General features: G+C 37.4%; 2 protein-coding genes, 2 long non-coding RNA genes and 1 other non-coding gene across 10 annotated transcripts in view; 3 read left to right on the forward strand and 2 right to left on the reverse strand.

The window, feature by feature from the left end:
- The window catches only part of LOC130465914 (uncharacterized), a 2,928-nt gene extending 574 nt beyond the window's left edge, over positions 1-2,354 (reverse strand). Inside the window, exons 1-3 of one of the 2 annotated variants that reach the window (XR_008925936.1) lie at positions 1,707-2,354; positions 1,490-1,601; positions 768-832 (exon numbers count right to left, since the gene is read on the reverse strand). This is a non-coding gene — a long non-coding RNA (uncharacterized lncRNA). Of the gene's footprint in view, positions 1-767; positions 833-1,489; positions 1,602-1,702 lie in introns of both variants that reach the window. The other variant, XR_008925935.1, reaches the window with a different exon arrangement.
- A 3,675-nt stretch (positions 2,355-6,029) lies between these two features.
- On the reverse strand, positions 6,030-8,957 carry LOC130465915 (uncharacterized). 2 transcript variants are annotated; one of them, XR_008925938.1, is made up of 4 exons: positions 8,310-8,957; positions 8,093-8,204; positions 7,371-7,435; positions 6,030-6,352 (listed from the first exon to the last, which is right to left on the reverse strand). It is a non-coding gene; the product is annotated as an uncharacterized lncRNA (long non-coding RNA). The 2 variants fall into 2 exon arrangements; XR_008925937.1 differs by having other exon boundaries at positions 8,306-8,957.
- A 10,019-nt stretch (positions 8,958-18,976) lies between these two features.
- LOC130466554 (small nucleolar RNA R71) lies at positions 18,977-19,083 on the forward strand. The gene has a single exon (XR_008926759.1). It is a non-coding gene; the product is annotated as a small nucleolar RNA R71 (small nucleolar RNA).
- A 6,601-nt stretch (positions 19,084-25,684) lies between these two features.
- Positions 25,685-30,840, forward strand: LOC110800808 (uncharacterized). 3 transcript variants are annotated; one of them, XM_056830349.1, is made up of 9 exons: positions 25,685-25,874; positions 27,010-27,232; positions 27,349-27,444; positions 27,569-27,690; positions 27,787-27,893; positions 28,023-28,071; positions 29,358-29,488; positions 30,244-30,300; positions 30,384-30,840. In XM_056830349.1, exons 5-9 carry the CDS (start codon positions 27,834-27,836, stop codon positions 30,447-30,449), a joined length of 363 nt encoding a protein of 120 aa, XP_056686327.1. In that variant the 5' UTR covers positions 25,685-25,874; positions 27,010-27,232; positions 27,349-27,444; positions 27,569-27,690; positions 27,787-27,833; the 3' UTR covers positions 30,450-30,840. The 3 variants fall into 3 exon arrangements, 2 of the variants coding, with proteins under 2 accessions (XP_056686327.1, XP_021861825.2); XR_008922176.1 differs by lacking the exons at positions 30,244-30,300; positions 30,384-30,840 and having other exon boundaries at positions 27,787-28,724; XM_022006133.2 differs by lacking the exons at positions 25,685-25,874; positions 27,010-27,232; positions 27,349-27,444; positions 27,569-27,690; positions 27,787-27,893 and having other exon boundaries at positions 28,625-29,488.
- A 170-nt stretch (positions 30,841-31,010) lies between these two features.
- Positions 31,011-46,193, forward strand: LOC110800807 (uncharacterized). Of its 2 annotated transcripts, none has more exons than XM_022006132.2 (11): positions 31,011-31,542; positions 31,703-32,089; positions 32,208-32,422; positions 34,325-34,630; positions 34,812-35,019; positions 35,687-35,779; positions 35,876-35,967; positions 42,114-42,231; positions 44,156-44,241; positions 45,394-45,445; positions 45,543-46,193. In XM_022006132.2, exons 1-11 carry the CDS (start codon positions 31,534-31,536, stop codon positions 46,026-46,028), a joined length of 2,052 nt encoding a protein of 683 aa, XP_021861824.1. In that variant the 5' UTR covers positions 31,011-31,533; the 3' UTR covers positions 46,029-46,193. The 2 variants fall into 2 exon arrangements, with proteins under 2 accessions (XP_021861824.1, XP_056686291.1); XM_056830313.1 differs by having other exon boundaries at positions 31,013-31,296.
- The last annotated feature ends 25,896 nt before the right edge of the window (positions 46,194-72,089 follow it).

A 72,089-nucleotide genomic window follows, 5' to 3' on the forward strand; every position in this document is an offset into this window, starting at 1 on the left:
GAAATAGACAATGGACCGAGTTGACCATCCAGAAGTCTTCACTAAGGAAGACGAGGTACGGGCGCGACTCCGTAACCTCAGTGACCTGCGATATCGAGGAACGTTTAAATAAAAATAGGACACGGTGATCAATCCGGTCCCAGAAAAGGCCATGGGCTACCACCATGAACCCCAACTCCTGTTTGTCCGTCACTTCAGACGTGCACAGTCTAAAGCTATTGCTATTCAGTTTCACTTTACATGATTTACAAATTGAGATTCCGTTATGACTCAACCATTACATAAGACAGACAATTCACAATTGTTCACAACTGTTTTTATCTTGGAATTAAGTAAGTGATCATAAAAGCATCAATCAAGACTCATTCCAACTTAACCAACCTTTCCTTTAACCATGAGCAACCCTGTATATGGGCATAAAGTTTCAACTTACTAAACAAGGTCCTCCGCCCTTATAAAGTAGTGAAAAGATAGAAAGGGAATAACAACCAATTGATCCAACCCAATCATATAGAATAATCTAGTGTTCCCAACCAACATGTTTGTATCAAACATCCATACTAACATGTTACAGTTCTTATAGTGCAAAATAAGTTCAATAAGTTTGTCCAACAGTATTAAACATGCACATTCAATATAACCCAGTTCGTCCATAATATCAACATCACCAAGTTCAACAATAATATCAACATAACCAAGTTCAACAACAAGATTCAACATGGTTTCAACAATTAGCACACGTTCCAAGCACACAGGTATGTACGTACCTTGTGTAAACAAACTGATAGGCCACTTTAACACTTTCAAAAGTCGCCCACAAAGAATTCTCCGCCTAAAACAATCAAGAAACGTACCTAAATCAATTCCTAATCATTGGAAACCATAACAAAGCATTCTAAATGCATCCTAAACATATTTAGAACATTTCCCAATATCAAAACTTAAACCTTTGATTTCCTATCATCATAATTATTAAATTAGTGATTGAAATTCGTTGAAAACTCTTTGCAAACATCGTACTTTAAATTTTCAGAAACATAACTAATTTCAAACTATTCCAAAACATAATTAACATTCTTAAGATCATAAAAATAATAGCTTTAATAATGTATAATCATTCTATTATGATTTTAGAACATTAAAACCTTAAAAATCCATGCTTTAATAATTAAATTCCTTATTTCAATTCAACTATGTAATCTGAAAATTAAATTATCAATTAAGCATAATGTATAATCTGAAAATCTAACTTAATCATAAAAACTTATAATTTATATTCACGAAACATGAATTAAGTTAATAAAACTTCATTAAAACCCTAATTTAAACGTAATTAACAAATCTGAAAATAATTAAATTAATTTCGACAACATATAATCTAAAAATTAGTAATTAAATCATAAAAATCATAAATTTATTCAATCAAAACATAAATTAAATTGATAAAATATAATTAAAACATTTAATTACTTAGGTTTTAAGAAATAACCAAAAGAGAGAAGGAAAGAAGGCTGGCCGGAGGTGGTTCAGCGGCGCGGCGGCGCGGCGTCAATGGGGCGGTGGTGCGCGCGGCAATGGGGCGGTGGTGCGCGCGGTGGTGGCTGCCGCAACAACATAACACGAGTGAGGAGGATGAATAAACAACAAGGGAAAGGGGAACGAAAGGGAACAAAAGAAAACGAAAGGGAAGAGGAAGAGGTACCGACGGAGGACGGCTGGTGGCAGAGCCGCACACGGTGGTGCGTGGCTGGGCGTAGTGACGAATGCTGGTGGTCCTCGGTGGTGGTTGTGCGAAAAACGAAAGCCACAATTAAGGGGAGAGGAGGAGTGATAAACGGAAAGGGAGATCGAAGAAGAAACAGAGGGGAGAGGAGAGTTACCGACGGCGGCGTGCAGGTGGAAGGGTGGTCGCGGCGGCGGCTGTTGATGGTGGTTGACGCAGGCGGAGAGGGGGCTGCAAGGAGGAGAGGGAGGAGGTTGGTTTCACGTGAAGGAGGAGGAATAAGGAGGGTTTGGGATTTGAGTTTTACGTGAAGTAAAAACAAGGAGAGGGTTATGGGTTTACTTGGTAGTTTATTTAACTTGGGCTTTACTACTTGGGCTAGGATTAAGATTTAGTTTGTTGAATCCAAAATGGTTAGGATTGCTTCCTAATTTCAATCGAACGGAATTTCGTAATTCGAATTCGTTTTAACTTAAAATTCTAAAATCATTTTCAATTTCGTAAATCGTTGAAAATATTAAAATGTAATAAATAAATATACGTTAATTATATTATTTATTTCCAAAATTCGTAAATTCTATTCAAATACAATTAACTATATTTTAAAATTTATTAATAAAATTTATAAAATTACGGGGGATTACAATCTACCCCTCTTAAAAGAAGTTTCGTCCCGAAACTTGACAAGAAATTTCCCACACTTTCCCCAAAAGCTTTTAACTTATTCTTACTAGAGAAGTATTTGTGCCACCTAAGTGCACTATTTTGCCAACTCAAAGCTGTTTGTGTTACTCATGAACACCTTTTCTTATGCGGAGAATCTATTTGCTTTGCATCAACTTGTAAAGGTTGCTAAAAATAAGCATAAAATGCATAAAAATACCATAAAAATAGGTAAAAAGCGCGAATTTCTATCGCATTCTACCCCCTTAAAGAAAACGAGTTACGCCCTCGTAACTCACCTCAGGGAATAGCTAACCAAAATTCTCTTTCGACGAATTCTCTTTTCAAAATTCCCATTTCATTAAAACTACTAACTTTAGACTTTTCACAACAGATGACGAAACAAAAGAACAAGTCACCACGAATTAAATAATGCTTAACTTGCGCGGAGTTAATAGAAAAGTACCAGAATCTATATCGGAAGATCGTTCATCCTCATTCTGATTCATCATGTACAACTTTCCTGGAGCCTTATTCGGGTTGTTGTTATCATTTGCAGGCTTATTATAGTTCTCTTGATTGTTTTGTGCCCCTCCAGGCTTTGAATTTTGACCTCCAAACTGGTTAAACCTCACTTGGTTTCCAGCTTTATTACTATTTTGTTCCTTTCTGTGCTTAGTGAAGCACTCATACTCCCTATGTCCCCTTTTCTGACAATAGTTGCAGGTCACTAATTCTCCGTTGCAGTTCTTACCAGGGTGATTGCTACTGCACATCTTGCAATGATGCACTCTCTTAGATTGGTTCGAATTGTTGTGGTGCCCCTGATTGCTTCTTCCCTGAAAATTTCCATTTCCACTCTCATTCCTATTCACGTTTCTATTCTTCTTGAAATTCCCTCGGTTTTTCCCAGCATCAAACTCTTTTCTTTTCTCCCCAATAACATTTTTCTTGTCCCTTCTAGACTGCAAACCATGAATATGGGCGGTTCTCTCATACGCATTCTCTAAAGGTATAAAGGTTTCTCCACCTAATTCCAACTGGATCTCATCGGTCAACCCTTGCTCAAACATCTGAGCCTTTATCTCCTCTATGGCTACAACCTCAGGTGTAAACTTCGACAACGCTATAAATTTGCTATAATATTCAGCGATGGTCATACTCCCCATCCCAAGGTTTATGAATTCCTGCGCTTTTCGTTTTGTAATAAAAGGAGGATAAAACTTTTCCCTCAATGCAACAACAAATGAGTCCCAATTAAATCTCTCGGCAGTACTTAGCCTAGTTTCATTCTCTCTCCACCACAGATCGGCTTCATCTTTTAGGTAAAGGACAGCTTGACCTACTCTCATACTCATAGGGCAACTCACAGCCTCAAACTGTTTCTCAAACTCCCTAATCCAATTTTCTAAGAAGGTAAGGTCTGATTGTCCCTTGAAGTATGGTGGTTTAACCCTAGAAAGTCTTTCAAACATTTCCCCTGCAGATTTGGGGCGCTCAGTTCTTTCCTGAGTCAGCTTTTCCGCCAAAAGGCGAATAGCCACGGCTAGATCATTGTTGTTGGCCATTCTAGAACGTGACCTGCAATTAGAATACTCTACTTTAGGTTTGAAACATCACCTATACGTTATCCCATACAATTTAATACTTGAATTGACCATAAAGATCGCCTCAACCAACACTGTTCACATTAATACACATCATTTACGAAGGCACGACAATCGTTTACGAAGGTGCAACGATCGTCCACAAGATGCAATAATCATTGAAAAATAATCATCCTCTATAATTCACGAAAGACATTCACACACTGCACATAAGGCATAACATTTTGAATCATATTGGTCATGAGGGTCTAGATTGGCCCTCACTTCCTTTATGTACTCAAATCATTTAATATTATTGTGGCAATTAAATTGATCCACAATTCACACTGAGTATGCAACCAATAGAAAAATTAATCCATGACGTACTACCTAGAGGTTGGGGTATTATGGAATCCTCAAAATAGAATAAAGAACAATTCCTTGAAAACTTTAACTTTTATTGCTAACTCCATAGAGGTTTATTACATCCTTGAAAATAATAAAGAACATCTCAAACTTCAATAAACTTAAACCTTAAACAGTTGTAGCTTTGCTTGCTACTTATTCTTTAAAACATGAAAGAGCTAATTAACTATTTATGACTTCAAAATATTTGTGGCCTCTTGCCTATCCATCGCTCCTGAAAGCTTTAGGAGTGACTTTAGATCTCAAGATCATCGAACTCTTCTTCAGGGTCTTCATCGGGGTCTTCCTCAGGGTTTGCATCTTCTTCCATGTCTTCATCTTGATTAGGCTCACTTGCCATCTCCTGTTCACTTTCGAGCTCTTCATCTGAATCACTAGAAATCTCAATGGTTGGCTCATGGGTCGCTGGGTTAGGATTCCCTGCCTCAACATCTACATTCTCATTCTCCACAGCTACATCATTTTCCTCTAGGTCATTATTTACACTTACTCCCATAGGTTCTTCTGTAACTGCATCTCCAACATGACTCCCTACGATTTTACCGTCTCTAAACCCACTTTCTGCCGCCTCAATAATGGTGGTCAGAATTTCTGAATCATATTTCCATCTACCATCCCAAGTCCCATACTTAGTCAAGTTTGGAGTTCCATTATCAGAATGCATGTCTTTAAACTTTTCCTTGAGTTCTAGGTATGGAAATTTGTTAGGTAAGCAATTAATGATAGTGGCTGCTATGATATCCTTTCTCATTAAGATAGGTTGCCCTTGAACTTTAGCATAATATTCACATCCAAACACAATTTTCTTCACGTAAATATCAGGGATTTCTATATCAAGTTTCTCGAAGGATCCTATGTTGGTATACTTGGAAAGAAACATTTTATTCCTGAAATAAACAATTCCATGTCTCACTAACGATTTTCCAACCAAATCATAAACAAAGTTCAATAACGCAATAAGTTTGGTGGAATCAAACAATTCTTTATGCACATGTAAATGTAACACTTAAACAATTAGCACACGCACGTACATAACAATCAATTTCTAATGCTAGCGTTGACTAGCCACTAATGCACATATAATTCTATCTTATATGCCCTTCTTATACTACCCATCTCTCATAAGCTAAAGTATTGAAATAATTTAAATAACAAGGTAAGATGACGCTAATATAATAACATAAATAAAAATATAAAATAAATTAAGTAAAATAAATTAAGGAAATGCGTAGCGAATAAATTAGAAAATAAAGTTATTAATTCGAAAAGATTTATATTTTCTAATAACGAATTCTAACTCTTGAACAACTAAAAAAAATGTACTTTTTTTTTTTTTGTTTTTTTTGTTTTTTTTGAATAATAAATAATAAGAAAAATAGAAATGTCGAAAGTATCACTTTAACTTTAATAATAATTTGATTTCGAACTTAAATAAGAAATATTATATACTTTCAAACAGGATAAAAGGAAATCGGATCCCCAAAAAAAAGTACCAATTTTTTAACACTATAATCCGTAGAAGCTCGATTTTTAAGAAATTTATTTTAAATAACTAGATAGTTAGGCGCCTAAAATTTATTAAAATAAAACCTTAGCTCTGATACCACTTTGTAACACCCCAACAATTCCCATTTTCTAAAATAACCTCTTTTTAAATATAACTGTAGGGAATTATCAAAGTATTATCGCCCGTGTGAAAACGTTACGGCTTATTCAGAATTTTGCAGCGGAAAACATAAAACTAACTTTTAGGTTCATAAATAATCTATTACACATTAGGTCCAAAACAATTAACTGAATTAAGGAAATACGAATAGTACGACAAATTTCAAATCCAAGTTAACAAATTAAATCACTTAATTAAACGAATAGAACTACAAGCTCTCTAATACTGATCCCAATGATGCATCATCTTCAAACCTGTAGATGGGCAACGCTTATTGATCCTTAGAGACTGCTCACCAAAGATGGGTCATCACAGGATCAATAAGGCATAGCCATGATCAACACACACAAACAAAGCACGTAATCAGCAAAGCTGAGTACTACATACTAAAACAACAACAATCCTAGCATGATACTATCAAACCAACAACCCTAACATGATACTAATAAATATAAGGAAGGACAGACAAAACATAATAAATTGACGATTATACTTGACTAGACTAAGCTAGGCTTAATAACCATAATATTATTTTAGTTGAAATAGACAATGGACCGAGTTGACCATCCAGAAGTCTTCACTAAGGAAGACGAGGTACGGGCGCGACTCCGTAACCTCAGTGACCTGCGATATCGAGGAACGTTTAAATAAAAATAGGACACGGTGATCAATCCGGTCCCAGAAAAGGCCATGGGCTACCACCATGAACCCCAACTCCTGTTTGTCCGTCACTTCAGACGTGCACAGTCTAAAGCTATTGCTATTCAGTTTCACTTTACATGATTTACAAATTGAGATTCCGTTATGACTCAACCATTACATAAGACAGACAATTCACAATTGTTCACAACTGTTTTTATCTTGGAATTAAGTAAGTGATCATAAAAGCATCAATCAAGACTCATTCCAACTTAACCAACCTTTCCTTTAACCATGAGCAACCCTGTATATGGGCATAAAGTTTCAACTTACTAAACAAGGTCCTCCGCCCTTATAAAGTAGTGAAAAGATAGAAAGGGAATAACAACCAATTGATCCAACCCAATCATATAGAATAATCTAGTGTTCCCAACCAACATGTTTGTATCAAACATCCATACTAACATGTTACAGTTCTTATAGTGCAAAATAAGTTCAATAAGTTTGTCCAACAGTATTAAACATGCACATTCAATATAACCCAGTTCGTCCATAATATCAACATCACCAAGTTCAACAATAATATCAACATAACCAAGTTCAACAACAAGATTCAACATGGTTTCAACAATTAGCACACGTTCCAAGCACACAGGTATGTACGTACCTTGTGTAAACAAACTGATAGGCCACTTTAACACTTTCAAAAGTCGCCCACAAAGAATTCTCCGCCTAAAACAATCAAGAAACGTACCTAAATCAATTCCTAATCATTGGAAACCATAACAAAGCATTCTAAATGCATCCTAAACATATTTAGAACATTTCCCAATATCAAAACTTAAACCTTTGATTTCCTATCATCATAATTATTAAATTAGTGATTGAAATTCGTTGAAAACTCTTTGCAAACATCGTACTTTAAATTTTCAGAAACATAACTAATTTCAAACTATTCCAAAACATAATTAACATTCTTAAGATCATAAAAATAATAGCTTTAATAATGTATAATCATTCTATTATGATTTTAGAACATTAAAACCTTAAAAATCCATGCTTTAATAATTAAATTCCTTATTTCAATTCAACTATGTAATCTGAAAATTAAATTATCAATTAAGCATAATGTATAATCTGAAAATCTAACTTAATCATAAAAACTTATAATTTATATTCACGAAACATGAATTAAGTTAATAAAACTTCATTAAAACCCTAATTTAAACGTAATTAACAAATCTGAAAATAATTAAATTAATTTCGACAACATATAATCTAAAAATTAGTAATTAAATCATAAAAATCATAAATTTATTCAATCAAAACATAAATTAAATTGATAAAATATAATTAAAACATTTAATTACTTAGGTTTTAAGAAATAACCAAAAGAGAGAAGGAAAGAAGGCTGGCCGGAGGTGGTTCAGCGGCGCGGCGGCGCGGCGTCAATGGGGCGGTGGTGCGCGCGGCAATGGGGCGGTGGTGCGCGCGGTGGTGGCTGCCGCAACAACATAACACGAGTGAGGAGGATGAATAAACAACAAGGGAAAGGGGAACGAAAGGGAACAAAAGAAAACGAAAGGGAAGAGGAAGAGGTACCGACGGAGGACGGCTGGTGGCAGAGCCGCACACGGTGGTGCGTGGCTGGGCGTAGTGACGAATGCTGGTGGTCCTCGGTGGTGGTTGTGCGAAAAACGAAAGCCACAATTAAGGGGAGAGGAGGAGTGATAAACGGAAAGGGAGATCGAAGAAGAAACAGAGGGGAGAGGAGAGTTACCGACGGCGGCGTGCAGGTGGAAGGGTGGTCGCGGCGGCGGCTGTTGATGGTGGTTGACGCAGGCGGAGAGGGGGCTGCAAGGAGGAGAGGGAGGAGGTTGGTTTCACGTGAAGGAGGAGGAATAAGGAGGGTTTGGGATTTGAGTTTTACGTGAAGTAAAAACAAGGAGAGGGTTATGGGTTTACTTGGTAGTTTATTTAACTTGGGCTTTACTACTTGGGCTAGGATTAAGATTTAGTTTGTTGAATCCAAAATGGTTAGGATTGCTTCCTAATTTCAATCGAACGGAATTTCGTAATTCGAATTCGTTTTAACTTAAAATTCTAAAATCATTTTCAATTTCGTAAATCGTTGAAAATATTAAAATGTAATAAATAAATATACGTTAATTATATTATTTATTTCCAAAATTCGTAAATTCTATTCAAATACAATTAACTATATTTTAAAATTTATTAATAAAATTTATAAAATTACGGGGGATTACATTGGGCTTGGCCAGGCCCAATTACACTTTACAGCTTTAATTTCGAAAACATCTGTAGTTACTCCCAATGACAAAGTGAGGGAGTTTCTACGCATCTTTAGATCCTTCCAATGACAAAGTGAGGAAGTTTCTATACTATCGGTTGACAAATCCCAATGACACGTGAGGGATATGTCGACACTTCAAGTGATGACCCTTATGTCAAATGTTATCACTCGGGGGCTCGTGAGACCCTCGCAAAACAGGTCACATACACCATGGCTTGTGTGACGCACTCCGTCTAATACTTTGACCATCGTCTTACTCCAAGACTCAGTCAAAGTGGGGGCTAACTGTAGACACCTACTTTTGTCCCCATTCCCGCAAGGGAAAGGTTCGATGATGAAAGCATAAAAACTCCACTTGACAACGCATCTCCTATAAAATAAACGAATCTCGATTCCCCATTTCATTTTACCCAAAACCTGCTATTTATGGAAACCTGCTAAAAATAGTAACTGTCGTAAAAGGTAGCTTCTAAAAGTGGCAAATCATAAAAGATAGAAACCTGTTAGAATTAGGTGTTGCATTCCAACATAAATCCTAAATGAGATAGAAAACCGCGAGAATCCTATTCCTAATAGGATTCAGAAATAAGAGTTACGTATTAATTAAAATCCTAACGAACCTAGAGTTCGTAACGGGCCCAGACGCATTCCGTCACAAATTGATACGCGCTAAGAGACTCAAATTAATCTCAAACTCTACGGATTTTAGAATCCGAATCTGACTAAACAAAAACTGCCCAGACCCTATTTTCAACGCCTGGCTCTGGGCGCCGAAATCTTCGGTGCCCAGGCCTGGGCGCTGAAAATACCTGGGTACGTTTCTTTTCCTAATTCTTTGCGGATTAGAACTCTGCAATTCTATCCTTCCACGAACTCTTCCCTATAAATAGACCCCTAGTTTCGACGTGAAACAACACAACAACACATAATATATTCTGAGTATTGACTCTAAACCCCTTAGCCTAAGCCTCTCGCTGCGAAACTGTTCACGCGTTCTGTCGTAATCGATCCATAAATCGAACAGAATGTATCTTGTCCCATAATCGAGATTCGTTAAATAAAAAGGAGAAATAGCAAAGTCAAAGTGGTTAGTTTTCTGAGAACCGTGACGCACCTCTCAAGGGTGCGTCGTAATGTGTCCCTTTTCGATGATTTAACTGCTTTACTCGCCCTTTTTATGAACTGTTAAACTAACCTAATATGATTGTTCTATCACGTCTAACAAATATAATATTTTTGGGAAATCGGATTATCATGCTAGGTCCCTTAATGCTATTTAAATCAGATAATCACGATCGAATTAGTATTATATGTTGCATATTGCTAAAATCAATTCAGATTAGTTTAATAGTTAACGCATGTCCCTTCAATTATTTATGCTGAGCTAGTAAGGATATCCTGCCTCTGGAGTTATCGACGAGCGAATTACTCCTCTCGGTAGTTACAGTCCCCCGAACCCTCAATCTCTACCTTGCGGGTGTATATTGAGAGATCCCCACACCAGGGATCACAAGGGAACCTACGGCCGTCGTGGTCAAACATAATTGCACTCCCTTTATGTCACGATAACCGGGTTTTGTCAGTTTTTCTCATTGTTGTTAAAAACTGAATGACGACTCCTATATTACTAGTCAATTGGGTGTATACTCACAGGAAATCCAATTACACTTGATTGAATAAAAATAATCGTCACACCCACGAGGGACAAGGTCACGCATTAGCCTCGCGCTTTTTCGACCCCCTCACAGGCATCCTTCTCCTCATTGTCATAGAGTTGCAATGTACTTTATGCACATGTTGCATCTTGTCATTGCATACTTAATATCTTGTGAAATGTGTTCTAGTGCATTTGACAAGTTATTGCGATCTTTGAATTGTTATTTACTAGAATGGTCATGCTTGGGACCTTAAACAAGCCTTTTTCGGGAAGTAACCCGTGCTTTATTGCTTTCATTTTATTTATTTTTGTTCTTACTTATGTTTCTTTTCAATTTTTGTTTTAGGTACTTAAGTGGAATAAGCGCTCATTCTCGATTGCATAAGGGAAGCAAAGCACAAATTTGGATAAAGTTGATTTCAAATGGAGAAATTGGATCAATTGCGGGTATTTATACCCACCTACTATCTGGTAGTGTCCTTCCTCTCCCTTTTTCGTTAATCCATGGGTTGATTGGCATATGACTTTTTGGAGCATGAGGTTGGATGGTTGAAATGTCGATTTGGTTGCCTCCATTTCTCTTTCTCTAATGTGTTGTGATTTGCGGAAATTTGTATATTGGTTGAATGCGTGTTTTCTTTCCCCCCCCCCCCCCTCCCTTCCCTTGAGTCTTTGTCTCAAGCATTGAGGACAATGCTTAATTCTAGCTTGGGGGAGGTTTTCCTTCCTTCTTTTCTTTATTTCTCCTTTTTTTCAAAATTTTCAAAATCCAAAAACATTTTCTTTATCTATTTTTCTTTCAATTTTTATTAAACATTTGAAAAAAAAAATCAAAAAAGGTTTAGAAAATCCAAAAAAAAAGTTTCAAGTGATTGAATAAAAGCACGAAAAAATGATTTGCTCGTCCAAAGGAAGAATCTTGATGAATTTTAATGTGGATTCCCTTGCTTGTCATTTGGATAATTGAGTAGATGTATTTCCGTTGGATATTTGCATGTGTGAGTTAGGGCGATTAGGGATAGCTTAATCTTTGTTGCTTGAGTCTCAACTTGAAAAAGTTTTCGATAATTCTAAATGGTGAGTTTTGGTTTGAAAAGAGTTTGTTTTGTTCTCTTTTGGATGTTCTTTGCTACCTTAATTCCCTTTGGTGCACTTCATTCCGTCTAATAAGCTATGCTAAGAGTTAAAAGGATTGTAAAAAGAACAAAAAGATTGTGATTTATGTTTTGAGTCCAATAAGTGGTGCATTTGAGCCCACAAGGCGAAAGCCAAAGTGTCAAGTCCGAGTCAATAAGTGGCGCCAATGAGCCCACAAGGCATAATAAACCTATTAAAGTTTACAAAAAGAAAAAAAAAAGAGTCAATAAGTGGTAAATACCACAAGTCCTTGAAAAAGTGGGTTAGTTTAGATCATTGAGTGGGAGCTTGAAGATTTATTAAGTAAAGTTTTCCCTAGTGATGATGAATGTCATTGCGGCTCAAGAATCGAGACTCTAGACCCATTACTCAAGTTCCTTAATCTTACAATCCAAGATTCTTTTAGCAAAAGTCAAGTTTGGGGGAGTCAATGTGCATTTTGGGTGGTTGTGATCATATTTATCCATTTGAGAACAATTTTTGACTTTTTGATGCCTTAGTGAGCCTAATTGATGATTCGATGCTTTGATTGTGATTCTCTTGCACCTTAGATTAGTCTATCCCCTATATTCGTAACTTGTGGATGCATCTTGATGATGGTTATGCTTTGAAAGCTTGTTTGAATTGACCATGTTTGGTGAACCGTGCTTGATGAGATGACTTTGGGTGGATTGTCTTAATTGTGCTTAATAAGAGTTACGGGTTAATCTTGTTGGAAACCCTTGCGAGATCTCACTCGCCCTCTAGAGCGATTTAGGGGTTTAAAGAGCTTGTTGCATGTGCTTAAATGCAACCGTGATTCCTACGACAGTGAGTTAGTGTATATTCTCATCCTTGATTTTCTTTATTTTCGTTTTGTTTGAATAAATCTCATTCTCTCCCCGTTTTTCATTTTATTTTGCTTGAGGACAAGCAAAAGCTTAGCTTGGGGGAGTTTGATGAGTGACATTTATGTCACTCCTAGGGGTAGTTTTTAGGTATTTTTCTAGCTTATTTTATTTTATATTTGTCTAATTTTATCATTTTTAGCCTTTATTTATTTTATTTAATATTTTGTAGCTTAATTAGCTTACTTAGTGATTTTTCTTTGTTTTTAGGCCTTAATTTCGTAATTTGTTTGTTTTCCTTGTTTTTATAATTTCATATTTTAATTATTATAGTTTTCGTTATTAATTTTCTATTTTCTATTTATTTCCTTTTCTATTTCTCATTTAGTTATTAATATTATTATTATTATTTATTTTATTTTTCTCCTAGTTTCTATTTTTATTTTGTGTAGGTGCATATTGTTCGGGGATCGAATTACCGGTTTCAAAGGGCGGTCAAGGAAAGTCAATTGTTTAAAAGAACAATAAGCAACCAATGCACCTCTCCTCCCTATACTACACCACCCTCTCCTTAACCATCACCACACGTGCTGCAGCTATCAACTCACCAACACCATCCTCACACCACCTGCAGCCGACCAGCCTAACCTGCAACACCAATTCGCGCCACCATTCTACACCCCACGCAGCCTGACAGGCTAAATCGTACTCCTATCAAAGATAAGCCTAACGTTCACCAACTAAAAATATAGCAAGGGAAGCAGGGATCGTATCCACAGGGAAACAAGTGTTCTTTCTACTATTAAATTACTAATCTAGACTACTGGCAACAAGAGTTTGGATTGGGTTGTGTATTAAACTAAAGCAAATAATCAAATCGGAAAATAACAATATTAAAGGAATCTAGGGCAGCGGTTCACCATAAATGCAGACCGGGATTGGACAACGAACAATGACAATCAATTAACAATCATAACTAGGAAAACATGCATCTCCCGAATCTTATGAATTCCTTAGGATAGAACAACTAGCGGGCTCTCGTTATGTACTAGAAATAATTCCTATCTAATAGCCACAGACCAAAAACATCAGATTTATACCTCTCGGCGCATAATCCAAGGTTAATCAAACTCAAATCAAAATAGTCCGGCCGAACAGAATTGACGAGCAATAATAATAAGCTATAGAAATTATAATCAATCAATCAATAATCAAGTCCACATATAATCCCAATCATGCATTCATGGATCCCCTAAACCCTAGAAATTAAACTACTCACTCATGATAATAAATAACAAAGAAATTAGCATAATGGAAAACATGATTAAAGCAACAAAATAAATTAAGGTAGGAAATAATACCGAATTGAAGAACAAATAAAATAATAAAGCTTGGATCTTTACTTGAAATTAAAAACTAAGTATTTGAATAATTGGAGAGAAAACTAGAAATAAACTAAGTATTGAAAACTAGAATAGTAGATGTCACTAAAAATATGAGGGGCTAGTATTTATAGTTTGCCCAAAATAGAGCCCAAAATCGGAAATAAAAACTCGCGAAATACGCTAGAGGTTGGCGTCGCCCGATCGGGCGATGTGCTCGATAGTCGGCCCGATCGGGCGAAATTCCGCCCGATCGGGCGGTTGCGAAATGCCCAGAACAGCGCCCAGAATGACCGCCCGATCCGGATCGGGCGAAGCCCGCCCGATCGTGCGCGTGTTGAAACTGCACGATCCTCTATCTTCTAAACTTCATATCTCCTTCGTTATTCGTCGGAATCAGGCGAGATACCACTTGTTGGAAAACTATTGAAGTCTAGAATCCAACCCAATTGGATTACATCATTTGGAGTTGTAGAACTTGAGTTATGCTTAAAATAGTGGACTATAGTCATTTTTGTACTTCCTTCGTTATTCGCTTTGCTTCAAAACTCTTCAAACTTAATGTTTGTGCTCTCGAAAGTACATAATCTCTTGTATTGATTCAAATGAGTAGGAAATGCACAAAAATATGCTAATTCCTACAATGATGAACCTGAAACTACAAACACACTACAAGGAGCACATTAGTACTAAAAATCGCTTCGAAGAGCTCATTTGAGATAAAAAAAAGTACTAAGGGACGGGGGTAAAAACTCTATATAAAGCACACATATCAAACTCCCCCAAGCTAGATCCTTGCTTGTCCCTAAGCAAGAAAATCATCGATAAATACAAGACCAACTTCACCCCCACCATATTTCAAAATGAAAAACATAATTCAAAGCAAAATCTAACGAGCATGCATCAATGTCAACCAATCAAATCCACCCTACCACAAATCCTCCCTAACAATCGTTACGCAAAGCGAACCACAAGTGCACAATGGAATTCAAGACTAGTGCTCACACACTCATCACTCATTTATGTGGCGGATAAAAGATGTACCCGTTCGCTCTCCTCCCAACATATAAGTGAACAATGCCCTGCCAAACTCACAACACTCGTGTGTCTAGAAAAACATACACTCAACCTAGTAGTCGACTTGAAATATGTCATGCCATAACTTGCATTGATAAACAACTATTTTCACATAAGTACGACTCTATGCACAAAGGTCGGAAGGTCTTCAAAGCTTGTAATGTTAGGCTTAGGTAAGGGTGCGGTAAATTTGGGTATAATGTGAGCTTTAAAGCCTTGGCTTTGGGGAGCATAAATCCTAAAAACAACCGTGATCAATCAACATAATGACCATAATCTCCCACTCAACCCATGACAAAACAACAAATAGCCAACACCATACTTTCTTGCCTTTTTTCACAATTGTAACCAATCACTCATAAGGATATGAATTTGCAGAACTTGATTGAAACAACACTTTGAACTTTTTATGAGAGTAATAGATTTTTCTCTTTCTTTTCTTTTTCAATCTCTCTTTTTTTTTCTTTCTTTTTTAGCAACCTTCACATTTGTTTTGTTCTTTCATCTCTTTTCATTTTCAACTCATTTTCAACAACAAACATGATAAGACGAACTCCATTTTCAATACCCACTTTGTGCTCAAAATGTAGCACACTACAACTCCCTCACCTCACTACTATTAGCTCCCCCAAGCTAGGCTTGGGACTAGTAACCAATGGGGTTTTTCATGGGCTTGTAATATGGCTAGTCACCGAATAAAAGGGCACAAGCAACAACATGGGTAGAAAAGGAGGGGACAAATGTATCTAATTTCATCTGAAGGCTACTAAATAGAAAAATGCCTTCGTCCTCCACAATGTGCATGTATATGAGTCATAAAACACTACTAATAGTTGCAAATCAATACTCAAAATCAATGACACACCAGGAAGCTATCACACATCCTAACCAAATCAACTAGTTAAGCACCAAGTCCACAAATAGTTAGTCGGAGTTGACTCATGTTAAGGCATCAAAGCAATCGAATATCAAATCATGGCTAACACATCTACATTGCCAACATCAAATACCAAGAATCAAAACAATTTTCGTTCAAGGGGCACAAGGAAGCATGATATTGTATTCATCGGAACGTATTTTTGTATTTTTTTTTTCAAAGCAATAAACTACTCTAGAAAACATTAAACACGCCAAAATAAACACACAAAAATAAGTAAATGCAAAAATAAAAGGAAAAACATACCTAATATGTACAAGTGAGTGAAACACCCCCCCAAGCTAAATCAGACAATGTCCTCATTGGCTCAAGGGGTATCATGAGGAAAGTGAGCAACCCGTGGCTTATTTGTCGTTGATTCGCAAATCGCCCGATCGGACAGCAGATCGCCCGATCGGGCAGCAGATCGCTCGATCGGGAGAATTTCGAACTTTTCGTTGAATCTGTGCGCGCCCGGTCGGGCGCACCTCGCCCGATCCGGATCGGGCGAAATGCAATGCCTTGTTTTATTGACTTTTCTCAGCCCAGAATCCTTCCTTGACCTTTCTACGACGTCATCATCAACCGCCCGATCGGGCGGAATTTCGCCCGATCGGGCATTTCACTCGCCTTTTGTGTCGATCGGGCGCTCTTCGCCCGATCCGGGTCGGGCGAAATGCAAGCTGCTCCGTTTGGCTTTGATTCAACTTTTTCGAGCTTGGGGCCTTAGACCTGCATAACATTAAACACCAAAACCGTAAAATACACTCATCTCGCCTCTCCAATACCAAGGACTACACTGAATCACACACTTGATCAAAAATTATACTAAAACACACAAAACGAAAGCATAAAGTACACTACGGAAAGCAATAAATGGATAGTTAAGTACTCATCCCCTATTAGATTGGTGTAATGTCCCCATTACACAATCTCAGTTTATGCACAGACAACGAAAGGAAGGGGATGAGAGCCACGACAACTCATCGAATGGGGGCACCAAAGATGGTGCCATCTGGTGTCAAATCAATTGCCTTGGATGAGCTATGTGGCGCGGGGGGTGACAGACCACGACCCCTATCATGAATGCGATGCCCACCGTTCACCGAACTTTCGGCCTTTCGGGTCTCAGCATCATCAAATCGTGCTTCCCTTCGAACCCATGCCGAAGAGTTCATACTCCGATTACCTCCACCTGCAAAACAATTTGAAACATGCTCTTTTTCCGAAGGATTGTTGGAGTTAGTATGAGTCAATTTAGTATTAAAATAATCATTAGAAACATTGACTCCAAAACATGACTCCTCTACCATAGGGCTCTTAGCAACATGGGTTAAATTGAAAGTAACCTTGTCATCCCCCACATTTAAGGTCAGCTTGCCATTCTTGACATCTATGATTGCCCCCACAGTGTGTAGGAAAGGTCGACCTAAAATAATAGGGATCTGCCTGTCCTCTTCCATGTCCAACACAACAAAATCAACAGGGATAAAAAATTTACCTACTCTAACAGGCACATCTTCTAGAACACATAGGGGGTATCTTACAGATCGATCGGTCATTTGCAGAGTTATATTGGTAACTTTTAAATCACCCATGTTCAATTTAGTACAGACAGACAAGGGCATGACACTAACACTGGCACCTAAATCACATAAGGCTTTGTCAATAAAAAGGTTGCCAATATTACACGGGATAGAGAAACTCCCGGGGTCCTTCAACTTGGGTGGAGACTTATTTTGTAGTAAGGCACTACACTCTTCAGTAAATGCAATAGTCTCCACCTCACTAAATGCTCTCTTCCTAGTCAAGATGTCTTTCATGTATTTAGCATATGCAGGTATTTGAGTAATTAATTCAGTGAAAGGGACCGTTACCTGCAGATTCTTTACCACTTCTAAGAACTTACCAAACTGCTTGTCTAGCTTGTTCTTTAGCTGACGATGAGGGAAGGGAAGTTTGATAGGTGGAACTTGTATCTCAACTTTCTTCTCAACCCTTGTGTCAGCTTCCTTCTCTTTGACCACATTCTCACTTTCTCTTGGCACAGCACCACTTACAGATACTTCAACCCCTTCCTCTATAGTCATAGGTGGCCCATCATACTCATATCCACTCCGCAAAGTGACAGCATTTACAGACTCTCTGGTCACAGGCTGTGAAGGGAGTTGACCCTTGGGTCTCTCTGCGAGAGTAGTAGCCATTTGTGCCAACTGTTTATCCATGATCTTGTTATGAGCGGTGAGGGCATCGATTTTGGCATCCTTTTCGCTCAGAGACTTCTGCAATTCTAACATCATATTCCGCATCTCAACAAGCATGGGATCAGGCTGTGTGGGTTGAGGCTGTGGAGGAAAGCCAGGTGGTCCACTAGGCTGCGGGTTGTAGTTACTTCGCGGTTGGTAGGGCTGCTGTGGTGGTGGTTGGTAAGGTTGTTGTGGTGGTGGAGGGTGTTGAATCTGGTGGGGGTTCTGAACATTAGTACTCCTATATGATAATAGGGGGTTGTTTTTATACCCCTCATTGTATGAGTTGGAGTACGGATTGTTCTGCTTGTAGGCCTGGAATGCATTGCATTGTTCAATAGAGCTCCTACATTTCGGTGCATAATGACCTTGCATCCCACAACTATTACAGACATTGGCCAACTGAGCACTCATTGCGGCGACACTAGCTTGTTGGGTGGCTTGGGAAGATGCGTTTTCATATTATCCAGCTTGTGATGTAGGGCAGTTAGCTGAGCAGTAAGCTATTCAATAGAGTTCATCTCATGCTTAACACTACGATCGGCAAAACCTCTAGGATTCCCATATTGGGCACTATGGATGGCTATCTCCTCAATCACCTCTAAAGCTCTAGGAACCTCCAGTTGCATAAATCTCCCACTGGCAGCTGAATCCAAAAGACACCAAGACTCATTACCCAGACCATTATAGAACTGCTGAACCAGGAACTAGTCCTCCAAACCATGGTGTGGGCACTCTCTTTGCAAGTCCTTGAATCTTTCCCAAACCTCGAACAAACTCTCATCTTCTTGTTGAGAGATACCTAATACCTCTCCCCTTAGACGAGCTGTCTTCTCAGGTGGGAAATATTTAACATAGAATGCAAGGGCCAAAGAATTCCAATCGGTGATTTTCATAGTTGCGCGGTTGAGACTATTAATCCATAGCCTTGCCTTCCCACTCAATGAAAATGGAAAGAGTATCTCCATAGTCTGCTCCGGTGTTAAATTCTTTTGCTTAATGGTGGCACAATACTGAATGAAAGACTGAATATGGAGATTAGGATCTTCACCCTTTTCCCCACCGAATTGGTGTCTCTCGATCATGTTTATCAGTTGGGGTTCGATCTTGAAATTCTCGACCGCAATGGGAGGCATGATTGCCTTGGGGAGCATAGACAGACTTGGTTTAGAGTAGTCTGTAAGCCTTGGCACAAGTGGGGGTGGCGGTGGTGGTGCTTGGTCACCCATCTCTGAATCTGTATGGAATAGATTGCTAATCAGATAGTCGGATTCAGAGTCAGAATAGTCTCTCAACTGTATAACGAATCTACGCCGTCTATGAAAGGTCCGTTCAGGTTCAGGATCGAACGAAGTCAGATCGCTGGTATGGACAGTCATGGGCATAAACAAGCAAAAACTAGAAAATAGTCGTGAGATCCGGTCTCAAGGAACGGGAGTCCCTTGAGAAGTAACAAACAATAATCTAGAAAAACAATTAATAACAGAAAATAAAACCGTTGCCCCGGCAACGGCGCCAAAATTTGACAGGCTAAATCGTACTCCTATCAAAGATAAGCCTAACGTTCACCAACTAAAAATATAGCAAGGGAAGCAGGGATCGTATCCACAGGGAAACAAGTGTTCTTTCTACTATTAAATTACTAATCTAGACTACTAGTAACAAGAGTTTGAATTGGGTTGTGTATTAAACTAAAGCAAATAATCAAATCGGAAAATAACAATATTAAAGGAATCTAGGGCAGCGGTTCACCATAAATGCAGACCGGGATTGGACAACGAACAATGACAATCAATTAACAATCATAACTAGGAAAACATGCATCTCTCGAATCTTATGAATTCCTTAGGATAGAACAACTAGCGGGCTCTCGCTACGTACTAGAAATAATTCCTATCTAATAGGCACAGACCAAAAACATCAGATTTTTACCTCTCGGCGCATAATCCAAGGTTAATCAAACTCAAATCAAAATAGTCCGGCCGAACAGAATTGACGAGCAATAATAATAAGCTATAGAAATTATAATCAATCAATCAATAATCAAGTCCACATATAATCCCAATCATGCATTCATAGATCCCCTAAACCCTAGAAATTAAACTACTCACTCATGATAATAAATAACAAAGCAATTAGCATAATGGAAAACATGATTAAAGCAACAAAATAAATTAAGGTAGGAAATAATACCGAATTGAAGAACAAATAAAATAATAAAGCTTGGATCTTTACTTGAAATTAAAAACTAAGTATTTGAATAATTGGAGAGAAAACTAGAAATAAACTAAGTATTGAAAACTAGAATAGTAGATGTCACTAAAAATATGAGGGGCTAGTATTTATAGTTTGCCCAAAATAGAGCCCAAAATCGGAAATAAAAACTCGCGAAATACGCTGGAGGTTGGCGTCGCCCGATCGGGCGATGTGCTCGATAGTCGGCCAAGATCGGGCGGTTGCAAAATGCCCAGAACAGCGCCCCGAATGACCGCCCGATCCGGATCGGGCGAAGCCCGCCCGATCGGGCGCGTGTTGAAACTGCACGATCCTCTATCTTCAAAACGTCATATCTCTTTCGTTATTCGTCGGAATCAGGCAAGTGACCACTTGTTGGAAAGCTATTGAAGTCTAGAATCCAACCCAATTGGAAGTACATCATTTGGAGTTGTAGAACTTGATTTATTCTTAAAGTAGTGGACTATAGTCATTTTTGTACTTCCTTCGTTATTCGCTTTGCTTCAAAACTCTTCAAACTTAATGTTTGTGCTCTCGAAAGTACATAATCTCTTGTATTGATTCAAATGAGTAGGAAATGCACAAAAATATGCTAATTCCTACAATGATGAACCTGAAACTACAAACACACTACAAGGAGCACATTAGTACTAAAAATCGCTTCGAAGAGCTCATTTGAGATAAAAAAGTACTAAGGGACGGGGGTAAAAACTCTATATAAAGCACACATATCACAGCCCCGGTCTGCCTATTTTCCAACCACCACAGCTGACAGCACTGACAACACCCCTGCTCTCCTTCACCATTCTACACCAACGTGCAGCCACGCAAGGCAAACACCACCTCACCACCTTCGCACAATAGCACCGCAAACAACAAAATGCAGCAAACAACATCAATTGCAAGACCAAATTCAGAGAAAAATTGCAACAAAATACAGAGCAAAAATAGAGTATATTGGTTCGTTCGAAACCGTATCGAGTTCGACCGAACCGAAGATTTAGAGTTCCTGTAAGTATGAGGTTCGCTCAAACCATCGAGGAGTTCGTCCGAACAGCAATCAAGTTCGCCCGAACCTTTTTCAGGTTCGGCCGAACATTTCACCGCTCAAATTTGTACGGAATTAATGAAAGTCACGTGCTGGCTTGCCTTGGTGTTTGTTGGTGGCCTCGGTACACCGCCGTACTGTTCGAAACTGACGGTTGCGATTGATTGATGGGCGTGAAGCAATTGGGCCGTTTGATTGAGGGCTGGGATTATATGTTGATGATTGATGATGAACGGTTATGATCGAGATGATGATTAACGTTGATGGTGGAGGATTGATGATGATTGACGGTTAGATGGTGAAGAGTTGCGAGGGAGGAGAGCGCATCAGCGAAAGAGGGGATTGAAACCCCATTTTAGAGGAGTACGAAGAAGATGACCAAAAGGAGACAAAGGAAATTAGGGGGTCTGATTGGTTTTGAATAAAAAAAAAAGCTACGGTGGGCTTTTTGGTCGCAATTTAGAAGGTGTACCATGGTGCACATAGAGCATGGCACACCTTAAGAACACTAATATATAATTGAAAGAACATCCGGTTACGAGAAAAGAGCATGAGTATTTTTTTATTTAGGTTTTTAATAAATAGTAAAATAATATATTATTTTTATAACAAAAAAGTGAAATATTATATCGCATGTTCTTTTGCCGTAGTGTCATGTTCTTTTGCTTATGCACATATGTTCTTTTGGTGTACCATGCTCTATGTGCACCGTGGTCCATAGTCCACGGATTGCTTTTTGGTTGGGTTTTCTTTTGTTTTACTCTCTTTTTTTTCTTTACTTTTTACTTTCTCCTCTTTTTAATTTCTCCTCTTTTTAATTAATTCTCTTTTCTTTGTTTTATTTTCTTGGATGAATATATTTCTCCCTTTTTAATTTCTTATTATTAGTTTTTGAGCATATATACTCCCTTTATTATATAGTTTTGGGGAACCAATGTAAATACTTAGAACATTTTTAGGGTTTTAGTTTAGTTTCTAGAGAGAGAAAAGTGAGAAATAATCAATGAAAAATTGGGGCTTTTGAATTCAAGTGTGGCAATTTTGTTCAAGATTTCCACCATTAATCAATGAGAAATTTCTTACTCTCTCTCCTCATTTATTTCTTTATTTATTGTTTTCATTTATTTGTTTAATTAGTTTAATTGTTCATGTTTAGTTTAATTATCCATGTTTAGATTAGTTATTGTTATTGTTTAGAATCATGTTTTTAGTTGTTAATTTCTATAAATTTTGTGTTTTTATGATTATGGAGTAGTTTATTGATTAGGGTTTGGTGAAAACTCAACATTGATTGGTTTGGGTGTTTGTGATTAGAAATTAGGGATTTTCATGATTAAATTATTACATGTTTAAGCATTTCCGATACATATATGTTGCATTTAACTTGATCAATTAAGTGTTTCATGATTGCTTGGAGTAGTTTAGTTGGGTTGGAAAGGGATTAAAGACCTAAACTTGACTATTTGGTTGAATTGTGACTTTGATTTACCCCGGGTATGATAGGGTAGAACGGGAGTTCATCCTTGATGCTTAGGGAAATTGCTCGCAAGTCGGGAGATAGTTGGAACTATTTGTGAATTCAACGCTTATCATGTAGTGCTTGTGAATCTTCCCCGTTTTCAATTCTTTTATGTCCATTCCATGATTTGTTGTTGTTTGACCCATTCCCTAATCTCGTTTACTTTTGGTTTCTTAGTTTAGTTTAATTAGTTTTAGTCTATTAGGATTTTGCAAAACCCCGTTTCGACCTAGCTTGTTGTTCGATTAGCATAAATTAACGCACCTTAGTCCTTGTGGATTCCGACCCTTGCTTACCGCTTTACTTGTGTTTAGTGGTTAGTTTAGGTAATTTGTTTGATTAGGAGAGACTAGTAACGACCTTGTTTTCTACCTCGATCAGTGACCACGTCAGCATTGGCTTATTCCACACCTCTTAACCTCCTAGCTTATGGCGCAGATCTTCTCGGGTTCCGTCTCTCTTTGACTTTTCCTTCATTAGATCGTTCTGTTTCTTCTACTTGAGTTGTTGGCTCAATTGGGTCTGACTTTACTGTCGCACCTTTGTTAGTTTAGGGCCCTTGGCCTACTATATACCATTGCAAAGGGTAGTTTAAAATGTGTACAACATGATTAATTAAAAAATCAAAGGAAAAATTTATGAGAATATGTCAATCTTTGGGCCATCTATTAAAAATAAGTCATGTTTTTTATTATATTTTAATACATCTAACTTTAGCACCCATCGAATTTAAACAAGTTAAGTGACCAATGACCAGTACTACATTATATTTTGGTGGTTTTTATTGTATTTCAAGCTTATTTTTGTCATATTTTTTATAATTATTTTGAGGCTAATTTTTTTAATATAAATTTTTTAGTATATTTTCTCGAAAAGAGTATCAAAAATCCATCTCAAAAAAATATTTTTTTAATAAAAGTGTCCAATTATCATATCGAATAATGTGTTAAAAAGTTACACCGAAAATTGTGTCAAAAATTCTTTGAAAAGCCTGTCAATTTTGTTTAAAAAAAGTGACATGTTATGTAATCTGCAACAACAAGTCATAAAATGGTGTGAATTGTTTACCTTTAAAAAAATTGTTGTGACTTATTTAAAATTAACTAGGTTAGGTCCCGTGCAACGCACGTATTACTAAAATACTAAATAAAAGACTTGTGATATTAGGAAAACGTGAAAGTAAAAAGAATATATGCAAAAGTTTGAATTCATAGTGTATAAAATAAATATCCAAATAAGCTAAATATGCATATTAGTACAATACGGAGTACAAAGTTACGGATTATATGGTTGTATACTTACCACTTATTATTATTTTAATTAACATCCGTACTCACCGTGTATTATTTTTAGACTAACATTAGAAATCAATTCTTCAATATTATATAAATTAATTAAAAAGTTATAAGAATACATAAATAAAATCAAATTGTAAAGGAGAAAATAATATTGATTCATTTTTCTTCCAATAATATATCATGTACTACGTAGTTACATTTATGGTTGTGAGAAACAATTCCCCTGACTTTCATTGATTGTGTATTGTCAGTATATATACAAACTATTTGTTGTACAATAGCGTGATACTCTGTATGAGGCTATTAATTAGGAATCTAATTAATACATAATATTTACAAAACAACTGCATATTCTATCAATGGTAATTCAATTATATTTTTATTTCATTTTTTGTCTTAGTTTCCTAAAAAAATGCAAAGTAAAATCTTTTAAAAAAGTTTAAAAAATATATTTTGGCGGGAAAAAATCGCACCAGGAAATGACACGTGTCATTCCTGGTGTCTATTTTAGTATATAGTAATAGATAGATTAATACATAATATTTACAAAATAACCGAATATTCTATCAATGGTAATTCAATTATATTTTGTATTTCATTTTTTTTATCTTAGTTTCCTAAAAAAATGCAAAGTAAAATATTTTAAAAAAAGTTTAAAAAATATATTTTGGCGGGAAAAAATCGCACCAGGAAATGACACGTGTAATTACTGGTGTCTCTTTTAGAATATAGTAATAGATAATAGATAGATAGATAATAGATAGATAAGTGCTAAAATTTAACTTATTCAAATATAATCAAAAGCATAACTTATATTTAATAAATAGAAACTAGTGTGTGGCCCGGGCGATGCTCCGATTGCTACACTGAATAGTTAAAATTTTAGATTTTCTTTAAGCTCAATATTTAATAAAATACATGTATACTATAAAGTGAAAAGTATTCATCTAGGTCGCCAACTACACAAACACACTACGTCGTTTATCATGAGAAATAATTTTTTTTTTCAATTACATCATCTTACAATTTGTATAATTTGCTTTCTAGTGGAACTAAGTGATTCAAATTAATAAACACCAAATTAGATATATGCAACCATGCAAAACATTTATGATTTATGTAGTTGATACTTATGAGACTTATGACATCACGTTCATTCATGGTTGTCATAATTCTTATTATTATTATTTTTCTAAAATAGTCAATAGAAAATAAATCATAACACATATAAAGGCTTGAACTTGATTTACTATTCCTGTAACAGTGAGATTACTATAATGCCCCTTATTTTCCTAAGTTTTACGTTCAGCCTTTTTCCCCAACCAGTTGCCACGTTCGCCTGATTTTTTTCCTCTTTCTCTTTGCTTTGTTTGAGATCCTCCATTCCTCCTCCTCCCTTCGCGTCAAGAGTCATGACCACCCATCAGTTTCCTCGGTTTCTGTTTATCCGATCAAAATGTTTCGTCGGCCTCTACTCCTCTGTCGTGATTCCGGCATCAAGACCTCTCTCATAAGGTTTCCCTCTATCTCTAACTCTTCTTTTTCATCCTTTATTTGATTTAGGGTTCCTCCATTTTGTTTAATTGTTGATGAATTTGTGAAAAGATATGCGGAAAGATGAATCAGACTAATACGATTGTAGCGTTAGATGCCGAGACTCGTGAAATTAAAAGTCGATTGCTGATAGAAGTGCAGAAATTGAAGCAATTAGCTCCATTGATAGATTATAGCCCGTTTTAGTTTATTTTAATTTTTCTTACATTAATACCAATACCCATGTTTTAGTTTATTGTAAATGGAGTTTTTTTTATTCTTGATTTCTGGGCTTGTCAATGAATTTATAGGGTTTATGAGGTTATTTTTGTTTTGTTTGAATTATATATTAATTTTATTGACCTTTTTTCTAACACAACTGTTTAAGGTGTTAGTCTAAGCTTTATACTTGGCTAATTCCAAATTGCAGTAGTTTGCAATTTGTTATGCTTGTTTGGAAATTAGGAAAAGGAAACTGGAATATCTGCTAAATTTCAAGGTGCAACTGCTTGCAATTTGTTAGGTTTGTTTGGAAATTTAGATAAAAAGGCTAACAAATACAATGTGATTCAATTTTATGTAGTACTACTATTTGTATGCAACTAAAAGTTATTTTTTAGGATGAGATATTATGTTAGCTGATTATAATAAACTCTTGTTTTAGCTGATTGTGATAAACTCTTGTTTTAGTTGTTTGTGATAAACCCTTGTTATTGGCATTGAATGTTGATTGATACTAGAATCATTATCGGTTGTCCCCTCGATGAAATACAGATTAGTGTCCTGGTCAAAAAACCCAGTGAGTAGACTGCATGGAGTTGAAGTTGGGAGTTGGGCTCCCATAATTTTAGATGTGTTCAATTAATCATACAAGTCATATGTTGACCATTGTTTCTGAGTGAGGCTCATATCGTACCTTTATTACCGCCAGTGGCGGATCCAGAATCAGCAGTGGCATTGTGTTAGAATTTTGGTTTGTAAAATAAGCTATTGAGGCAGCAGTCCTGCTTGTTACTTTTGATCTGTCTTTTGGTGTTGTAGTCATTGAGAATCCTTGCTGGTGCTTTAGTTTAACTGAGTGATACTGATAAATTTTCATTTGTAACCGTTTTTGCAGGGATACGGGTTTCATATAAGTTTCCTCTTATCAAGTAAAGATGACAACTTCGGAAGAGAATAGTTCACTGTTTCCTATATTTATTTTGACTACGATGGCACTCCCTTTAGTGCCTTATACAAATTCAAAACTGTGTTGTTTTGCGAAGAAGGTGAAAAGCTTACATTGTCAATGTGTCGTATGCCCTCGCTCTGGAAAATACCATAAATCACTATTGAAAAGGGTTTGTGTCTATGTGATCATTGTGTTTGTCCATAATATATCATTGTTGCTATTTCAGTTTTTGATTTTACTTGTTGTTCATTACATCATTTGCTTGATTTTGTTCATGATGTGCAGGTTTCAAACTTCTCCACTTGTAGTAACATGACACTTGTGTTGCTGTGGGTCTTTATGGCCTTCTTGATTTATTACATAAAATATATGAGTGCTGAGGTAAGTATATTTTGCAAGAGGAATCTGTTGATTGTTCGGCTAAAATACAGATCTCCCTATTGGTGCTGAACTTTTATCGTGAAACAGGTTTCCCCTAAATTTATTTCTTTTGCTTGGTATTCAGGTTCAAGTTTTTGAGCCATACAACATTCTTGGTTTGGAATCTGGAGCTTCTGATCCAGAAATTAAAAAGGCTTATAGGAAAATTTTCTATTCCTTACCATCATGACAAAAATCCAGATCCTGGTAGATGTTGTTTGTGCAGATGCTACTTTGCTTTTTCTTGTTGATTTATATGCCTACCTATTCCTAATGTGTTGGTGTATTTTGTTTTCTTTGTAGAGGCTAACAAGTATTTTGTGGAGTTTATTTCAAAAGCTTACCCGTCCATGACTGATCCCGTTTCCCGCGAGAATTATGAAAAGTATGGTCATCTAGATGGGAGACGGGTACATTATCTTATTCTGTTTAAAATGTGTTGAGTATATCATCAATTTTGTGAGTTCATGTCTTTCTCAGCCAGTCATCCAGGCATATATTGAGCATCTCATTGCAGTTATTGTCTTGAATGTCCGCAGGGATTCCAAATGGGAATTGCTCTCCCGCATTTCCTATTAAATATTGAAGGTGCATCTGGCGGGATACTATTAATTTGGATTGTTGGAATCTGTATCTTGTTGTCGTTGGTCATAACTCTTTTCTATCTCTCAAGGTCATCTAAGTACTTAGGGAACTATGTCATGCAGTATCTCTCAACTGTTTGCAATTTGTTAGGTTCGTTTGGAAAATTAGATAAAAAGGCTAACAAATACGCAATGATTCAATTGTATGTAGTACTACTATTTGCATCAGGTTTTAGTTAAATGACAAGGGTTACAGTTGTCCGTCGTATACTTATCTTCATTGTTATCACTGCCATAACCCACAAATTAACAAAATACAGAATAAGTTTATAAGGTTTTAGTGGAAAAGTGATGGGGAATGGGGTGCTTGAGTGTCAATCTTATGCTTAGCTGATTTGATCTTAAAGGAAATAAATTAGGGATGCCAAAGATAAGACAATTATTAACACCAGAAAACAAAATTTGTGAGTTAAAGGGAGAATAGGGAGTCTCATAATTGGTTATAGGGTTATCTAGAGCATGCATGAATGTATGTTCTCTTTGGGAATACTTTGCAGCCAATCTGTTGCTTCTTAGTGACGAGGTTTTGGATCTTCTAAGGAAATTTCTGTACAAGTAGCTGGATGCCAAACATTAACTCGATTAATCTATAGTCAGGTAAAGTACGAGATTTGCTTGTTTTTGCTTCATGGACTTCCATATTCCATATTTGTAGAGAAAATTTTGTGTTTTAGAGGAATGTTCGTTCACTGATTTTTTAGAAGAGTTGTTCAAGTAGAGCTTCAGTGATAATAATCATGTAATTTGTTAGATTTTGGGCTTCAATTTATGTCCACCTTTCTATTAATTTCTCATTTCATAAAACCTTGTCATTGTGGCCTTTGTTATGTATATAATTTCCATTTACTTGCTCTATCGTGGATGTAAATATCACAACCACAGTTCACTAAACGTATCTAATTATTTACCGATAAAGCCCAATAGATATTTACTTGAAGCACGACATATATTGTTCATACTGTGTTTGAAGTTTACGGAAAGGAGTACAAATTATCCTGCTGGTTTACTTGAGGATGGGCCGATGGCCGTCAAGGTTTTTAAGCTTTGGACCCTTGGTTAGCAATACACCTATATATGGCACATGTGATAAACCTTGTAGGATAGGTTTCATGTTATTCAAAAATAAATTACGCTACCTGTTTTAATCTGTAGTATGTTTCCATATATGTACTATGCTACAATTATTTTTTTCCGTTATTGGGATTCCTTACAAGACTTTGACACATGCAGAGACTGATAACACTTATGCCCGCAATATCGCAAATCTTGTTAACAAAGTCTGCATGTTAGCTCGGGAAACGGGGGCAGAATATCAGAAACATTCCTTGAGAGCCTCATGCATACAGTGCCTTTCAGTTATGGTAACTTCTCAATTTTGATCTTCACTGTAAACTTGGTTTGGCAAGCTCTGTATTCTGTTTAGAATGATTCACTCATTCAGAATTATAGATTTATAGGTATATGAACAATTGATTAGCTTTTCTTCTTTCCATTGTGTCGTAAGTTTCGCTGAGTTCTCGCACATTTTTGACAATATAGACGAGGTCAGTAAACTCAAATCTACAATCCCGAACTGCATAATTTTGAAACTTCAATACGATGGTACTTTTGTTGTTGTGTGTCTTTGGATCAACAAGGTTACTAGAAGATTTTGGGAGTACAGTTTTTTTTCCAACTGGCCTGGATTTGTATGTTCGCTTTTTTGCGCTTGTTAATTTAGTTGGCAGTCTTGGACCTTGGTACTGTCTGTAACTTGTATAATAAGAGATACCAAAGTTTGTTGAGACCAATGTATAAAAAGGCATTTCTAATAGCTGGCTTTACTTACATGTCAGTACACATGTGTTTCGTTAACCTGTTGTTAGAACAAACAATAATACAAGCTTTTGGTGATATTACCTCTATTCCACATTTATACTCTCAGCAGGGTTGTCTGTGTTTAATCTTGCTTGCCAATTTCTTGCATGCTTGGTTGTGTTCAGTTGGTCATACGTATATGTTATTCAACAATTAGTTTATTACTGCAATTATAATCCTCTAAAATCAACTACTGTATTGTATTCATCTGCTTTTGTTTATGTCAATTACTTCAATTCCGCGGATTTTAATTGTGTAGGAAGAAGTTACAAGACTATGGAGAGGAACAATTACTGGTTTGACGGCTATTCCAGTGGTAAGCTTCATGGAGACACATGTTCTCAATTTTACGCGCTTAAGTAGTTAAGATGACAATGCAAGTATTTCTCTACGTTTCAGGTAGCACGCATGGAAGAATGTGAAGCTGAAAATGCTCCAATGTGTGGGGACATATCCCCCTTTTGAAAGAATGAATCTGCAACTGCAGTAGTTAATGGAAGAGGATTGACATGAAAACACTACCGTAGTTAATGGAGGATTGACATGAATCACTAGCATCCATTTGCAGCAATTATACGGCTTCCTTTTGGTTTTGCTAAATTGTACCATCTTTTTTTTGTATGAATATTTGTCTCAAACATTTTGTATAGAGCTACATGTTGCTGCAAAATCTCAAACATTTTTTGTAGAGCTACATACTCTTTCAAGTGGCTCTATTGTGTTGTCATTTGCGATATACTCCCCCCAAAAAAAATAATAGCTAATTACTTTTGATAATTGTAATTTCTATACGAGCATTTACATGCATTTATTAATGCTCGTGTTTTACATAATATTTTTACAAGACAGTTTTGTATATCTTGGGGGACTGTGCGCGCTCAGTCCAACAACTAGTGATACATAAACATTTAGTTGTTTAGATTTCATGTTAACATTCATTTATAAATTAATATGAAGAGATAAATCACAATTAGTTATTGATTGTTGGTTAAGATGGTAGATTTGGAGTTCGAACATACCAAAGGGGGAATTTTTGGTAAATTAAGATCTCGATTCAAAAACAAAAAAACAATATCTCCAATGATCTCCCTGCGAGCCCGCTCACAACATCACCCTCACCTCTCTACCTCAACCGCAGCGCCCGCATCCAGTGACCACTCCGACTACCAGTAATCCGTCGTCATCTCCGCCTTGTCTCACGCTCCTCCCCTTTTCCCATTTCAGAGTTCTCCTCTCTTATTGCACCGCCGTGGCGCCGTCTTGCTGTCTCAGAAACTTTTATTCCTGAAGAACTTCGAATATTGTAGAATAGGTCAGCACAAATTTGTTAGTATCATTGTTGTTCTCGTCTGGAATTACGTTCATTGAATTCTTAGCTACAAATTTACAAAAAATCCCTTCGCAAAGCTCTTTGTTAGCAGTAATGTCTGCAAGGTGTTCGATAAAATGTCTCAGTTAGTTTTTATGGGTAAATGTCGTTGAGGAAAGAAGCATCAGATACCTTCACTTGTATGATTATCTGGGAAAGTTCCCTTTTTTGTTTGTCTTCATGAAGCTTGTAAGTTATACTCCTATCTGTTTCAGTTCTTCCGTCAGTAATTAATCGTCGCGGTTAATAGTGTAATTTGAAATGGTAATGTGAGTTATATGACAAATAGTATATGATGATGCCGTCATACGATTATTTATTATTTGTTCTGTTTCTTGTGTAATTGCAGACTTGTTTGAGCAAGGGGCAGGGTTATTATTTCCCGCCTTGTCACATAATTGAAATTAGTGGATTCCGCATTTTGGTGGATTGTCCATTGGATCTTTCTGCTCTGTTGATTTTCGCTCCTATTCCTGTCTATTCTGATAGACGGCTCGAATATGCTTTTGATTGCTCATGCCATGTGTCTGTGGACACTGATTGTGCAGTTCATAAGAAGCAAAAGGTTGAAAATTCCCTTGATGCTAGTAGTTTGATTCATGGGGTCCCTTGGTATAAAACCGTTAGCAGTTTGCACTTATGGGATGTTTCTTTCATTGATGTTGTTTTAATCTCAAGTCCTATGGGAATGCTTGGGTTGCCATTCTTGACTCGGAATAAGAATTTCGTAGCTAAGGTAGTAATTTAACTATTTTCCCGCAATAGTTTATTTCTGTAATCCAATTGTCTTTCTTTCTTTAGTTTTGCCCCTCTGGATATGGTAGTTAGTTTTTGATATGGTTTTCGATGATCAGGTTTATGCAACTGAAGCAACGACAAGAATTGGGCAGCTTATGATGGAGGATCTTATTTCTATGCAGAAAGAGTTCAGGCAATTTTATGGATCTGAGGACTCAGGGTGTGCCAAGTGGAAGAAGTGGGAGGAGCTTGTCAAGCTTCCACCTTCCTTACAAGAAATAATCTTGGGCAAAGATGGGACAGAGCTTGGTTGCTGGTTATCTTTGTATAGGTACTATTTTGCTAATGCAGCTCCTTCACGTTGTTATCAACTTATCATGCAGATCTGTTAGTGGTCGTTTGGTTCAATTTATTTTGGAATCAGGTATGGGTTTGGTGGAATCATCCATAGCCATACCTAGTGTTTGGTTTAGTTTTTTTTTCAAATTTAAAAACCCGAGGGCCCCACCCCCAAACCCCCAAGGGGGAGGTGGGTTTGGGGGAAACCCCCACCCTTGGAATCAACTAAATTACATAAAAGAATAATAATTAAACATCGCAATATCCAGTTTCACGGCTCATCCAACACGCCGTCCACCATTGCTCCGACCTCCACCATTCACCAATCACATAATAAACACAAACTGTCAGCTGCAATTTTCACCAAGAACCGTCAAAGCAACCACCTAATCACAACCACCACCAAACCCACAGGTAAAATTGTATTTTTCCACCACCACCCATAAACATACACCACCGTAACACCCACCAAGGCCAATTTTCCAAACTAATCAACCTACAAAGAAGCTGAAAAATGATACAGAAATTTTGGGACATTAATTTGCCATAAAAGTTCCAGATTTGGAAAATTAAACCTGGCCGGTAAGGGATGACACTGCGACAAAGATTCACATTGGCAGAGGATTATATTACAAAAAGTAACAGCCAGATCAAAGGGGAAAAAAGAGCAAAAGTTGAGATTATATGGAGCGTGTTTGAGCAGAAATGGAGGTATAGGGGGGTGGGGGGGGGGGGGGGGGGGCTGGGGAGAGGTGGGGGAGAGAGAGGGAGGACGTGTGAGAAATCGAGGAGACAGAAAAAAAGAGTGGGGTTGGGTTTTTCATTTTTTACAACCAAACACATGTATTGGGTTAATAGGTATCATCCATTCTAAACCCATGGGTTTGATATTGAAACCCATACCTGATACCTTTGTTTGAACCAAACGGCCCCTTATGCTGCTTAAGCTTTAGCCTTTATGGCTGATGATAACCGATGATGTTTTGTGGTTTCATGTCAACATTTTGACAATTCAACTTATTAAGGCTTTTATCATGTAAAATATAACTCGCTCACTCTGTTTTAATTTTTTGTTGCTTTGAGTGTTTTCTCTCTTGTTTCATAATATGAACTATATGCTATTAACACAATGGCAAGGTAAGTCTTTGTAAGATGTCCTTAGTGTACCGGTGTACCCTCCCTTTTATGAATCCTTAGGCAATCCGAAATAATTAGTTATACAAAAATAGTCAAGAACAAAACACATCCAAACGTATTGTATGTTCATTTTTTCTTTTCCACTTTTAATTTGAAATGGAGGAAGTATTTCAAGTTCAACTGTATACTTAATTACTTAGTTATAATTTATAAGGAAGATTACAGAAGTTGGATGAAAATTGTCATCTTACTGATTTCTATTTCTAGTGTTACTTGAATGTTTAGCTGTTTATTTTGAATTCCTTTCAAAGCCAAAACGATTTTCGAATTGAAAAACATTATAAATGGAATACAACATTTTAATTTGGCTGGTAATAGTAATTGGATTTGCAGGGTTATTGAAATGATCTTTATGAGACGTTTCTTGATTAACAGACCTTGATTAATGGACTAATTGAACTGTGAGTGTTGAACCATAATGCAACCAAAAAAAAACTGATGTGCGCAAAAGTGAAGTAAGTGGTTTAACTTTAAGATCTCAGAAACTTTATTGGGATGGCCTTTTTGTAGATTTATGTCACAATGAACTGGTTCTCTCTTTCCTCTTGTTTCTCAAGCTATAGCTTTCAGAGTCTGTTCCATAAATTGGCTTTTATAATCCTTCCTCATATCAGATGTCTGCTTCTGAAACTTAGTTTCTTCATTCATCAATCCTATTTATCTTATACGAAGTATTATAAATTAAAGTTCTTCTCAGTGCAGCTGATGTGAAGGATTGTATTCAGAAGGTACATTCACTTAAATATGCTGAAGAAACTTGCTTTGGGGGAGTGTTAATTTTCAAGGCATTCAGCTCTGGTCTAGATATTGGCACATCAAATTGGGAAATTAAAAGTCCAAAAAAGGATATTGTTTTCATATCTAGCTCTGTGCTTGACGCTGCTCCAGCCATGAGTTTCAATTACCATGCTCTACAAGATCATGACCTAGTACTGTTTTCAGATTTCTCTTCTCTCGATTGCATGGAAGACGTTGAAGTAGAGACTAGTCACTCAGCTCCAATGTAATCTTCTTTTACACTCTTACTCTTACTTGTTTCTTGCTTTTGGTAGTCCATTTAATCAAGACATTTATATCATCTATGGAAGAAAAACAAATAAGACACGTAAATCTTTTGATTGGATATTCTGGGGGTCATATTATTCCATAATCTAAAGAAAGTTTGTGCTCTCGTATATTTGTAGCAATGAAATTGCAGAGGTGGCGGCCATCCAGCCCTTAATTGACTCTGATGAAAGTTCAGAGGAGGAGCAGAAGCTAGGATTTATATGTTCTTATGCTGTTGATTCCCTTAAAGCTGGAGGCTCAGTCCTGATTCCTATCGGTCGAATTGGTGTAGTGTTGCAATTGTTGGAGCAGATATCAGTTTCTCAGGAATTTTTAAATTTGAAGGTATGTGACCTTTCCTCTGTGGCAGAGTGTGTTTCAATATAAATGAAGGATATGTCAAATTGGTTGAAGAGAAGGATCAGTTTCTCGGGATAGTGTCATATTTCCTGCGTTTCACAATAGATGTATCATTTTAACTTTTTTACACTATTTATATACGGAGTACTAAATTTGACCATCAATATCTTTTATTATATATTAATAAAAATTATATAAATTCGATATTTTGAAAATATACTGAGATTAACCTAATAACAATTTTTTTTAAAAAAATTCTTTACATTATTAATAATAGATGTGGTCAACGTTAGTAAATGAATAGTGTGAAAAGTTAATATGATGCATCTATTAAGAAACAAAGGAAATACTTTAATGTATTTGTCTGTCATTTAAGATTAACATGGAACGGACAAAGGAGTATAGTCCGATGCATCATTTTTTAATCACTGGTTTAGTGGGTTTTTGAAAATGTGGTTTAGACTTGATATAGATCTAGGTATGGCATGAAAGGGTATGTTAATTCTGAGTCCTGTTTGTTTGACTTCTCAATTTGTTATCTGCCGGTCTTGAGAGTAGTGCAACCATATCTATTTTTCTTTCTGTTTTCTGTTTGTACTATTAATTTTACAGTTTGACCTGACAACTGACCATCAGGTTAACGGTTCCATAGGTCCCTGTATTTTTCATTTCTTCTGTCGCAGAAGAACTTTTATCCTACACCACCATAATACCAGAGTGGCTGTGTGTGCAGACACAGAAAAAGGTAATTGTATCAAAGCTTGGCCCTATATATATTTATGCTTGTAAGCTAGTTTTATTATTGAACTTACAACTAACCTAGAGTTATGTAATGTTGCAGTTGTTTGCTGGTAAGCCCTTGTTTGCTCATGTTGATCTTATGAGGGAAAAAAGGCTTCACCTGCTATCTTCAATCTGTACAACTGATCTAATGTAAGATTTACATCTTTCCTTTTTGAATGTGTTACTTGTGTGATTTCTGCATGACGGTCACCAAGTCCTTCCTCAAAGGTGTGCAGACGATCACTTTTCCCATAATTGTTTCTAGATAGTCGACCTTATTGGTTTTCATGGTTTATCGATGATGCAATTTGATTATATGGATCAATAGATGTTAGGGTTAATGTTTAAGCATGCAGACCCTCCCAGAGCCTGTTATCAGCACCATCTTTATCTTATCTCTAAATGGCAGTTGAGAGAATGTCTCTCTATGCTCTGTGTGTTGGCTATCTCACTATCTAATTCTGGATAATAATCCTATTAAATGCAACTAGTTTGATCACTTCTGAAAGTGTTTGTGGAGTACATGTACATTTATGCATCAAGGGTTGGGGTTGAGGGGAACATAGAATCGGGGATGATAAAAGCATTTGAAGACACTAAGCTACTTCATATTAAAGCCGTCATTTTCATATGCATGAGATGCAATTTAGACATCGTAAGAAGCATCTAACATGTTTACATTTCTTAGTCTTGAACTCTGCCATTTTCATAAACCAACCAACTTTCTTGTTTGCTCAGTTGATAATATGGAGAGAGAAAGTACTTATTGAAAGTGAAAGAAGGTAGAGAGAGAAAGCGATGGGTCGTTCATCACTATTGTCGGAAAGTTTGCTCATCTGATTTTTTTTTTTACTCATTTGAAACTTTTTTTGCTCATTTATATGATTATACCAAATGAGCAAATTGTTTTGCTCAATTTAAAAAACTGAGCCATTTTTCTGAATCTCTCCTTCCCCTCCTTTCTCTCTTTCCTTCCAAACCACATTGACATTGTTGTAGGCTTGTAGCTCGGTAGCTCCCCTTTCCTTATTCTTCGAACTTTTTTTTTGGAAAAAAACCCAATTTAAGAATTCATCTTTGTTGTCGGCTTTTGGAGGCAACTCTAATTAATATCTCAATTTAATAGATCATGTGGTTTTAATTTCGCATAGTAATACTGCACGATGTTCTTTGTCCTTCAATCGGAAAACCATACATGCAGTCCCGACCCACCATAATTGCTATTGTGTTATTGTTTGTGAGCTTTAAGAGATAACTAGTATAGTACCCGTGCGATGCACGATTTGTAATCTAAATATAAATTTATATGAATTTAAACTATAGTGGTAGATAATAATCATCATAATAGAGGTCATAGATATTCTGCTAATTAAAATTAATGATGGATAATTTTGTTGTTAACCTATCTTTCGTCTTATTTATTAAAAAAATAAAACAAAAAAGGATACAGGGACAAAATTATATTCATCATCATTCATCACCTCTATCAAAATTAAATTTATTTTAATACACCATTCCCTTCGATAGTTATATCTACCTTAATACTCGTCTCATCTGCCTCATTATCCGACCTTAACACATAACCCCACCATTTACTTTATTTTTCTAGAGATGACGTTGAGACGGGGAGCGACCTTTACATCGTACCCGTCTAAAAAATTTCATCCCCATCCCCGCCACCACCAGTGATAGGAACGATAGCCACCCCTCCCCATCCTCGTCTCGAGGGGTAAAAAACAAAATTCCTCTCTGCTCCACCACCCACCCGTGTATCCACATCCACCTCAAACCCTCCCCTATACTCACCTATTTTTTTCGGTAAGAGTGTTTTGAATTTTAAATCTTTTTTCTAGAGAATTGGGAAATTCGCTTATCTGATTAATTAGAGTAATTGAATAAATAAACAAAACGTTATACTACATAATGTATAGGATAGTATCCTATCCCTCCCAATTTAATCGTCACATTAAGTTTTCACGGAGTTTTATACGATAAGTAGATTTTGGGTTATCGATCTATTATATTTAAACACAAAAGTAGTTGAAGTGAATGAGAGAATAAGTGAGACCTTAAATTTTGATAGTGAGAAGAGAGATGTAATATATTAGTGAGTTCATGCCATAAAAGAAGTATGAAAATTAAATTGACGGTCGAAAAAAGAAAGTGCGGCGATTAAATTGGAATAAAAGGAGTGTAAAAAAATATTGATATATTTATAATGAATTAGATGAAGGATACTCAAGGAAGGCAGGTCCAGTCTAAAATCCATCACCGCTTCATCACTCGCGTTGGATCATACATTTTTTAACCACATCACCCACCAAACTTTCCTCCATCCCTGCTCGGCCATGAGGTGAATCCGCAAACAATCTAACATCCCTATATTCGGTAGATAATTTACTTTAGTTTTCAGCTAACTTTTGAATATATTGACATAAGGTTAGTACGGGGTATTAAAATTGAGTGTGTTGATAAAATTATTTAAAAAGTGACATACATGGTTAGGATTTAGTGAGTGTATTCAAATCCAATAAATTTAAACTCGCTCCATCTCCAAGGTGGGTAAATGATATCCTCAAACCCGCTCATCAACACAAAATCGATCTCTATTTATTAGTCAATATTAGTCAATCATCTATGTCTATCTTCGTCATCGGCCCAACCTAAAACCAAACTCGCCCGATCATAAATTGTGATGCATGCATAACATATTGCAATCCTTTACATAACATATTCAAAATATTTATGTTGTGCAAACTTATTAATAATATAGTAATTTTATTATAATACTACCACCATTTTTTGCCGGCTTAACAATTTTGACTAATTGTTTTGGTTTGAGAGGAATCTTAACATTAGTTTTAATCTTTTTTTTTTTTAGAAAATTTTATCATAAGTTGTTTTTATTGATCATTTCCTTAATTTCTTATTTTTCTAAATTTTCAATTAAACTTATTTACTTTTCTTAATTTAAGTCTATTCCCTTAAATAAATAATTACTTCTTAACAATATGATTTTGTTTGAAATTAAAATTTTATTGAATAAAATTTATAATCAACTATTTTCTTAATTAGCTTCATTCACATTCAATTACAATTAATAGTCAATTCAAAATTTACTTGAGTCAATACATGTTAGGTTCTTGCATTTTGGGTTTTGTGACAGATTGCATGTCCTTTGAAATTTATTGTTGGTTCTAAGTTGCAGAATTTGAGGGATAAACTAAGTAATTTATTCCCTTTATTATTTACACTGTAATTTTGACTCTTAAATAATTAGTTTTACCATGTTTTTGAATTAAAAAATGTAATACTTATTAGTTTTATCAACAAACTAATAAGTGCAAATTGCGATGAAATAAAAGAAGTTTGAAAAATTAAATACATAAAAAAATTTAGTAGAATTTGAAAGGAATAAAAAAATGAAAATTATTTTTATCCCCTTATTTTCATGAATTTGTGTTGCTTTTTGATTGTACATTGCTTTTTGAGCTAAGATTTTAATGGCATCTTCTATGCTTTGATGTATGGTATACTAAATGACAAAATCAATCAAAGATTTTAATTTCAACATTTGATATTACTCTAATTTTTTTATGGGAGGTTTTTGTAAGTTTTATTGATTATTTTCCTCTTTATATTGTCGACATGCTTATTTGTTTTCTTGATTCAAGTCATTTTCTTATTTATAATAGAGGTAATGTAGTTTAATTAGTAACTCAATGGGTGCATTTTAATCTTTTTACATAGACACCAAATCATCTCATCTTCCCTTATAGAATAGAGGTCAATACTTGGTGATATTGGTAAATGGTCTAGATAGTCATACAAAGCTAAGTAGTATTTGGTAATTCAAATATCTTTAGATAGTCATATGGGCAAGCTAAGCAAATTTTAGAAAATAGTTGTGCGAATACTTTAAGATGATCATGATTATTCACGGCAATATGAATTATCATTTTAGGAAATATTTTACTTTTTATACAGTTTGATATTAATTACACACTTAGCTTATGTAAAAAAAAGATCTTAATTACACATACTATTGGCAATGAAAGTCATGATTGCAAATTTACGCATATAAATGCCCTAAATATGCATGTTTAGATGGTTAATAGTAGATGATTAACATTGATCGTAATTCACCATATACGAATACTACACCAAAAATCTACTATTTATATATGACTATGACATAATTCGGTTATTGCACTCGTATCACTTATATTAATTATACTGGAGACTGTTGTTTTATCTTATTATATATATGATAAACGACATTAATAAAAAAAATTGTTCGCCAATATTGTAATTTCCAATTTCACAGCTTAAGTAACCAAGTAACATATTAGCATTTTATTCTTTGCAAGTTAATTTCCATAATTTATTACGTGGTATATAATAGCGTAGATAATCGAAACATTCGTGCAATAATTACTTAAGCTTCTGATTACGTGCATAAATATATGTCCATATATTTTACATAGCTAAGTCAAAATAATATAGTGACATGAATATTTTTTAATTAAATAACAATATAATCAGTTTTTTTAGGTTTAGGAAAGAATATTTATCATAATATATGAATCTTTAAGAATGGAATATTCAGAAAATCTTTAAGTTTTTAAAATGGCAATCAATAATATCCTCTCTGATTCTTTCTCAATAAGACAAAATAAATTTAGACTAATAATTATTTTTTAAAATTAAAAGAGAGGCCAATCAATGAGTGACATTTGTCATCACCACATTGATTTCCTCTCTTTTAGTATATTATATAGATTAGAAAAATGGAATTAAATTTAGAGTTGAATTTACTAGGTTATGTCTGGAATTTCACGTGGGAAGAATATGGGAGGAGATAGTGGAAATGCGAAGCATCATTAGCCTACAAAGTATTGGAAACATAATTGCTTGTCCCCTGAAAAAAAAACAAAAAAACAACAAAGAAACATAATTGCTTGGGAACTTGGGCCTACTAGGAAGAAAGGCACGTGAGTTAGTTTATTTCTTTTCTCCATCCACATAAACTCCCGTCAAATTACCATTCCGCCATTAATTATGTGGGGATCAACACCATTGGTTTTAGCACATCCAACGGGTGACAATTTTTCTCAGGATTCTGGACCAGTGTATAAAACAGCGCAAAGCGCACTAAAGCGATATGAGTCCTAGAGCTTAAGCGCAAGCACAAGGTGTGCGCTTCATCGAAGTGAAGCGCACTTTTTAAGAATTAAAGGTTTTTTTTTTACTATTATGCATATATATCTTAGCAAAATAACCACAAATATATATACACATCAGATTTGCTTCCAAAAATAAATTATTCTTTGTTTTAACAAAAATAAAGCATATAACATAGTGTTTACCAGAAGCTAGGGTCGGTGACTATTTCTTCTATTTTTCCTTTTCTTTTGGATTCTTGGCCTACTTTCTATTCATCATTATTATCATTATCATTACCCCATTGCCTCAAAGAGGCTCCCGCAAGAAGCGGGGTAAGAGGGGGTCGGACGTACGCAACCTTACCCCTGCAATTGCAGAGAGGTTGTTTCCAATTGACCCAAAAGCAATAACGGGACGACCATCTTCTACTTCATGGAAAGGAAGCGAAGAGGTTTTAAGAACCATTTTGATTTAGTCCATTACATCCCAGAGCCAAAAGAACAAATGAATCTTTGGCTCCATTGGAAATGAACATTTGGCCTACTTTCTATTGTTAAGGATTAATAGGGAGTGGTCCAAAACACAATAACAACATATAATAAAAGCTTTCAACGTAAAGTAATAAAAAAAAAAAATCAAAGAAGCGCCAAAAAGCGCGCTTTTTACGCTTCGGGAGCTTCATGCGCTTAAGCGCTTAAGCGCGCTTAATCACAAGGGCTTCGCTCAGACCTAATTAAGCGCTTTGCCCTGAAGCTTCGCGCTTCAGAGCAAAGCGCGCGCTTTTTTGAACACTGTTCTGGCTGACAAAATAAGTTTACCATCGTAGCTAAAGAGTTCCTTAAAGTCTTCAATCTTTATTTGACATCTTGGACTGAAGGTGTGCCTAAATTTTGTAAAGCGGTTTGAAGATCATATATGTCTTCATTTTGAAACGTGCAATTAGTTTGGACTTGGGAGTAAGGTAATAGACAACGCATTGTCATTTGGAAATGTCTTATAATGCTGGTCTTTTGAAAAGTGACAATTACCTAGCGAGCATTGGTCTCCATCTTTTGCAATTACATGATTCTGCTATGCGTCTTTAGATCTCCTTGTCACATTCTGTTCATGGGTATGACATTGGTTTCCAGGAAAATTTGGCAGGAACCATGCATAGTATTTGCTCCTCATTGGAGCCTGCGGGTTGGGCCTGCTGTTCATTTTCTTCAGCGTTGGCATGGGAATGAAAATGCTTTGCTTGTTCTGGAGGTGGTTTTCTTCTTTCACTTAATCTTTACGTTGATATCATGCAAGCGATTTAACAAATAACTAGTTCTTTAGCTCGGGCGATACCCCGAGTCATTACTTGGATAACTTTAACTATACCTTTTTGAAAAAACAATCATAATTAACTCCTACTCTTATTAAGTTATTGATAAACATCATCACTTATTATATTTCATTTGCAAATAATAACATGTAGCATGACAGGGGCGGATCCAAGAATTATTAGAATGAGGGTCCAAAAAATAAGGCAACTTTATTGCATAATTTTTTACAAGTCACACACATTTCAAAATCTAAAGGAACAATTCATTTATAAGGTAAAATAAAATGTGGCACCCAAAAAAATAAGGAAAAATAAAACTAATTATTATGAACAAAAAAAATTGTCTACGATGATTTTGCATTCTGAGTTATATAATTTGTAGTCTTGTATACTCGTATTATTATCTTGTAAGTCATAAGTACCATTCCATTTTAGACGCATATGTTGTTTAAGTGTAACTCAATAGATTTATATGGACTTAACGAACATTACACGACTAATAAGCAGTAAAGGTTCGTGTTATCGTCTATCACAACTTAGAAAGATTCTGCACTATTGCGCAGGTGATACCATACTTTACTACCACGGTAGTAGGATTCAGTATATTGCAGTTGCAGATATGCAGTAGGTTTCTCTTGGAAAATTAATTTTATCATATGGTTATCCACACGTTTTTGAAATTGGGTAGTAAACTAACAGTAGATGGGAAAAACACAAGAACATATTTAGACTTGAGAGGTGCAACTAATCTTAGAAAGACTGAGCGCCTCAAGGAATGATAGGAGTCTATACAACTACTTTGAGTCTTTAGAAGGAGAGAGAAATAAGATTTTTATTTGTTATTTTAGTCTTTACAATCCTTTTTTAATTGAATATGAGTTTCTCTTCCCACTTTCACATGAAGGCTGACATTTTTTTTTTTTGGAATTGCTTTCCCATTTTCCTATACTCAATACTCCATATTTTATTTAGCCTTTTCTCTTTAATTATTACTTACTACTTTCTCTCTCCATTATTAGGATCATTAATACTTTTTCCGTTCTTATTTACATAACATAATTTTCTTTTAGGGAATTTTTTTTTAGTTGACACAATTCTATTACGGGAAAGTTTTATATGGTGAATTGTCATATTTGCCCTCACTTTTGAAGAGATCAAAGTGATGGTTTGTTGTTGTTGTTGTTAAGGGGCACTTTGTCCTTTAACTTTCTCTTTTACTTCTTCTTAATATGTGTGCCTAAATCTATTGTGTCATGTAAATAAGAATTAAGGAAGTATAAATTATTTTTTCCAGCCCAAATGACCATTACGCAGGTCCACCCCTGAGCATGACATAGCCAAGTGGATAAGTCATTAGCATTGAATCAAGTGGTCATGGGTTTGAATCTTGTAAAACTATACATGGGTTTCTAATTTTGAGACTTTAGAATATATGTGGATGACATGGAATGACATGTGTCGAATTAAAGCAGGAGAGCGCCACATGGCATGATAGACTTTCCTACAAATGCCTTTTAATATATTAGTATAGCTTAATGTGGATAAAGATTCTATTTTCTTTATTTAAACAATGCAAATTACGTTCATTAATAATGTTTTCACTTTTATCCAAAACCTGATGTTGCAAAATTGAAGAACTTTAATTAAAATAATCACTTGGCACGATTTTTGTCAGAATATTGGGGACATTTATGTTACAATATAAAAGGAAATATTCCAAATATAAAGATTAAAAAGGGACCCCAAAACAGAATACGTAAATAATAAAAAGGGAAGGAGGGAGGATACTAAATTCTAATAATACTCCATATCTACAAATTTCACTTTTATTGTTAACAACAGTGATATGTGTGATTTCTACAGAGAGGATTGGATGCTGATCTTGCTCTCCTACCTTTTAAACCTATGGCCATGAAGGTCCTTCAATGTTCATTTCTCTCTGGCATAAGGTGAGTTATTTTCTTTGTTTCTTCGCTTCTGCTTTTATATTTTGTTGCACATATTTTCCACGTGCTTGTTGCTTAAAATGGTTGTTTCCTTGTGTATACTTTTTTGCATCTAGATGTTACTGGCCTATTTTTTGATCATCATTAAAAACACTACTCATGCTATTTGAATAGTGGTCGGTGCTTCTTGTTTTATTATGATTAGTCAAGGAGTCTATCAAATTCTAATTTCCTTCAAGTTATTTGGTGAAACAGAGGAACAATCACTATGAGGAAGTAAGGGCTATTCGGCTATTCTTCCCACTCCTGTGAACATTAGGGCCATAAATATTGCTGTTTTCCTTCAAAAAACAATTTACTTCTAATGCTTGTTAATTGCAACTTATACATCAGTTTCATCATTTGCAAGTTGCATTTGTCTTATGCCATTCTAATTTATAAACCATTAAGCCTTTTGTCTTAGATGCTGTATAGTCACTTCAGAGGTTATATTTGTGATTTCCATTTTAAAAGTCCTAGTTATAAAAAGTAATTGCGTAGTGACGACTTTCATGTTCCTTTAATTTAGTAATTTCTAGTTGCTAAATTTGCCATCGTAAAAGTTGTGGCCCTCGACTTTTTTTGGAGGCCTAGATTATTTTGCTTCTGTGACTGAGTTTCTTCTCTGAATTCTCCTTCCAACTTATCTACCGCCAAGTTTAGGCTTTGGAACTGAGCCTTGTAGGTGGTTAATTGGTCTACTGATGCAATCTGTTGCTATCTGAAACTTGTTCCTTTCATTACTCCTTTCAAAAACTTTCTTCTTTGAAACCTTAATGAAGATCAATTATCCCTGATTATTTCTGTCAATGCCAACAGAGAATTAACATTAGCTTTCCTCAAGAGGCAATATAATTGCTGCCAGTCTATAATTATCATCTGTTTTGGTGTTCTTGGCTTAGTATTTCCTCAAGAGGCAATATAATTGCTTCTAGTCTCTATATTTAATTAATTATCATCTGTTTTGGTGTTCTTGGCCTAGTCTTTCCTCAAGAGGCAATATAATTGTTGCTGGTCTCTATAATTATAATTTGTTTTCGTGTTGTTGGCCTAGTCTTGTTTCCTGCAGTTTGTCATATATGTTTGCTGTATCATATGACCTCTGTATTGTTTCAGATCAAGTAAAGTTGCACCTTTAATGGAGAAACTGCAACCCAAGTGTGTGTTGGTAATTCTTCTTCCTCTGACTTTTATATTCACTCTCATTGCTGTATACTCTCCATTATTCCATGATTTCTAACGAAACTTTCTATTACCCGAAATAGTTACCAGAAAACTTGAAGACTTTTGTTGGAAATTCAAACACAAAGTCAATGTCAGTGATCTACTACTTTGAAAGCATTATGTTACGTGTCCCTAGCCTAAAGAGAAGTGCAGAGCTCAAGATTTCAGCAGATTTAGTCTCCCGATATCAGTGGATAAGTTTAAAGGAAGAGGATATTAACATTACAAGACTAAAGGGGGAGCTGAGCGTAGAACATGGGAAGTATCGGTTACTTACAGGGAAGGAATCCAAGGGGACCTGCGTTGATTTGGAAAGGCTTTCAATTGCTTTAGAAAATATGGGTTTTAAAATTACTGTAGAACAAGAAGTGAGTTGTAGATCAGGTATATCTTTTGATATACATGTGCACGAGCCTAGCAAGGGTTTGATAAAAGTCGGGCCAAATATCACAACAATCAGCACATCTGACAAAGACTTGTCCTCCAGAATTCACAAAGCTGTGGATACTATATTGTGCGACATCTAATGGGATAGGTCTTTGTGTAGTTCACTATAAAGTGCACTTCTGTATTGGTTCAGGACATTAAGATTGAGAAACGAGCAAAGGTGCATAATTGTCAATCCTCAGAGGGTGACTATTGAGTAAGTTTTGGTCTGTTTTTTATATTGTACAGAATTTTTATTGATTTCATGGGCAGAATCTACAATTACCTTGGGGTAAATCCAGTCAGCATATCCTGCAATCAGGAGCTGCCAACTCTGCAATAATTTTGGTTTGGGGAGGGGTTGGTGGTTCAGCTAACCTAATGGGGAAACTCTTTCCTTCTTTCCACCATACCACTCTTGTTGAGCGGGATTTTTTTTCCCAAAAATCCTACATCCAACTTAACCGCCCAAATTTCAGTTAAAAAAAATTAAAATTTTCAACTGATTTCATAACAGCCATTGCAAGTGTTTCATTTTCTTGACCAACATTGAAATGAGGTGATTTTCTTCATGTATTATGCTATTTGTAATTCAATTATTTTGGTTGGTTATTCAAATTGAAACAGTATGTTTCATTACATTAGGTGATTTTAAATAGTACTGGGATGATTTTAAATTCGAAAAATTGATGGGAATAAGTCAACCTTTGTTCTGGGTCTGTTTGGTAAGCACTTTCAGTTACCTTAAATCATTAGGTGCTAATATGATAAGTCACCTTAAACCATTAGAAGTGTTTGGCAGGTAGCTGAAATAAAATATAAGTTAGATAAAGTGATTGATATTAAAACGTTAATCTGATTAACGTTTGAGTTTTAGCTCCTGAAATTATTATTTTTCTTTAAAAAAATATTGATAATAGAATTCTAAATAATGAAAAAAACCCTAATAACGTTATAATTTCACAATTCACAATTCACCCCTAATAACGCTATATTTCAAGAGAGCACTTGGCAGACGGCACTCTGGAACTCGACCGTATTCGGTATGTGACGATTCTTTCTACTACCCTATATTTTTCTTATTGATTCTCTTTGAATTTGATTGTAAATTATATGATGAATTATTGTCAATTTTACTATTTTGATTCTTATGTTTTTTATTGCAATTTTAGGGTTGTTTTGGAGTTTGATCGTAAACTATAATTGTCGCAGTTATTTGATTACAACCAAATCAATACAAAACTGGAAAAAAAAAATAGAATTGGATTTAACACAAGTGTTAGAATATGAATATTTATGTATATAATCATATAAATTGATTAAGATTGATTCCGTAATATTGTGTGATTGATTGTAATATTGCGTGATTGTGTAAATATCTTGTGATATATTTACCTAAATTAGTGTGTAATAGTTGTTGTATGAAGTATAAGCTATTCACGCATCAATAAAACTGAGACCATGTAATTCGCGAATGTCCAGTACTCCAGCTGCTTTTTTGGTTTGGCGGAAGATGGGTCTTACTGATGAAGAGCTACTACGTCTTCCCTACAAAGATTGGTTTATAATTTATAGGGAAAATTGATAGTTCTAATTAAGTTGGTGGATAAGGAGGGACCAAATAAGTTTTATGTTCACTCAAGTTGGAATAATAAATAAGACTCTTGTCTTGGAACAATTGATTAGTTGGGATTTTCCAAGAGTGGGGTGGGTTCATACGAGTAAGTCTAGTGCCGGGGGATCATACGAGGATGCAGAGGTGAGGTGTTGGAGTGCTTTGCTGCCAACTGTGGTATAGTATTAGGAAATAATATCAACTAGTTATTAGAATTTGCTCACAATTCTAATACTAGTATTATCGTGTTTGAGTTAGCTTAGTCTCCTAGGTTATATGTACTATAACCTAGTGGAATTATCTCACATATTGTACTATATATATTCATTGTTCAAACAATAATAAGGTCAAGCTTTTACGCAAGATTATCAATTTGTCATATAGGGACGTGCACTAGAGCAGTACATTTTTGTCTAATCATAGTTGTCATCTAAAATTGCCTCAACTAGTATGTTTTTTTGTTATCTTTTTCATATTTGCTGATTATGATTTTATTGTTTAATTCTTATGTTAGTATACTTTTGTGGTAGATGACATCACCTATGGATAAAAAAGAGGGAAACTACATATGGTCAGATGAGGAAATGGTCATGTACTGTGAAATTTTGAAAAACTCCATTAATGAGAATGGGCGTGGACAAGGGGTTAACTGGGCATTAGTTCATAAGGAGTTCGAGGAAAAAATTAATGCAAAATGCTCAATAAAAACTTTGAAGAATAAATTTGATCATATGAGGAGAGAATGACGGCTTTGGAAGTTCTTGAAATCAGGGGAAACTGGTCTAGGATGGGATCCCGCAACGAGAAAAATTCAAGCACCAAAAAATGGTGGGAAAGGAAAATTAAGGTTAGTACAGTAATCATTAAAACATATTACTCCTAATTTATTAACGTGTTTTATACAATTTAGAAAATTTAATATTAATTTTACTTTTGAATCTGAATGTTTCTACTGTAAGAACAAGGTGAGCCAACTCGTTTCTGAATCTGAATGCTTCTACTGTAAGAAGAAGGGGCATTGGAAGAAAGATTACTTGAAGCTTAAGGAAGATCAGAAGAACGGAACAATCGTTCTATCTTCAGGTATTTTCGTTATAGACTGTATACTTGCTAATTCAACTTCTTGGGTATTAGATACAGGTTGTGGCTCACACTTATGTTCCAATCCACAGGGATTAAGAAGAAGTAGAAGGTTAAGCAAGGGTGAAGTCGACCTACGAGTGGGAAATTGAGCACGGATTGCTGCATTAGCTGTAGGAACTTATTATTTGTCGTTGCCCTCTGGGCTAGTTTTGGAACTAGAAGAATATTTCCATTTTCCAAGTCTTACTAAAAACATCATTTCTGTTTCTTGCTTAGATGCTAAGGGATTTTCCTTTTTAATAAAAGACAATAGTTGCTCGTTTTATTTTAAAGAGATGTTTTATGGATCTGCTAGATTAGTCAATGGACTTTATTTACTAGATCACGACAAACAAGTTTATAACATAAATACCAAAAAGGCCAAAAAGAATGATTCAGATCTCACCTATCTGTGGCATTGTCGATTAGGCCATATTAACATGAAGCGCATAGAAAGACTTCAAAAGGAAGGAATTCTAGAACCATTTGACTTAGAGGATTATGGTAAGTGCGAATCATGTTTACTTGGAAAAATGATAAAGCAACCTTTCTCTAAAGTTGGAGAAAGAGCAACTGAACTATTGGGTTTAATCCATACAGATGTATGTGGACCAATGAGTTCAAATGCTAGAGGTGGTTTCAGCTACTTTATCACTTTCACTAATGACTTCAGTAGATATGGTTATGTCTACCTAATGAAGCATAAGTCTGAATCCTTTGACAAATTCAAGGAATTTCAGAGTGAAGTAGAGAATCAGTTAGGCAAAAAGATTAAGGCACTGCGGTCTGATAGAGGCGGTGAATATCTGAGCTATGAATTTGATGACCATCGGAAAGAATGTGGAATTCTGTCAGGATTGACTCCTCCAGGAACACCTCAATGGAACGGCGTGTCAGAACGGAGGAACAGGACCTTGCTAGACATGGTTCGATCAATGATGGGTAAGGCCGAACTTCCAATAGAAATTTGGGAACATGCACTAAACACAGCTGCACTCACACTAAATAGAGCTCCGTCTAAAGCTGTCGAAAAGACTCCATATGAGTTATGGTTTGGAAAGCCTCCAAATGTGTCTTTTCTTAAGATTTGGGGTTGTGAAGTATACGTCAAACGATTAATTTCAGACAAACTTCAACCAAAATCTGACAAATGTATCCTTGTGGGCTACCCAAAGGAAATAAAGGGGTATTACTTCTAGAATACATCTGAGAACAAGGTGTTTGTTGCTCGAGATGGTATCTTTTTGGAAAGAGATCACATTTCCAAAATGACAAGTGGGAGAAAAGTAGACCTCGAAGAAATTCGAGTCGAACAACAAACTGTAGAGAATGCTCAAGATGACATTCAGGTTAAAATTCAGAGATCTTTAGAAGTATCTGGTGAGAATCAAGAACCATCTAGAAATGTAACCCCGCGTAGATCGCAGAGATATAGGTCTCAAACGGAAAGATACTTAGGTATTTTGACGAACGAGAGCCATGAAGTTCTATTGCTGGAAAGCGATGAACCTGCAACTTACAAACAAGCTATGACGAGCCCTAGCTCCAAGCAATGGCAAGAAGCCATGCAATTTGAATTAGACTCCATGTCTGAAAACCAAGTTTGGGATTTGGTCGATTTGCCAGATGGCTACCAAGCCATAGGAAGCAAATGGGTTTTCAAACTGAAAAAGGACAAGAATGGGAAACTAGAAGTTTTCAAAGCTAGATTGGTTGCAAAAGGTTACAGGCAAGTCCACGTTGTGGATTACGATGAAACCTTTTCACCAGTTGCAATGCTAAAGTCTATTCGGATAATGTTAGCAATCGCTGCATATTACGATTCGAAATATGGCAGATGGATGTCAAAACCGCTTTCTTAAATGACGTTTTAATAGAAACTGTGTTTATGACACAGCCTGGGGGTTTTGAGGATCCAAAGAATGCTAAAAAGGTATGCAAGCTTAAGAAATCCATTTATGGATTGAAGCAAGCATCAAGGAGCTGGAATATACATTTTGATGAAAGCAGTCAGTGACTTTGGCTTCGTCAAGAACGCAAACGAATCTTGTGTATACAAGAAGGTCAGTGGGAGAAAAACTGCTTTTCTAGTATTATATGTCGACGACATATTACTTATCGGAAATGACATTCATATGTTGAACTCTGTCAAGATTTGGCTTGGAAAATGTTGTTCGATGAAGGATCTAGGTGAAGCACAGTACATACTTGAAGGAAATAATGCCCTTGGTCCAAGTATGCATTTAATGGTAAGTCTAATAAATGCGGTTCAGTATTAATTATACAAGTTAATAATTCAGCGAGATCAAGTGAACTGTATGCCTAGCTAGAGGCCGCTTCAGTTCAAGTGGATTAATGATATTAATCCACAACTTACTCTTGATTGAACCCGTAGGGTCACACAAATAGTACGTAAACGGATCAAGTATTTAATGGTATTAAATACTCCATCTATGGATATTCAGAATCGACGGATCTTGGTTCCAGTGGGAGCTGGGATCGTCAAAGGCAAATAATGAATACTCCGGAAACGATGATATTGTCGGAAACGGAAATATGGATCGTATCGGAAATATAAATATTATCCAAGTCGTAGATGTTGCCGGAAACGGAAACATGGTACGTATCGGAAAATATTATCGGGAATGGAAATATTGCCGGAATCTGAAATATTGCCGGAAACGGAAATATTGTCGGAATCGGAAATATTACCGGAATCGGAAAATAATTCCGGAAACGGAAATATTAAATATTTGTTCGAAACGGAAATTTATTCCGGAATCGGAAATATTAAATATTGTTCATATCCGAAATGAATTCCGGAATCGGAAAATTAATCGGAAGCGCGTCGTACGAATAAACATCGGACGAGCTTGCTAGACGCAAGGCCTAGCACAAAGCTAGGCCCACCGCCTAGCGAAGCCCGCGCGACCAAACAAGCAAATCCCAGCGCGAGCAAGGCCAGCAGGCGCGCCCCTCGTGGGCTGCGAGCTGTTGGTGGGCCAGGCCTCACCGCACGCGCATGACGCCCCTCGTGGGCTGCTGTGCGTGTGTGAGTGTTTGTGCTTGTGTACGAAACCTTGATCGATTAGGATTCGTTTAGATTGATTTCCTAAATCTACTAGATAATTAATTAATTGAATTTGAGTTAAATTCAGATTAGTTAATTTGTTTCCTAGTAGGATTCTAATATCCGATACCCATACCCTATAAATAGGTGATCATGGTTCACAATTTATATCGAGTAATTCAAGTATTCATTCAAGTTTTAGGCTTAAAACTCAGACTTTTATTTGTCATAAAAATCCGAAATTTATAGTACCTTTGGCGCAATTTTAGTTAATTAAACCTAAGGCGGATCCGAGCGTGCTGTGGACTATCTACGGAGGGACGACACTTGGAGTCCTAGACTTGTTCTTGTTCGGTTTGGATGCAGCTAGGGAGGACACGCTACAAAGAGTATGCATCCTAAATTATGCTAATTGTTATGTGGCAATTAATTTGGAATCCTGGCTTTTATGGTTTTTCCGCATGATTTATATTCATTTATATGTATCATAACCTAACAGTGGTATCATGAGCCTCTAATTAATTCCATAATAATTTCTTCACATGGTTAAATTTTATAAATTTGCAAGGAATTAAAAGGGGTGATTAATTTCGTAATTGTAATTAATGCAAATTTGCGATTATTTTATTATATGTTCGCAGTTTTTCGGCAGTTTCTTCGTTACTCAACGAAATTGAGTGATTTTTGTGTCAATTTTGTATGTAAAAGGCATTCTAAAATTTTGACAAAAAGATTATTTTTCGGCCGAACCCAGAATTCCCAAATTCGAAGCCTAACTATGACTTTTCGGAGGTTTTAGTTTTTCGAACACAAAATTTGTAATTTTTAAGATGTTAAATTAAATATTTGCGCTTCTTGTTGTTAAATCTTGAATTTTTGATTGACCTACAGTATATGTTTAACAAATTTAAGTGCCTAAGCTTGTTAATTATACAATCTAATTTGTAATTGTAATTAATTTGTTGAAATTCGAATAATTTAGAATTTGATTTGATTTTCATAATTAATTGACGATTTAATTAGGTATCCATGATTAAAAACCACCATAAAAATTGTTAATTTTTGATAAATTTTACATTTTTATGACCTAGATTTGAATCCATGATAATCGGAAATTAATTGAATAATAAATTTTCGATTTTTCGCCCTAAATTTATGAAATTAATATAATTTATTAATTTGTCTATAAATTTGAATTAAAAAGTTTTAATTTTTATATAATTCGCTCATGAATGTTGCACGCACAAAGCAAAAGAAGCTATGTGTTACCCTAAGGGGTGTTGTATAGTGCGGGCATGCGACGACGAGCAAGGGAGCTCGTCGCCCATGCGTTACGAATGCAGCGAGCAACAAGCATGGCACGCGCGCAAGGCAGTGATGCCTGCGCGTGTGTGCTGCGTGATGGGCGATGGACGAAGGGGCAAGGCACAAGCCGAGCGAGCAGACGCGTGTGGGCAGCGATGGATGCTGCGCCACAGCGCGCGCTGCCTCGCCCAACGAGCAGACCAGGCGCGTCGAGTGAGGCGGGCTGCGCGCAACGTGGCCTGGGCTGGCTGCGATGCGTGTGGCCTCTCGTGCTTTGTTGTGCGATCAATCGTTGGGACGCCGCTGCCTCGTGACTCGATGGGGCTTGGGCGCAAGCCCAAGTGCCTCGTCGTGTTACGATTGATACGCTTTGAATTTAATTTTAAATTTTCAGTTCGGAAACGATTTTAATTAATTTTTAAAATTCTTACTTTAAATTGTTTTCCCGGAATATAATTTTGAATAATCTAATTATTATAAATTCTAATTTATACTAATTATTTTACTAAAATTAAGACCTTGAATAAATTTAAATTTATTTATTTAATTCAACTGAAAATAAATTAAAGGATTCAATTAGTAATTTATATGAGCTTTAAATTTTAATTAAATTTGTATGTTTCCGGTTAGACTAGGAAATACAATTTGATGTTTAAAATTAGTAAAGCATGTAAATTTATTGGTTTAAGTGGGAGCGTTTTTGTCATAAACTCTTGATTAGGTCTATATTCCTTTAAGGTTAAAACAACTTGATTAGAATTAATAAGGATTGAATAATTGGTAGATTATTGGAACCCTTGATTAATTGCTGCAAATATTTATGTGATGCATAATATGTTCTACTAACCAGCTATGTGGGCCATATATTCATGATAATGAATGGGTGAATGGTATATATTGTATATGTACTGTTTTGCAGGTTATTGAAAGTGACTAGTATGGCCCAAATAGGATAGTAAATATGGTCTGCGTACCATTAATTTGAATGTAATACTGGTCTGAAGTACCAAACTTTATTGCTATAAATATGGTCTGCGTACCATCAAATAGTTGTAATTAGTTTAATTATAGCTTATCCTATTTGAAGAAAATGGCGCCTCCCATGGTGAAATTCAAGACGGAGTTTCCAATCCATTTTCAAGACGGACTTTGAAGTTGAAGCTTCAAGATGAAGTCGGGCCATACTAGATCACATTTATATCTTATGCATATTTTAAGTTATTTATTGCTTTAAATATGTCTTAATTATGCATGAGATTGTGGCTTGATTATGTTGCATGATTAAGGATTTTAGTTCACTTAAAATCTAACCAACATAGTAAGAGCCTTAAAGTTCCAAACTTTAAAATTGAGTTAAAAGGTGCCATGCCAAAATAACACTTACTTGGATAAACCTTTACATCAATCTTAGTAATAGTTTTCCTCCATAGCGAGGTGTTATTTATTGATCCTAAAGGGGTAAGGTACACAAATAAATTGTGAGTACATGTTAGTTTTGGTGAAACTCAACGATATAAGTAAGGAGTCCTTTTATGTCGTGGCAAATGAGATAGGTTTACCTAATAAGCTCTTAGACGTACTGTTTTGGGCAAGCTCTACTTAGAGACGAACTTGCCTTGATGATGGTGCTAACAATCGATCGAGCTAGATAATTTAGAATAACGAGAGCAAGTTGTAATAGCATGGAATAATAGTATTGTTATTGCTTAGAATTCGTATATGTAAACTGACAAAGTTAAGCCATTTTATAGGCCTTCGTAACAATAACGTAACGTTTGTGCTTAATTGCACATAATTGAATAATAAATGCGTAATGAAAGCCGACTCCATCAACGGTTTGTAACGGCTGTCTTGATCCCAACCGTTGAGGGTGAGTCTGAATGGTGCTACCATACGTCCTGCTGGCAGCCACATAGGCACTGTTTCCTACGTCTGTCCACGTCACCAAGAGGGTATTTTCCCCCCTAACAATTGTCCCCAAACCCATTTTGAATTTATTCCGGGAAGTTCAAAAGGAGAAATGGGTTTTCACGGAAGAAAGGGTGGAAACTGCCCCTTGATCCTCCCAACACTGACGGCGTTAGAGTAATGATGATTTTGCTTTGGAAAGATCAACCGCTCAACTGCGCCAATAAATAGGCTTGTCCGTCCAACCACCCCTACTCACTTCTGCACTCTCTCTCTTCTCTTTGCCAGAAAAAGCAACCGGCGCCATTTCTCTCTCCTTTCCTCAGGTAACCGCTTCGCTTCCATATTCTTCCCTTCTCTTTTCTTTCTTCAATTCCTTCTATGTCGCAACGAATGGGGACAAAATCCACCCGCGCGAAGAACAAGAAGGTAGTGGTGGAGTGCGATCTGGTCGAGGGGCCAATTTTCAGTCCCACCCACATGCTGGACAAGAAGAATGCTCGGCCGACCACTTGGGGGAAACAAGATGTGGAGGCTCTCAGGGAAGAGTGTGGCTTCCCTCCGTAGGCGGTAATTCGGTTGCCGCAGTCCGATGAGCGGGTCGATTGGACATCGGACGGCTAGGTGTGTTTTTATGAGTACCCCTTCAGAATTGGGTATACTTACCCTTTCTCGCCAATGGTGCGGGGAGTTTTGAAGGCCTTGGCGGTGCCGCCGGCGCAGTTAATGCCGCAAGTTTGGAGAGTGATGCGCCTGGTCGACCATTTTGGCCGGCCAACTGGACATGGAGTTCCGGGTTGAAGACCTGGTTTACACCTACAAAGTCCAGAACTACGGTGCTGGAAGGTACTTGCTGCATGTCAAGGACGACAGGGAGGCTCTTCTTGGTGCGGACAAGTCGAACGACCGCGGGTGGATGGGTCGGTTCTTTTTTGTGGAGTTGGCTAGTTTAGGGCCCGACTCCGACTTCTTGACGGGGGAGTGGATGGCCAGAGGTATTTTGTTTGTTTTTTGTGTTTTTTGGGCTTGTTGCTTTGACTATGTCTCACTTTTCTGTTTTTGTAGGTGCATCCTTCGACACGGCTGGAGTCGGTGCCGAGGCTGTAGAAAAAACTGCCGTGCTGTTGGGAGTCCCTCTAAAGGACATAGCTTTTATTGGCATCAAGTTCGAACGTGAAGAACCTTCTCAAGAAGAAGAGATCTTTGAACCTGCGAATATGTCGACATCAACAGGTAAACATGTGTTAGGGTTAGTTTACTGTTAGGTTATGATACATATGACAATTCATAAATCATGCGGAAAAACCATAAACCCAGGAAAACATATTATTTACACATAATCATTTAGCATAGATTAGATGCATACTCTTTGTTGCGTGCCTTCCCTAGTTGCGCCCGAACCGAACAAGAACAAGTCTTTAGGACTCCAAGTGTCGTCCCTCCGTAGATAGTCCACAGCACGTCCGGATCCGCCTTAAGATTGACCAACTAGAATCGCCCTTAAGGTACTATTATTTTCGGCACTTTATAGGCAAATGTGTGACTGAATTTTTCTCTCAAAAACTCACTTTGAATACTTTGAAACTTGTGTTATAAATTGTGAGCCCTAGCCTCATATTTATAGCGGTATGGAAAGGGAATCGAAATCCTATTCAGATACAAATTAATTAAACCTAGAATCCTACAAGAACTCTAATTTAATTAATTTATCAAATAGAATTAGGAATTTAATCATTAACCGAACTCTGCATGTTTTAGGAAACGTGCACGAACACAAACACTTGCACACACACGCACGGCAGCCACGATGGGCCCCATGCGTGCGCGCGAGCAGCAGCCCACTCAGCGCCCGCGCGTGCTGCGCGCTGCGCGTGCTGTGCGCGCTGTGCGCGCTGCGCGCTGTGCGTGCTGTGCGCGCTGTGCGCGCTGCGCGCTGCGCGCAGCCTGCTGGGCCTGGCCTTGCGCTGGGCCTGGCATGGCTGTTTGTGCGGCGCGCTTGGCTTGCTGGGCGATGGCCTGGCTTCGTGCTGGGCCTCGTCCGGCAGGCCTCGTCCGATGCTTATTCGTACGATGCGCTTCCGATTAATTTTTCGATTCCGGAATTCATTTCCGATACGAACAATATTTAATATTTCCGATTCCGGAATTAATTTCCGTTTCGAACAAATATTTAATATTTCCGTTTCCGGAATTATTTTCCGATTCCGGTAATATTTCCGATTCTGACAATATTTCCGTTTCCGGCAATATTTCCGATTCTGGCAATATTTCCATTTCCGATAATATTTTCCGACACGTACCATGTTTCCGTTTCCGGCAACATCTACGACTTGGATAATATTTATATTTCCGATACGATCCATATTTCCGTTTCCGGCAATATCATCGTTTCCGGAGTATTCATTCCTTGCCTGTGACGATCTTAGCTCCCACTGAAACCAAGATCCGTCGGTTCCGAATATTCATAGATGGAGTATTTAATGCTATTAAATACTTGATCCGTTTACGTACTATTTGTGTGACCCTACGGGTTCAGTCAAGAGTAAGCTGTGGATTAATATCATTAATTCCACTTGAACTGAAGCGGCCTCTAGCTAGGCATTCAGCTCACTTGATCTCACTGAATTATTAACTTGTTAATTAATACTGAACCGCATTTATTAGACTTAACATAGAATGCATACTTGGACCAAGGGCATTATTTCCTTCAGTCTCCCACTTGTCCTTAGGGACAAGTGTGCATTTCCTAATTCCTTTGTCGCTCGATGCTTGCTCTTGAACATAAGGTAAGAGTTGTCATCCTTATTATGTCCAGAGGTGTTCCTCGGTTTCAGAGTTCAACTGATCAAATAGACAGATAATCATAGCCTATGATTCATCCGAGCACGGCCATGCATTTCACAGTTTCTAGCTCTCCGAGTGGCCTTGTACAACTTTTAAGCATCTCATCCCGATTTATGGGAGGACAATCCCAATCTTGCGATCTTGAGATTAGACTTCGTTTGATAGGTGATTACCTGAGCGTTGCCTTTATAGCCTCCTTTTACGGTGCGACGGTTGGTCAACGTCAAAGCAACCAGTTCTCAAACAAGTAATCTCAAATCACTCAGGTATTGAGGATTTAGTGTCTAATAATTTAATGAAATTTACTTATGACAGACTTTCATCTCTTACAGTAAAGTTTCATAGGTCTCGTCCGATACTAGTCTTCCCAAAGTAAGTATCTATGCAAATGATTATGACATTGCCATGTCCACATAGTTCAAGAAACAGAACTACTAGTCATCTTGCATTCTAATCGTCTAACGTTTTCTATGCGTCCAATTTTATAGAAAACTCCGATTAGGGACCATTTTCAACCTTTGACATTCAAGTTCACTTGATAGACATTTCTTAGTCACAGGACTGGTCCTGACAGTCTATCTTGAATATATCGTCAAATTGAAGGGACTCATCATTTAATAAACCACAAATTAAATGGAAAAATGAATTCTTTTCATTTATTGTGAATGATTAACCAATAATGTTTTACAAAGATTTAAACTCTAAAACTTTAAAACATTAAACAGAGACATCAAAGCCATTCTCCAATATGCTTGATTCCCATAGCTGCAGTGTGCGAGTTGTGCTTCGCCTGCGGCAGAGGTTTAGTTAATGGATCTGATATGTTGTCATCAGTTCCAATTTTGCTTATCTCGACTTCTTTTCTTTCAACGAACTCTCGTAGAAGGTGAAATCTACGAAGTACATGCTTGACTCTCTGGTGGTGTCTAGGCTCTTTTGCCTGTGCAATAGCTCCGTTATTATCACAATACAGGGCTATTGGTCCTTTAATGGAGGGGACTACACCAAGTTCTCCTATGAACTTCCTTAGCCATATAGCTTCCTTTGCTGCTTCATGTGCAGCAATGTACTCCGCTTCAGTTGTAGAATCCGCAATGGTGCTTTGCTTAGCACTTTTCCAGCTTACTGCTCCTCCGTTGAGGCAGAAGACAAACCCAGACTGTGATCTGAAATCATCTTTGTCGGTTTGGAAACTTGCGTCCGTATAGCCTTTAACAATTAATTCATCATCTCCACCATAGACCAGGAAGTCATCTTTGTGCCTTTTCAGGTACTTCAGAATGTTCTTGGCAGCAGTCCAATGCGCCTCTCCTGGGTCTGACTGGTATCTGCTCGTAGTACTGAGTGCGTACGCAACATCCGGGCGTGTACATATCATAGCATACATTATTGAACCAATCAATGATGCATATGGAATCCCATTCATTCGTCTACGCTCATCAAGTGTTTTTGGGCACTGAGTCTTGCTTAGAGTCATTCCATGAGACATGGGTAGGTAGCCTCGCTTGGAGTCCGCCATCTTGAACCTATCAAGCACTTTATTGATATAAGTGCTTTGACTAAGTCCAATCATCTTTTTAGATCTATCTCTGTAAATCTTGATGCCCAATATGTACTGTGCTTCTCCTAGATCCTTCATCGAAAAACATTTCCCAAGCCAAATCTTGACAGAGTTCAACATAGGAATGTCATTTCCGATAAGCAATATGTCGTCGACATATAATACTAGGAAAGCAATTTTGCTCCCACTGACCTTCTTGTATACACAAGATTCGTCCGCGTTCTTGATGAAACCAAAGTCACTGACTGCTTCATCAAAACGTATATTCCAGCTCCTGGATGCCTGCTTCAATCCGTAGATTGACTTCTTTAGCTTGCATACCTTTTTAGCATTCTTTGGATCCTCAAAACCTTCAGGCTGTGTCATAAACACAGTTTCTGTTAAAACGCCGTTTAAGAAAGCAGTTTTGACATCCATCTGCCATATTTCGTAATCGTAATATGCAGCGATTGCTAACATTATTCGAATAGACTTTAGCATTGCAACTGGTGAAAAGGTTTCATCGTAATCCACACCGTGGACTTGCCTGTAACCTTTTGCAACCAATCTAGCTTTGAAAACTTCAAGTTTCCCATCCTTGTCCTTTTTCAGTTTGAAAACCCATTTGCTTCCAATGGCTTGGTAGCCATCTGGCAAATCGACCAAATCCCATACTTGGTTTTCAGACATGGAGTCTAATTCAGATTGCATGGCTTCTTGCCATTGCTTGGAGCTAGGGCTCGTCATAGCTTGCTTGTAAGTCGCAGGTTCATCACTTTCAAGTAATAGAACGTCATAGCTCTCGTTCGTCAAAATACCTAAGTACCTTTCCGGTTGAGATCTATATCTTTGCGATCTACGCGGGGTAACATTTCTAGATTGCCCATGATTCTCACCAGATTCTTCTAAAGATCTCTGAGTTTCATCCTGAATGTCATCTTGAGCATTCTCTAGAGTTTGTTGTTCGACTCGAATTTCTTCGAGGTCTACTTTTCTCCCACTTGTCATTTTGGAAATGTGATCCTTCTCCAAAAAGACACCATCTCGAGCAACAAACACTTTGTTCTCAGATGTATTGTAGAAGTAATACCCCTTTGTTTCCTTTGGATAGCCCACAAGGATACATTTGTCAGATTTTGGATGAAGTTTGTCTGAAATTAATCGTTTGACGTATACTTCACATCCCCAAATCTTAAGAAAAGACACATTTGGAGGCTTTCCAAACCATAATTCGTATGGAGTCTTTTCGACAGCTTTAGACGGAGCTCTATTTATAGTGAGTGCAGCTGTATTTAGTGCATGTCCCCAAAATTCTAATGGAAGTTCGGCCTGACCCATCATTGACCTGACCATGTCTAGCAAGGTTCTGTTCCTCCGTTCTGACACACCGTTCCATTGTGGTGTTCCAGGAGGAGTCAATTCTGATAGAATTCCTACATTCTTTCAGATGGTCATCAAATTCATAGCTCAGATATTCACCGCCTCTATCAGACCGCAGTGCCTTAATCTTCTTGCCTAATTGATTCTCTACTTCACTCTGAAATTCCTTGAATTTGTCAAAGGATTCAGACTTATGCTTCATTAGGTAGACATAACCATACCTACTGAAGTCATCAGTGAAAGTGATAAAGTAGCTGAAACCACCTCTAGCATTTGTACTCATTGGTCCACATACATCTGTATGGATTAAACCCAATAGTTCATTTGCTCTTTCTCCAACTTTAGAGAAAGGTTGCTTTGTCATTTTGCCAAGTAAACATGATTCGCATTTACCATAATCCTCTAAGTCAAATGGTTCTAGAATTCCTTCCCTTTGAAGTCTTTCTAAGAGTTTTAAGTTTATATGGCCTAATCGACAATGCCACAGATAGGTGAGATCTGAATCATCCTTTTTGGCCTTTTTGGTATTTATGTTATATACTTGTTTGTTGTGATCTAATAAATAAAGTCCATTGACTAATCTAGCAGATCCATAAAACATCTCTTTAAAATAAAACGAACAACTATTGTCTTTTATTATAAAGGAAAATCCCTTAGCATCTAAGCAAGAAACTGAAATGATGTTTTTAGTAAGACTTGGAACATGGAAACATTCTTCCAGTTCCAAAACTAGCCCGGAGGGCAACGACAAATAGTAAGTTCCTACAGCTAATGCAGCAATCCGTGCTCCATTTCCCACTCGTAGGTCGACTTCACCCTTGCTTAACTTTCTACTTCTTCTTAGTCCCTGTGGATTGGAACATAAGTGTGAGCCACAACCTGTATCTAATACCCAAGAAGTTGAATTAGCAAGTATACAGTCTATAACGAAAATACCTGAAGATGGAACGACTGTTCCGTTCTTCTGATCTTCCTTTAGCTTCAAGCAATCTCTCTTCCAATGCCCCTTCTTCTTGCAGTAGAAGCATTCGGATTCAGAAGTGGGTTGACTGACCTTTCTCTTTGCAGATTTGGCGCCAGTTTGCTTAGTTGGGCTGGCTTTGTTGCCACCTTTCTTAGCATTCCTCTTCTTTCCAGATTTCTTGAACTTGCCCCCACGCACCATAAGCACATCCTGCTTATCACTTTTGAGCGTCTTTTCAGCGGTCTTCAGCATACCGTGAAGCTCAGTGAGCGTTTTGTCCAGACTATTCATACTGTAGTTCAGTTTGAACTGATCATACCCTCTATGAAGAGAATGGAGGATGGTGTCTATAGCCATTTCCTGAGAAAATTGCTGATCCAGCCGACTCATATTCTCAATGAGTCCAATCATTTTGAGAACATGTGGACTTACGGGCTCGCCTTTCTTAAGCTTGGTCTCAAGAATTTGCCTATGAGTCTCGAATCTTTCGACTCGAGCCAGATCTTGGAACATGTTCTTCAACTCACTAATGATTGTGAAAGCATCTGAGTTGATGAACGTTTTCTGCAGATCCGCACTCATGGTGGCGAGCATTAGACATTTCACATCCTTGTTGGCATCAATCCAATGATTGAGGGCTGCCTGAGTGACCCCGTCGCCTGCAGCTTCGGGCATCGCCTCATCTAGGACATACTCCTTTTCTTCCTGCATAAGAACTATTTGCAAGTTCCTTTGCCAGTCAAGGAAGTTTTTCCCGTTCAACTTCTCCTTTTCGAGAATTGATCGAATGTTGAATGAATTGTTGTTTGCCATATTAAAAACTACAATTGAAAAGAATAAACAAATAAATAACCATTCACAGTTTCTCTTAATAAACTTAAATTCTAGCATACATGCATAATTCAATGTTTATTAAGCATTTTATTCAATTTATGTGTTCCGGCAGGTGTGAATAAAATGATTCCAAGATCCTAAAATCATTGAAGAACTAAGCACAGTTTGTCGACTTAATCCTAGAACATCTTAGGTAAGCAAAAGCCTTTTGCTAATAGTCTAGAAACTATTCTTGGTTGATAGGTACGTCTAAGAACTTATTAGGTAAACCTATCGAATTTGCCACGACATAAAAGGACTCCTTACTTATATCGTTGAGTTTCACCAAAACTAACATGTACTCACAATTATTTGTGTACCTTGCCCCTTTAGGACCAATAAGTAACACCTCGCTGAGCGAAAACTATTACTAGATTGATGTAAAGGATATCCAAGCAAGTGTATATTTTGGCATGGCACCTTTTAACTCAATTTTTAAGTTTGGAACTTAAGGCTCTTACTATGTTGGTTAGATTTTAAGTGAACTAAAATCCTTAATCATGCAACATAATCAAGCTTTTGATCTCATGCATTTGAAGACATATTTAAAACAATAAATAACTTAAAACATGCATAAGATATTTGTGATCTAGTATGGCCCGACTTCATCTTGAAGCTTTGACTTCAAAGTCCGTCTTGAAAATCTCCGTGGGAGGCATCATTTTCTTCAAATAGGATAAGCTATAACTAATTACAACTATTTGATGGTTCGCAGACCATATTTGAATTGAAAAATAACTTTGGTACTTTAGACCAATTACATTCAAATTAATGGTACGCAGACCATATTTTCTATCCTATTTGGGCCATACTAGTCACTTCATAACCTGCAAAACAGTACATATACAATATATACCATTCACCCATTCATTATCATGAATGGCCCACATAGCTGGTTAGTAAAACACATTATGCATCACGTAAACATTTGCAGCAATTAATCAAGGGCACCAATAATCTACCAATTATTCAGTCCTTATTAATTCTAATCAAGTTGTTTTAACCTTAAGGATTTGTAGACCTAATCAAGAGTTTATGACTAAAAAGCGCTCCCACTTAAACCAATAAATTCATATGCTTTACCAATTTTAAACATAAAAATGTATTTCTAGTCTAACCGGAAACATACAAATTTAATTAAAATTTAAAGCTCATATAAATTTATAATTGAATCCAAAAAGTTTAATTTAATTTCAGTCGCATTTAAATTAATTCATGATTTTAATTTTAGTAAAATAATTAGAATAAATAACATTTATTATAATTGTAATATTCAAAATTAAAATCCAAGAAAATAATTTAAATTATTAATTTTAAAATTAATTAAAATTACGTGAACTGAAATTTTCAAATTAAACATTCAAAACGATCTAATCGTAACGCAAACACCCTACGCGTAGCACGCCCATGGGCCGCACGCACACAGCCATCGCTGGCCATGCGCGCGCAGCCCATGCGCTCGTCGCATAGCTGCTGCATCCCTATCGCAAGCCTCCGCACGCATTGGTGCTCGCTGCGCGCGCCAGCGCTCATCGCACGCGGGCTATCGCTCGCAGTGCGCGCGCGACATCGCTCGCTGGGCGCGCGAGCCATCGCTCGCTGGGCGCGCGACATCGCTCGCTGGGCGGGCGACATCGCTCGCTGTGGGCGCGAGCAATGCTAGGCGCAGCGCTCGTGGCACGCGAGCTTGCGCTCGCTGCGCGCGAGGCTGCGCGCTCTTGTGCGAGGCAGCGCGCGTTGTGGCGCAGCTCGCTTGCTGCCCACACGCGACTGCCTTGGCTCGCCCTACGCCCATGCCCATTCGTCCATTGGTCGTGGCACACGACACAAGGCAGGGCTGCTGCCTTGTGCTCGTGCACTACGCCCTTGCTCATTGCATTCGTGCCGCACGGGCGACGAGCTCCCTTGCTCGTCGTCGCATGCCCGCATTATACAACACCCCTTAAGGGTAACACGAAGCGTCCATTGCTTCGTGCGTGCAAGTTTTATGAACGAATCGCATAAAAATTTAAAATTTATATTTAAAATTAATGACAAATTAATAAATAATATTAATTTCATAATTTTAGGGCGAAAAATCGAAAATTTATTATCCAATTGATTTCCGATTGTTATGGATTCAAGTCTAGGTCATAAAAAATTAAAATTTATCGTAAATTTACAATTTTTATGGTGGTTTTTAATCATAGGTTTCTAATTAAATTACAATTAATTATGAAAATCAAATTAATTCTAAATTATTCTAATTTTCAACAAATTAATCATAATTAATAATTAGATTGCATAATTAACAAGACTAGGCATTCAAACTTGTTAAACATATGCAGTAGGTCAATCAAAAATTCAAGATTTATCAACAAGAATCGCAAATATTTAATTTAACATCTTAAATTTACGAAATTTTGCATTCGAAAAACTAAAACCTTCGAAAAGTCATAGTTAGGCTTCGAATTTGAGAATTCTGGGTTCGGCAGAAAAAAACTATTTTTGTCAAAATTTTAGAATGCCTTTTACATGCGGAATTGACACAAAAATCACTCAATTCGGATGAGTAATGAAGAAACTGCCGAAAAATTGCGTACGTATAATTAAATAAACGCAATTTGCAATTAATTAACAATTACGAAAATTAATCACCCCTTTTAATTCTTGCAAATTTGTAATATTTAACCATGTTCATGCAATTTAGATTATGAAAATAATAAGGGGCTCGTGATACCACTGTTATGTTATGATACATATGACAATTCATAAATCATGCGGAAAAACCATAAACCCAGGAAAACATATTATTTACACATAATCATTTAGCATAGATTAGATGCATACTCTTTGTTGCGTGCCTTCCCTAGCTGCGCCCGAACCGAACAAGAACAAGTCTTTAGGACTCCAAGTGTCGTCCCTCCGTAGATAGTCCACAGCACGTCCGGATCCGCCTTAAGATTGACCAACTAGAATCGCCCTTAAGGTACTATTATTTTCGGCACTTTATAGGCAAATGTGTGACTGAATTTTTCTCTCAAAAACTCACTTTGAATACTTTGAAACTTGTGTTATAAATTGTGAGCCCTAGCCTCATATTTATAGCGGTATGGAAAGGGAATCGAAATCCTATTCAGATACAAATTAATTAAACCTAGAATCCTACAAGAACTCTAATTTAATTAATTTATCAAATAGAATTAGGAATTTAATCATTAACCGAACTCTGCATGTTTTAGGAAACGTGCACGAACACAAACACTTGCACACACACGCACGGCAGCCACGATGGGCCCCATGCGTGCGCGCGAGCAGCAGCCCACTCAGCGCCCGCGCGTGCTGCGCGCTGCGCGTGCTGTGCGCGCTGTGCGTGCTGTGCGCGCTGTGCGCGCTGCGCGCAGCCTGCTGGGCCTGGCCTTGCGCTGGGCCTGGCATGGCTGTTTGTGCGGCGCGCTTGGCTTGCTGGGCGATGGCCTGGCTTCGTGCTGGGCCTCGTCCGGCAGGCCTCGTCCGATGCTTATTCGTACGATGCGCTTCCGATTAATTTTTCGATTCCGGAATTCATTTCCGATACGAACAATATTTAATATTTCCGATTCCGGAATTTATTTCCGTTTCGAACAAATATTTAATATTTCCGTTTCCGGAATTATTTTCCGATTCCGGTAATATTTCCGATTCTGACAATATTTCCGTTTCCGGCAATATTTCCGATTCTGGCAATATTTCCATTTCCGATAATATTTTCCGACACGTACCATGTTTCCGTTTCCGGCAACATCTACGACTTGGATAATATTTATATTTCCGATACGATCCATATTTCCGTTTCCGGCAATATCATCGTTTCCGGAGTATTCATTCCTTGCCTGTGACGATCTTAGCTCCCACTGAAACCAAGATCCGTCGGTTCCGAATATTCATAGATGGAGTATTTAATGCTATTAAATACTTGATCCGTTTACGTACTATTTGTGTGACCCTACGGGTTCAGTCAAGAGTAAGCTGTGGATTAATATCATTAATTCCACTTGAACTGAAGCGGCCTCTAGCTAGGCATTCAGCTCACTTGATCTCACTGAATTATTAACTTGTTAATTAATACTGAACCGCATTTATTAGACTTAACATAGAATGCATACTTGGACCAAGGGCATTATTTCCTTCATTTACAACTTCGGGTTCGTTACCCTTTTCAAAACAAATATATAAATTATAACTTTTGTGACGACATTGTGCCGTCGGAAATGCTTTCTACAGGAAATGGCCCGTCGACACGCTCTGGCAAGGCTCCCTCTGCGGACGCGTTGCTGAGAAAAAGTTTGGAGGCACTGGGGAGTGTGTCTCGACCTAAACCCATCACCGTGCTGTCACCTCCGAGGCCGCCAAAGGCTTCCATCGACGCCACGGTGATCGGGGAGACTGGATCGTCCATGCCTGCTGAGAAAAAGCTACCGCCTCCCTCTCGGAAGAGGAAGCTTGCAGTGGAGTTTCCTGACGACTACGGGTCGGCAGATGCGCCACGAGTCCAGCTTTGGCCTGAGGTCGACCGTTTGTGGATGCCGTCCAGCCGAGAGCGCCAATAGTCCCTGTCCCCAGTTGCTGCAACTGTCGAGAGCGTCTCGGATGCATGGAGGGTATGTTTTCCTTGCTTACTCTTTGTCTCCTTATTTTGTTGCATGCCATCATCGTCTCGTCACCCAGTGACTTAGAATTTTTCTTTTCCTGTTTAAATAGGCCCTGCAATCTGCTTTAGCTACACGCCATCATGTCATAACGTTAGAGGATCAAATAGTAAAACTGAAAAACGACATGAAGAAAGCAAAGCAGGAAGCTGGTCGCCTTGGCGGCGTGGCCAAGGAGGCGACGACCTGAGCTGAGGCGCTGCAGGTGGCGCAAGAAAAGGGGGCTGCTGAGATTGCAACGCTAAATGCCGAGAAGGAGACGCTGGTTGCTGAGGTCGACGAGCTGAAGACGTCTCTCTCCAAAGTCAAGGCGAGGATTTTCGAGTGTGCTGGTTACTACACTTGGAAGATGAAGGCTGGGATGATGGAGGACTTCAAGGCGGGCAAACATGTGAACTGGACTCCTGAAGAAGACATTGCTCAGTTCAACACTGCATTCCCCGAGGATTATATCCCCCTGGTGCTGTTAGCGATGAAGAAGACGTCGAGGAGGGTGCAACATCAACCAACCCCAACGCCGAGACGGTGGCGACACTAGGTGTAGACACCTAATTTTGTCCCCATTCCCGAAAGGGAAGGTTCGATGATGAGAACATAAATCTCCACTTGGCAACGCATCTCCTATAAAATAACGAATCTCGATCACCCTTTTCATTTCACCCGAACCTGCTATTTATAGAAACCTGCTAAAAATAGTAACTGCCGTAACGGGTAGTTGCTAAAAGTGGCAAGACGTTGTAGACACCTACTTTTGTCCCCATTCCCGAAAGGGAAGGTTCAATGATGAGAACATAAATCTCCACTTGGCAATGCATCTCCTATAAAATAACAAATCTCGATTACCCTTTTCATTTCACCCGAACCTGCTATTTATAGAAACCTGCTAAAAATAGTAACTGCCATAATAGGTAGTTGTTAAAAGTGGCAAGTCATAAAAGATAGAAACCTGTCAGAATTAGGTGTCCCACTCCAACATAAATCCTAAAATAGATAGAATTTGCAAGAGGAATCCTATTCCTAGTATAATTCGAAAATAAGAGTTACGTATTAATTAAAATCCTAACGAACCTAGAGTTCGTAACGGGCCCAGACGCATTCCGTCATAAAGTTAATACGCACTAAAATACTCGGATAAGTCTCAAACACTCCGGATTCTAAGAGTCTAAATCTGACAAAGAACTCGGCCCAAACATCATTTTCAACGCCCAGCCCTGGGCGTTGAAATTGCCTGGATCCCATTTTCAACGCCCAGAGCTGGGCGCCGAAATCTTTAACGCCCAGCCCTGGGCGCTGAAAATACCTGGGACGTGTTCTCTCCTAATTCTTCTTGGATTAGAGCTCTAAAATTCTATCTTTCCACGAACTCTTCCCTATAAATACAGCCCCAAATTCGACGTGACACAACACACAATTGATATTCTGAGTATTGACTCCAACCCCTAAGCCTAAGCCTCACGCTGCGAAATTGATCACGCGTTCTGTCGCAATCGATCCAAAAATCGAACAGAACGTATCCTTTCCCGTAACTTGAGATTCATTAAATAAAAGGAGAAATAGCAAAGCCAAAGTGGTTAGTTTTCTGAGAACTGTGACGCACCTCTCAAAGGTGCGTCGTAATGTGTCCCTTCGCATGATTTAATTGCTTTCCTCGCCCTTTTATGAACTGTTAAACTAATTAAATCTGATTGTTCTATCACGCCTAATAAAGATAATATTTTGGGAAATTGGATTATCATGCTAGGTCCCTTAAAACAATCTAAATCAAATAATCGCGATCGATCTAGTATTATGTGTTGCATATTGTTAAAATCAACTCAGATTAGTTTAATAGTTAACGCATGTCCCTTCAATTATTTATGCTGAGCTAGTAAGTATATCCTGCCTCTGGAGTTATCGACGAGCGAGTACTCCTCTCGGTAGTTACAGTCCCCCGAACCCTCAATCTCTACCTTGCGGGTGTATGTTGAGAGATCCCCACACCAGGGATCACAAGGGAACCTATGGCCGTCGTGGTCAAACATAATTGCACTCCCTTTATGTCACGATAACCGGGTTTTGTCAGTTTTTCTCATTGTCGTTAAAAACTGAATGGCGACTCCTATATTACTAGTCAATTGGGTGTAAACTCACAGGAAATCCAATTACACTTGATTTGACAAAAAGAAACGTCACGCCCACGAGGGATGAGGTCACGCATTAGCCTCATGCTTTTTCGACCCCCTCACAGTGGCGACTCTGATGGGGATAGTGAAGGAAATACTCGTGCTCGTAGGTAATCAAATACTCCTACCCCGCGTTTATTTCCCCATCAAGTTGGGACGACCTGAAAATCAGTATATTAATGTGAACGGACAGAACCGCATAACGAATCTTGGCTCCCTTGGGATGTTTCATCTCGGGAGTTGGGACTAAGGATACCCATCGCCAACCGGGGGGTGCATACGCTTCGAATGTTGTCCACTCGGCACTTTTCGCTAGTAGTACACCCGTCCCAAACCCAATCGCTCGCCCACTAGCTCCCTCTCATTGGTGCATGCCCCCTTGGGTTACATCGTGATTGGCCTCTTGGGCGAAATTCGTCTGTTGAAGGCACTACCTCGACCGGGGCATGTGTTGGATCTGCGATAGAAGCGGTACCAAGCCGGCGCAAATACTACCCATAGAAGCCTATCATAAACTACATGACATATTATTATTGTGCCTCATGGTGTAATGTTAGTTATGTGTATCGAATTATGTGATTTGTGTGTGTGACAAATAATGCTAGAAAACCGACGACCTTAAAAATTTCCCAAACATTCATAAACCAATTGGCCAAAGAGTTATACCAAAATAAGTGTTCCGCAAACCCGAATGATCGCCACAAAAATAAGCGACGCTCGGGATGGCCTGTAACGAATCCCACAAACGCTGCACAACGCTTAAAGGACGTTATTAGGCAAGCACGCAAAATCAAAGTCGCATAAACAAAAAGTAGACGCAAACAGAAAACGAGAACCAGCCATGGACGCTTTTTTACGCCCCTGGCTGGGCGCTGATATTTCTCACGCCCTTCGCTGGGCGCTGAAGTTGCTGCCTGGCCTTTTGGTCAGGCACAACAGCCTCGGTGCCCGCGCATAACGTATACGTAGCAGTAAAAGAAAATTCGTGAAAATTGCTGCGAGGGCGTATGAAAAGGCACTCGATTCTAAAAGCGACTTGTAAAAAATAAAATAACTCTTTGTGTCGTTGTTAGGCCTCCTATGACGACAATGTTCGGCTCCAAAACCGAGCACACTAATTGAAATAACCTTGAATGTCACATGGGCAAAGTATTCAAAAAATAATGTTCAAATGAAGTTTTCAAGGATAAATAATGTTCGAATAAAAAAAAAAATCCGAGTCTAGATCCTAAGTACAATCCGAGGCTATGCCAAAGTACAATCTAAATCCTAAGTCTTAGTTGTCTTATCCATAGAATCGGTCCTAATGCTTGGCGTCGTTCTGCAAGTTAAAAGGTTAAACCATATTGAGTCTCCCTTCCTAACATTTAAATCAATAAGCACCCATATGTAATTGTCATCCCTTGCTAAGAATCTACGGCCTCAATACTCTCTCTCACCAATAAAAATAATATATTATAGTATTTGCAAAATGGAAACAGTCACATTCTGAAAATCATTCCCCCATAGTCGCACAACCCCCAAAGTGATCCTAAGGTGTCAATACCATTAGCAAAAATTAATGGCCTCAAGGCTTATGATCACATTGGGTCACGACTATCATAGTCCTCTCGAGCCACTAGCTCCTTGAAATACTCCTAAGTACGGACTAAAATATTTTCCATGAATGCAACATGACCAACCATGAAAATACCCAAATCGGCATACCATAAGGCTACCATTGGGGTAAAGCAATACACACTAAGAGGGAAGCCGCACTAATGATTCCAGTCTTGCAAAAATAAAAATTCGATCTCCCCAACTAACTACCATGCTAACATTAAGCAAAATGGCGCATGACAAATGGACACCCAAGGGTTAAAATCTAAAGTGTCAACCAAGAAAGTTATGGTCCAATTAGCCTAAGTCTGAAAGTTGCTTGGTCAAGTATTATAGGCTTACGCCACGTCATTATTTTGAGTCTAGGCCACCTCCTTGTATTCATACACGGGTTATAATCAATGAAAGTTCGAGTCTAAATCACAACTTCCAATTAAATCCCAGAAACTGGAGTCTGAAAAGAAACAAAAAATTATTTTCGATGTAATTCTTTCGTTAAATTTCAATAAAGTAAAAACAACGTTTTGAATCTACGCTATTTGCACATTTTAAGAAACGACTAAATACGCTTGCAAAGTAAGACAATTTAAAGGTCCACCATAGGCCTACTAAAGTTAAAGGTCCACTATAGGCCTACCAAACGAGGCTCACTCAGTCTCGCCTCGTGACTCAAAGACCACAGCCATCTACCTTTTAGCCCAAATAAAAAAATTGAAGGATTTATGTTGGGGAGAAATCCCAAGCAAAAAGAAAAAATAGAAAAGGGAGAGCGAAAAGAGAGAGCCATGAAATACTTAGCCCGTACCTCCCAAAGTGCGAAATTTACCCAAGTAAACGAAGGAAAAGAATTGAGTCAACCAATCAAATCATGCAACAAAAACTACATAAAGTTCTGCGATGTCTACCCTTTCCAATCCTTATGTTCTTAGACGCCTTCGCTCCGGGGCCCCTGTTCAGCTCATTAACCCATCCGTGTTCTCATTGCCATAACCCAAGAAACCATCACCTCGACTCTTGTTCTTGAACTTGTTATCAACTGCAAACCACGTACGACCATTGACACGTGCGTCATACCCATTATTTCAAAAGCCCAAACCTGCTCTTACACCACCA

Source organism: Spinacia oleracea, chromosome 1, assembly GCF_020520425.1.
Source record: "Spinacia oleracea cultivar Varoflay chromosome 1, BTI_SOV_V1, whole genome shotgun sequence".
NCBI lineage: Eukaryota > Viridiplantae > Streptophyta > Magnoliopsida > Caryophyllales > Amaranthaceae > Spinacia > Spinacia oleracea.

Bases quoted from the DNA above. Each gene is read 5' to 3' on its own strand.
- LOC110800807 (XM_022006132.2), top strand. The intron at 32,423-34,324 runs GTACTATTTTGC...AGTTCTTCTCAG, and splicing joins TGCTGGTTATCTTTGTATAG to TGCAGCTGATGTGAAGGATT. The intron at 42,232-44,155 runs GTGGTTTTCTTC...TGATTTCTACAG, and splicing joins ATGCTTTGCTTGTTCTGGAG to AGAGGATTGGATGCTGATCT.
- LOC110800808 (XM_056830349.1), top strand. From the start codon at position 27,834: ATGACTGATCCCGTTTCCCGCGAGAATTATGAAAAGTATGGTCATCTA. The intron at 28,072-29,357 runs GTGCATCTGGCG...TGACACATGCAG, and splicing joins TTTCCTATTAAATATTGAAG to AGACTGATAACACTTATGCC. The intron at 30,301-30,383 runs GTAAGCTTCATG...TCTACGTTTCAG, and splicing joins GTTTGACGGCTATTCCAGTG to GTAGCACGCATGGAAGAATG.